This window comes from Triticum aestivum, chromosome 1D (assembly GCF_018294505.1).
Source record: "Triticum aestivum cultivar Chinese Spring chromosome 1D, IWGSC CS RefSeq v2.1, whole genome shotgun sequence".
NCBI classification, from domain to species: Eukaryota; Viridiplantae; Streptophyta; class Magnoliopsida; order Poales; family Poaceae; genus Triticum; species Triticum aestivum.
Window position 1 is genome coordinate 328,576,115 of NC_057796.1, and position 72,089 is coordinate 328,648,203.

General features: G+C 45.2%; 1 protein-coding gene across 1 annotated transcript; it reads left to right on the forward strand.

The window, feature by feature from the left end:
- The first annotated feature begins 15,091 nt into the window (after positions 1–15,091).
- Positions 15,092–18,098, forward strand: LOC123181824 (cytokinin dehydrogenase 9). Its single transcript, XM_044594211.1, has 6 exons — positions 15,092–15,373; positions 15,891–16,489; positions 16,578–16,705; positions 16,792–17,052; positions 17,153–17,415; positions 17,516–18,098. The coding sequence occupies exons 2-6, from the start codon at positions 15,898–15,900 to the stop codon at positions 17,835–17,837; spliced, it is 1,566 nt and encodes a 521-aa protein (XP_044450146.1). The 5' UTR covers positions 15,092–15,373; positions 15,891–15,897; the 3' UTR covers positions 17,838–18,098.
- Positions 18,099–72,089: the final 53,991 nt, after the last annotated feature.

A 72,089-nucleotide genomic window follows, 5' to 3' on the forward strand; every position in this document is an offset into this window, starting at 1 on the left:
GTTTTGGATTTACTAGAATTTAAAACCAGGTATCTCAACGTTACGGCCGATCGAGTGACGGTGGCATGGTGTTTGACATTCATTCCCATTTCTTGCATGGGACCTAAGCATGCAACCAAGGACACATATTTGATTTTTCAACCAATTTATATGCACTGGAGCATGTGCATGTAGTTCAATTATGCACATAAAATGCCTAGAAAACCCAGTTAATGTATAAAAATGTCCAAATGAACCCCCAAAAATTCCAAAATTAAAAACAACACTCCTGTTGTTCTATGTTGACACTAGAAAAAATTTGAAAGCAACCAGAGGCAAGGGATATCGTTTCATCCCCCAAAGGTGGCACGTTCCCTATCGAAACCATCACGCTTGTTGTGAGAAACTTATACCCAAACCTGCCCAAAATGGGACAAAAAATTTACCAGAGCATGTTGATGCCGCTCCATGATAGCATGCCAAGTTTCATGAATTTCAGACGAGTTTTGGATTTACTATAATTTAAAAACCAAGTATCTCAATGTTTGCGGCCGAGTGACGGTGGCAGGGTGTTTGAAATTCATTCCCATTTCTTGCATGGGACCTAAGCATGCACCGAAGGACACATATTTGATTTTTCAACCATTTGTATGCACTAGAGCATGTGCATTCAGTTCAAATTTGAATTATGCACATAAAATGCCTAGAAAACCCAGTTAATGTATAAAAATGTCCAAACCAACCCCAAAACTTCCAAAATTAAACACAACACTCGTGTCGTTCTATGTTGACGCTAGAAAATTTTTGAAAGCAATAAGAGGCAACTGATATCGTTTCGTCCCCAAAGATGGCACGTCCCTACCGAAACCATCACGCTTGTTGTGAAAAGCTCTGGTTTGTTAGAAGCTTATACCCAAACCTTCCCCAAATGGGACAAAAAATTTACCACGGCATGTTGATGCCTCTCCATGATAGCATGCCAAGTTTAATGAATTTCAGACGAGTTTTAGATTTACTAGAATTTAAAACCAAGTATCTCCATGTTTGCGGCCGAGTGACGGTGGCAGGGTGTTTGAAATTCATGCCCATTTCTTGAATGAGACCTAAGCATGCAACCAAGGACACAAGTTTGATTTTTTCAACCAATTTATATGCACTGGAGCATGTGCATGTAGTTTAAATTTGAATTATGCACATAAAATGCTTAGAAAACCCAGTTAATGTATAAAATGTCCAAACGAACCCCAAAAAATTCCAAAATTAAACACAACACTCCTGTTGTTCTATGTTGACACTAGAAATTTTTTGAAAGCAATAAGAGGCAAGGATATCGTTTCGTCCCCAAAGGTGGCACGTTCCCTACCGAAACCATCACGCTTGTTGTGAGAAGCTTAACCCAAACCTGCCCCCAAATGGGACAAAAAATTTACCACGACATGTTGATGCCGCTCCATGATAGCATTGCCAAGTTTCATGAATTTCAGATGAGTTTTGGATTTACTAGAATTTAAAAACCAAGTGTCTCAATATTTGCGGCCGAGTGATGGTGGCAGGGTGTTTGACATTCATTCCCATTTCTTGCATGGGACCTAAGCATGCAACCAAGGACACGTATTTGATTTTTCAACCTGTTTATATGCACTGGAGCATGTGCATGTAGTTCAAATTTGAATTATAAATGCCTACAAAACCAAGTTAATGTATAAAAACGTCCAAACGAACCCTGAATAATTCCAATTTTTTCGATGACACACCTATAGTTGCATGTTCACCGCAGATAAAAGTTCTAGCAATTCAAACACCATCCTTTGCAGCTGTGACCCCATTATGTAATTCAAATCAAGACGAAAAATCAAGTAGATCGCACACAGTTTATTATCAACACCCGTGTGAGATGCAGCACAAAATATCTTGGAGCACCGTCGGAGTGTCAAGCACACTAGCCCGCTCCTCAACTATCATTTAACTGTTCAATCGTCGTCGGTGAAAGATGGGGACGTGGACCCGTGTCGTGAGGGCAACTTCGGCGGCCCACTCCCGCGAGTGTGCGGCCGCAGCCGCCAGGCACGTGTTAACAAGCTTCGTGAGGGCGACCGCAATCTGCGTCCGGGCGGCCAAGGCAGCCCGAACGGCCGCTGTTGCTTCTCAGGCAGCAGCAGCAGCATCTGCCTCGGGGATAGCAACTGGCGAGAGCGGCACAACAGCTGTCCGTTCCACAGCGGCGGCCTTAGCGCTGATGGAGGCCGCCCACGACTATGTCGAGGCCGTCCACGCCCAACTCGTGGTGGTCACCGCACAAATCGAACGAAGCTTCTCCGACAACGGTCGGCAACCCACGGCCGAAGAGTTGGCAATCGCCGAGAGCGTTCGAGCAGCCGTCCGTTCCTGTGCGGCATACCTTGACACGACAGAGCCCTCCAAAGCCTAGATCGCGGCCGCCCACGCCCCACCTCGTGGCGGCCTATTCCAAAGATATGGCGGACGCAGATGGCGAGATGCTTGCCGAGTATGGTGTGATTGATGCCATGGAGCCCCTTCCCCAGGAGACCGTCGGGCGCGAGCTGGACATGGAGGCGGCGGAGATCGACGAGCACCAGCCGTACTAGTACTCTTTGTTTTGTTTAATTAAGAGCGTCGGTCTTTAATTTGTTAGAGTAATGTGTAGGTCAGTTAGCTCTGTTTAATTGCTGAACTTGCTCGATTAAGAAGTGTGGGTGTGCTGTAGTCTCCTTTGTGTACCCAAATTATGCAATGACGTGGATGACCACTGTAAGCAGGCAAATTCGAACCAAAATTTTTGACGTTCAAACTCATCACACACGGGTTAAGCTGTCTGAATCGTTTGTGATATTCACATATCGTACACAGTTATGAATAAGGAACCGTGTCTGATGACACTTTGCGTGCCAGTTTTTTCGCTGAAGCGATTCCAAATTTTCGGTTTTCGCGGAAATATCTACCTCCCCGCCCCCTCCCCCTTACCAAAAGCCACATTTCCCCCGTTTCCGCCTTCCATTCCAAGTTGAAACCTTCATTCCTTGCTTGCAGTGCCGCCTCCTCGCCGGCGACCCTCCTTCACGCTGCTCGGCCTCGCCTATCCAGGCACGTAATCCACACCCGACCCCCATCCGCCTCCTCCTTCCACATCCCACATGCCCCGACTGCCGGCGCGACACCTTCCACCCAAATCACCGACCCCTCAACCAAATAAGTGCCGCCCTAAGCCATGGTGCGCGCAGTATAGTCAGGATCTCAAGGAGCATTTGGCAGCGGGGAAGCAAATCGTGGCCGCACGCGCGAATGAGGTCGCGATGGCTGTCATTCGTGTCGACCCCCAGATCTCCTAGGAGCACCTCGTCGTCGAGGCCACCGTCAACGCCTCGCGCGCCGACGACGCGATGCGGTTGGCTGTTTGGTTCAATTCTACAATGCAATGTTCAATTGTTGTGGGTGCATTCTGTTATTGTATACCATCTGAGAAATAAATCGAATTTGGCTGTACTAAATACATGAGAAACAAATACAATTGCTATATTTCCAAGTTGTTAAGCATGCTTGGTTTGGTTAACTGTCTGATCTTCTATTAGGAGTATGTTATATTGTGCAATGTGGTGCTCAGTTAACGTTTGATTCATTTTTGTGGTGTTTAGTTAACTGTTTGGTTCAATTCTGCAATGCGATGTTCAATTGTTGTGGATGCATTCTGTTATTGTATACCATGTGAGGAATAAATTGAATTTGGCAGTAATAAATACATAAGAAACAAATACAATTATTATATTTCCAAGTTGTTAAGCATGCTTGGTTTGGTTAGCTGTCAGATCTTCTATTAGGAGTATGTTATATTGTGCAATGTGGTGCTCAGTTAATGTTTGGTTCATTTGTTGTGGTGTTTAGTTAACTGCTTGGTTCAATTCTGCAATGCGATGTCCAATTGTCGTGGGTAGAATTTTGTATTGTTGTGCATGTGAGAAATTAATCGAATTTGGCTGCACTTAATACATGAGAAACATATACAAGTGCTATATTTCCTAGTTCTTAATCATGCTTGGTTTGGATAAATGGGTTTTCCATGTGGCTTGAATTAATCTGATGAATCTGCAATGTGCTTATTTTTCATCAACATATTTTACAGATAGCATGCGAACCCTTACTTAACCTGATGACTAACTACCTTATATGTGTTGCAGGGAAACAATGGGAAGCACTGAGGTTTACAATCGAGGTTAGCACGTGCATGGTCCGTTGTCTAATAGCACATTATTGTGCAATTGCAGAAACCATTCTAATATTTAGGTTTTTAACAATTTGGTCTTGCACATGTAGGTCCTGCTGTCAGAGGTTTTGACCCACTGTTCGACCCTTTTTGCATATGGGGAAATGAGTTGTCCATGAATATCAGTCAAGTCAAGAAACTCAAAAAGATTGTTAGGATAAAGAAATTAGTGACAAAAAACAACAAGATATTTGTCTGCACAAATAAGAAGACATCAGTTCACTACAGGATGGTATTAACTATTATACCTTGCCTTTTTTATTCCTTTGCCCCATTTCCAATATAGAGAAGATATTTATGCACATCCTTGTTTTCAGGCCTTTCCAAAGCAGTTCACTGATGATTACCTCTCAAACCACCTGTATGGTCAGGAGGCGAAGAAGGTATTCATACAACACCCACGGTTCAATATTGAAGTGTTCCTGAAGAGGACGAAGGATGGGCGGTCAATGATCCACAGGCACTGGCCTAAATTTACAAAGACCTTCAACATCAATAAAGGCTCAATATTCGCCTTCTGCTTCAGCAGTTTTCAGATGAGATACATCTGTCTATGTACCATCTATGATGCTAATTTCGAAAGGTTATAGATGTTGCATGTGAAACTTGGTGCTGGTGTAGTTGTGTAATGGGGTAGCTGAGTGCTGAAGCTATATGATGTTGTACTCTGATGTATTTCAATTATGAAAATAAAATATATTATGTGCTTAATATGAAATGTCAATTAGATTAATAAATGGATTATTAATAATAGGATAATTAGCCTGCTAATTGGGTTTTTCTATTGCAAACGGTTATTGAGAAAACACCGTGTGTGATGCATTCAATAATGCACACAGTTTCTAGGAATGAACCGTGTTACGTGTTAGATTAATGAACAATCACACACGACATCCTCTTGAAAACTGTTTGCGTTAGGCCACCTAGCGCAAACGTTTAACACATAAAAACTGTGTGTGATGGACAGCCTTTGCCACACAGTTTCTTCTACGCACCGTGTGTGATGCATTCAATAACGCAAACGATAAAATTGTTAATACCGTGTGCAATGGAAACGCTATCACAAACGATTTAACGGGGAAAATTGTGTGTGATGTACTTGCGAACATAAATGTTTTTCTTGGAGCGACTGTGTGGGATGTATATATGAACGGAAACGTTTAGCGGGGACTGACTGTGTGGGATGTACTTACGACCGGAAATGATTTCGCATTATAATTGTATTTTTTAGCACTACTATACGTATAACCGTATTTGGTCACTTGCTGGTCGCACACGACCTCATTTTGCCGAGCGTGTGTGCCAGGAGGGCATATCCCCGACGATTTATGGGTCATGTGGGTAGGACCCCCCTATCGCCACACTCACTAGGCGACGGTTCCAAATTCCGTCGCAGAAAGGGGTTAAAAACCGTTTGTATAGCACCTCGTTGTACTAGTGAAGTAACATACCGATGACAAAGGGAATAACGTATGTTGTCATTATGGTACGACTGATAAAGATCTTCGTAGAATATGTGGGAACCAATATGAGCATCCAGGTTCCGCTATTGGTTATTAAACAGAGAGGTGTCTCGGTCATGTCTACATAGTTCTCAAACCCGTAGGGTCCGCACGCTTAACGTTTGATGACGATTTGTATTATATGAGTTATGTGATTTGGTGACCGAATGTTGTTCGGAGTCCCGGATGAGATCAGGAAAATGAAGAGGAGTCTCGAAATGGTCGAGAGAAGTAAAGATTGATATATTGGATGATAGTATTCGGAGACTGGAAGTGTTCCGGAATGTATCGGGTACATATCGGAGTACCGGAACCCCCCGGGGGAAGATATGGGCCATATGGGCCTTAGGGGGAAGCACACCAGCCCACATAGGGGTGCCCCCCCCCCAAGTAAGGAGGCCGAATAAGATTAGGAGGAGGGGGGCGCCCCCCTCTTTCCTTCTCCCCCCTCTCTTCCCTTCTTCCCCTTCCGGTAAAAGGAAAGGGGGGAGGCCGACTTGGACTAGGAGCCCAAATAGGATTCCTCCTACTTGGGCGCGCCTAGGGCTGCCTCTCTCCCCCTCCCTCCTTTATATACGTGGGGAGGGGGCGCCTAGAACACACCAACAATTGTTAGCCATGTGCGGCGCCCCCCTCCACAGTTTACGCCTCCGGTCATATCTTCGTAGTGTTTATGCGAAGCCCTGTGCGGATCACTTCACCATCACCGTCACCACACCGTCGTGCTGACGGAACTCTCCCTTGACACTTTGCTAGATCAAGAGTTCGAGGGACGTCATCGAGCTGAACGTGTGCAGAACTCGTAGGTGCCGTACGTTCGGTGCTTGATCGGTCGGAACGAGAAGAAGTTCGACTACATCAACCGCGTTGTCAAACGCTTCCGCTTTCGGTCTAGGAGGGTACATGGACACATTCTCCCCCTCTCGTTGCTATGCATCTCCTAGATAGATCTTGCGTGAGCGTAGGAATTTTTTTTAAAATTGCATGCTACGTTTCCCAACAGGGTCACAGGGGTGAGCTTTCAAGGCTATTCCCAGAGTACCAGAGCCTCACAAGAGTGGTCGTGCGAGAAGGAAAAACGACGTTGTTTTTGCATTACTCATGGCTGACTTTCCCTTCGGCATTGCTTTCCAACGCTCTTCACCCAAGCCACTGTCCTAGAAGTCACAGTATGGCATGTCCGGGCACGGGCTCAACATGGTGCTTAAGAGCCGCCTCACCTCCATTGGCGAGTTACAGCACGCGATTGTCCTCTGTCTGCTTGCTGTTGTGCAGGCCTCCACTACCCTAATGATCGTCACCTCACCATGTTCCCTATAGTGGGGGCGGGGGTCTCTTCCTCCCGCCTATACAAGGTTTTTATCTCTGGTGGGGTGCATGTGTCTTTTTGTAGCCACGATCTGGGGATCCCAGCGCCATCGCATGTCACATTTTTCGTCTTACTGCTCTCCCTCCCCTACATCGATACAAGGATGTGCTGCTTTGGAAGACCATCATGGTCGCCATCGAGGTTGGTTGCCCCTTCTATTCTTCTCTGCTAGAAATAGCGGACCACCTCATCTTCCGATGCCCCTTCGCCACCTCATTCTCGCACCACCGTTGGGTCGACACCCATGGCGCTTCCATCCAGATTCTCCACCTAATGAATGTCATAGGCGCGGTTCCTCGGGCATATCCTGACATTTTTGTCCTACTCTCTATTGTTGGTACCCGTGGAAACAAAGGAATGTCGTTGTGTTCCGCGAGCAACCCTCTCTCTCCATCTGCTCCGTAAATGTTGTCAAGATGACATCGTCCTATGGAGTGAGAGAATGAAGCCTTATAGGCATGGCGATGCCGATGTTTGGCTTGCAGCCTTGTAGTGTGGTTTGATGTAAAATCCTGCCTCTAGGGAGCTTACCCCTGGTTTTTTTATATGAAATCTAGGTGGGGAACCTCCCCCCTACCCTGTTGAAATTGAAAAAAAAACTTCTCGGCAAGATTAGAAGTTGGGCATCTAAGAAGAAGAAAAAAAAACTTCTTTAGGCCCAGGGAGAGGGCTCCCCCTGCCCCTCTCCTACATTTTTAAATTGTACTCCCTTGGTTCTGAATTATATGCCGTTCTATTTTTTTCTAAATTGGGTGTATGTAGACATGTTTTATTGTGTTTGTTCACTCATTTCAGTCCGTATGTACTCTATATTGAAATATCCAAAAGATGGTATAAATTGAAACAAAGGTGATACAAGATTAGCAATATAAGTAATCAAGTTTAAAAAGAATCTTTCTAAATAACTAAATTTGTGCACCTATTGATTTTGGCCCTTCCTAGTTGGTGGTGCAAGATCCATTACTACTCCTTGTTCATGAATAACTCAAAATTAACTATATCTGTGGTGCAATTGTCGTCAACTTCATTCAGTTTGCTGGAAACTAATCCCCAGGGGATTCGGTCCACCTAGGGATCGGGTGACCCTCCCTCAGCCCCACCTTTACCCAATCTTCACAAATTCGTGCCTATAATCCATACATGTGTTTCTTTCAACAACAATAACAACAATTTTTTTCTTGAGGGAAATAATAACAACAAAGTATCACATCCCATCACAACCACTTCTAAGCCATTCGTTTCTTCTCTCCCATGAACTAACTGTTGGTTAGTAAGTGCACTAGATCATTGTAGTACTTCTGCGGGAAGTATTGTGCCTCATATTTACTGAACCACATGAGTAAAGGAAAGTGTTGGCAACCACATACTACGCTTGTCACCTAAGAGCAAATACAGTAGAGTGATGTAGGTGGGTGGGCTATAAACATCAGATTTATGCCTAGTTAAAGGAAAGATGAGAAGAGAGAGGAGAGAGAAGAGAAGCGGGCTACAAGCTTATAACCGACTGTAGCACGATCCCCAAGAACCTTTGTGGAGAAAAAGGTAGGCCATACTAGTATGACTAACTATTATATGAACGGGCTATAAGGTTGGCTATAAGTGACATGCCAACTCCATATAGCCGGCTCTTGGCTATACAATTAACCATGCTCTAACATAACTTTGCTTGCACTAAAACTCTTGCAACATAAAAGAGCGTCCTCGGGTAGCCAACCATCAATACATGCTCCACGGTTCTATTTCCTAGAAGTTGCGTCTCACAAACACAGTTAGCTTTTTTTCCATAAAAAGGAGGATCAACCCTCACCCTGGGACCCTACATCGATCGATGCACACAATCATCTATTATTGATTATTCAAAAGGATAGATGAGATCACTAACATAAATCCATACAACCACTCAATAAGTGATCAATTGCTAGCATAAGAGGCCTTGTTTTTTCCTAGACTCCGAGTGCCATTTGTCTAAATATGGATCATCCGAATAACCATAAGTCGACACGTTATACCCGAGTATGATAATAGATCCGAAAGGTGGTGAAATAGACAATGAAACTTGCGTTGAAAATAGCATCATCCAGCGGAAAACATTGCGAGATCTGTGTATCTTTGATCCTTTTACTTGCCACAAGGATTGAACTAACCAGAAAAAGTTCATGTTTGCTCCTTAAAGGACACCTTACCCGTCTACATTATAGGGCGTGCCTGAATTGGCCTACACGTGACCAACTACCAAACCGACCAAACTCTACTGACCAAAAAGCTGTAACCACTAGATCCTTCACCAAATAGAGACTAGAGTGGTGCCTAGCTAAGCAAACTTTGTCTGCGTAAGCCATCTCAAGCATGTTTTGGTACATGTCCCAGCCAACCCAATTATCAGCCAACAGCCCAACATGCATCACCCCATTGGTTTGTGCCACCTAGATGCCCACTGCCAACCTGCCATCCTCGGATCCATTTAACACTCCCAGGATGTTAATCTGAGGCCACACTAGGACTCAATTTGAATCAAGCGGAAGCTAGGTAAATAAATACAAAAAGGCTAAAACTGATGCAATGAAGGAGAACTTTCTTGCCACCTCGCAAAAAAAGGAGAACTTTCTTGCCTGGAGCACCGCTGGCAGCCTCTTCTTCTTTCTAGCAGCGGTTGGTCTTTTTACAGAAAATGAAAAGGCGGTTTGCTGGTGACTTTTGTTGATTTAGATTATTTATAATCTGCCAAAGATAGCACGCCCATATGCCCAGGGTAGCACATGATAGCACGAAAAAACATCATCATTACATAATATATATATAGTCAAGAGATGGTTAAGTTTTTCTGGTGAAACCAACCCAACAGGATTCAAGTCCTAAGCTTGGCATTTGTGCTCACATTTTTCAGAATTTGTTTCAGGCGTTTCGGCGATGTGCATTCGGTTGCTAGAAAGAAGAAGAAGAGGCCGTCCTAGGTTCGCCGTAGTCGACAGGAATGGCCTAGACTACAAAAGTGCCTGATGCGACTTCTCAATCTTAAAATGATGTGCCGGCTCAGCCTCTTGTAAAGTTCGGCAAAAGTGACGGTTTTTTTTTTTTTTAGAAAGTGGTGTGACCGTACATAGTCGTTCCAAAAGTATCTATCAAATGGGCCCTTACAGTTATGGGTTATGCCCGGCAGTCGACACGCCAGCACCAACGTGCCAAAGTCAGAATTTGTTTCAAACGCTGCACGTGAACTGTGGGCCCATCGGAGTCCACTTACCTGCAATTCTAAGGCCGGGCCGGGCGACAAATCACTCCCAGGCCTCCATCTTGCTCGCCTTTTCGCCATCTCTCGCTTTCTGCCATGTTGGAGCCAAAATGTCCCCGACACGAACAATACTTTTGTACAAACTACATACAGTTTTTTTATATGTTGGAACCAAAATGTCCCCTACACGAGTAATAATTTTTTACCAACTATACATACAGTTTGGACGGGCAGAAAAGAATTTTTTGTTGCGGGGGCAGAAATAGCATTTCACTATCGACGAAGAATCTTGGATGATTTTTTGGCTCCAGCTTTCAAACGCAGGGCACTCCGCCACTCCGGAGCACGCCTAGTTTTGAAGCCAGAAATGGAGAAGCTAGATACGCCTCCGTCCCAGAACATAAGGTGTATTGATTTTCGTGGAAATCAAACTTGTTTATGTTTGACCAAGATTATGGAATAAAATATCAACATCTACAATACAAAATAAATAAAACATGAAAATACTTTTTTGTGATGGATCTAATGATGCCAATTTGGTACTGTAGATATTGATATATTTTTTGTAAAAACATGGTCAAAGATGCACATATTTGACTTTTGGAAAAACAAATACACTTTATATTTTAGAACAGAGGGAGTAACATCTAGTTCCAACTTTTTTTTTCTTAATTTTATACTAGCATAAGTTTTATTTCGAAAAATAATATTAGCATAAAATTTGGATAACAAAACCTTTTCTAAAACTAAAACTATGATCATATGAAATATCAACTCTACTATTTTTTCAGAAAACTCAAGAGTAAAAATAGGAAAATAACTCAGACCAGCTTTTTTTTGCGAGAAAACTTCCAATCTACTCCCTCTGTTCCTAAATATTTGTTTTTCTAGAGATTTTAACAAGTGACTACATACGAAGCAAAATGACTGAATCTACACTCTAAAATATGTCTATATACATCCGTATGTGGTAGTCCATTTGAAATCTCTAAAAAGGCAAATATTTAGAAATGGAGGGAGTATTCATCTTCAATCATGGCAGTACAACGAACACTAGAAATAAAAATTACATCCAGATCCATAGACCACCTAGCAACGACTACAAGCACTGAAGCGAGCCGAAGGCGCGCCGCCGTCATCGCCCCTCATCGCCGGAGTCGGGCACAACTTGTTGTAGTAGACAGTCGGAAGTCGTCGTGCTAAGGCCCCATAGGACCAACACTCCAGAACAGCAACCGCCGCCGATGAAAAATAACGTAGATCAGAAGGATCCAAACCGAAGACACACGAACATGGACGAACAACGCTGAGATCCGAGCAAATCCACCAAAGATAGATCTGCTGGAGACACACCTCCACACGCCCACCAACGATGCTAGATGCACTACCGGAACGGGGGCTAGGCGGGGAGGCCTTTATTCCATCTTCAGGGAGCCGTTGCCGTCTCGCCTTCCTGATCAGGACACAAACCCTAGCAAGATTGATAAAAACGACTAAAAAAGGAGCCCTCCCGCCGGCCCTTGCCAGGACCCACCGCGCCTCCATGGTCCTAGGGCCACCGGAGACGAGGCGGACCTGCACCGGTGCCGGCGAGAGGCACGAACCCTAGCTTTCTTTCTTGGAGGAGGAGGCGGCGGCTAGAAGATGTGAGTTCTTGATTGTCCTTCGAGAGAGGCACAACTCAGACCAGCTTTTGGCTAAACTTAATTCATTTTACTCCCTCCGTCCCATAATATAAGGGCGTTTTTAACATTAGTGTAGTGTAAAAAACGCTCTTATATTATTATAAGACGGAGGGAGTACTAAATAATGTCAAAACAAAACAGTTCACAGCCCATATCACGAGAACCTGAGAACTCTCCTGGAGTTGAACTGGCTAGGGAAGCGAGGTTGCACATAGCCAGTTTCAGTCCTCACCCACTCTTTCAAGTAAAAGGCGGGTGGTTTCTCCCCTCTTCAGCCTTGTTCCTTTTCTTATATTTGAGAATTTACCTTTTTCATGGCAAACAGTTACCTAAGAACGCATTTAGGTAAAATTAGCTACCTGAAGTCATGACTCAAACGAGCAGTAAGAGTTCAGAAACAACAGATGATATAATGAATTATAGATCTTCGCTCTTGTTTCTACCACAGCCCTGCAACCGATCGGTAGAAGTTGAAACAAAGGGCCCTGTTTGGCTAGGCTCCGGGTTCACCGTTTGTGCTATAGATATGTTGGTTCTACACAATAAGCTTTGCTTCACGAGACTTTTCCGATTCAGGGCTTCTGAAAGTGGTGAAATTGTCCCTGGCCGACTCCTGTTTTCCTTGTGAGTTCTTGGAGCTGTAGGAGTTCGGCCAGTTTGCACTATCACCGTTCAGCAGCCTTCCTTACCTTACACACTATTCCATCTTTAAAATGATCCCAAGTAAAAGGAAGCTGCGTAGATGTTTCTGGTGACAGCAGCATGAACGGCTGACAGAGAACTGGGTCAGGGAGATCCAAGATTGCATTCCATACCAAAAGCAGAGCCAACAACCTGCCCAATTACCATCCACTGATTTCGGCAGTGGGTGGCCCCATCCACTGATCTGGCGATGTGTGGGGGACTCCTACTGTGATCAGGCGCCGAGCCTACTGGTAATCGACAACGTGGATGGAAACAGCAAAGGAACAACTGAAAGCATTCATCACAAAAGAGGCATGCAGATGCAGATCAATGTCACCTTTGTGAATTGCATGTCATGGATCAGGGAATCTAATCTCCATTCTGGACTCAGCCTACCATGTGGGGGTAGTGGTAGCTTTCTAATGGAGATGGGCACGTTTCTATTTAGCATCTATATTAGTTCAAACAAAAGAAGAAATCTCTCTACAAAGTTTAGGAGAAACAAATTGTTTGGGAAAATGCAAATGGTTTCTGTGTGACCTATGACTAATAGGCTAAGGGTTGTGAGGTGTTTCTTGGGTTAGTACATACAAATTCGGCTACCATCTTACAGGCATCTAGTTCACACCTCAAGACCCTATATATACCCAAAAAGGCTTTCGCTCCGCTTTATAAACAAAGCAAACTCAAGACCCTATATATCATAAAGCAACTCTAATACTTCTTTGCAGATGTACAGAGAGCTCCGGTGTTGATATATTTAATAAAATAAACCATTTAGAAGGACACTTTCGTTTATAGATATTCGTCTACCATTAGAATTTTACCTTTCGCTTTCTTGGAAAAGATTTACACTCCCTGGAGGGATAGTTGACACCTCAAGACCCCATATACCGTAAAGCAAACTAATACTTCTTTTCAGATGAACAGGGCTCAGGTGTTGATAAGTCATTCTTGGATAGTGATATTAGGTATTATCAATGGTGGCACCAGCCACATCCCTGCAGCCAAAGATAAGATTAGGATACCACTTCTGCCACGAATTATGTAGAGTATATATTCAGGAAGAATATATAGCGTTGTCCCTAGTACCTACCACGTGACAATTGATCATTGTTCTTTCAGCTTATTGCATAACTCCATATTTCAATACCATATGATCCCCCAAATCTCGAGTGGTAAGAACTTTTTCACATTCCAAAATTTTAGAACACGCAATGAGTGACAGTGAAAGTGGAATCTGGCCGGTTGAATAGGTCGAGTATATGATTGGTATGGCTTTCAGAATTCAACACCTTAGTCTATTGGATTGGATGTAACCTTCCATATATGTATTGATATACCAATAATACACTGATGGTACCACGATAAAAAATGCACATGGACACAGAAGAAGAAATGTGTTGCTTCTGGCATTCAAGGAGACCTTACTGGACCCAGCTCTCCTTATACTGCCATATGTTTCTCAGGGAAGAGGGCTTAGTACCAGAATACGTTACTTGGTGACTACCTTTTCTCTGTATTGAAGAAAGAGCTACCTTTTTTTTCTTTTTAGAAACACCGAACAATGTAGACGCACACACTTACACCATAAAACACAGAACACCTACTGAAGGCCGGGTAGATATGTTAATATAAATGATATATTTATGGTTGGTTCTATTTGAAGGTATGTTAATATGAATGATATATCTATGGTTCGGTCTATTTAGATTCTCTAATCACTGTTGATGTCTTCTAGAACATATGATCAGTGAGACGTGAATCAAATCATCCAGCTGACAATATCTTTCGTGTCCAGTAAAAGTGAATGCTTATTTGCCCGGTCCACTCGCCTCCACTTTGATTTACAAGGTGTAGTTAGTTATTGATTCCCCTTTTCATGGAGTTCCCGGTTATCCACAGGATTGTCACGTATGATACAAAAGATGTTCTCTAATCACCATACATGTAAAGTACAGAAAAGACAGAACATTCAGTTTGTTACATACATTATTTCACATTGCCTTCAGACAGATATCCTAAGATACGGGAAACAACAAGGGCTTAAGGAATTCTGACATTTTAGAGAAGCTACCGTAAGAACAGAGATTTTTATTCTGAAAAACCTTCAGATAATCCGATGGGAGACATGCAAGACTATTGCATCACTAGCTCAGGTGGCGAGCAATGCCATGTGGGCAAAGGGATTCTACAATATCAAGCTAAAGCTCCTGACCACTAAAAAATGAAAAAATGCCTAGGGCAATCCATGTCCATACGATTTTGCAACCACAAAATATCAAATTCTAGAACTCAAAATGCTGAAAAGGATATTTCTATCAGCATGTCTAGAAATGGCCAGACAGAAGGATTCTTACCGATATACATGTCTGCGAAAATAGATGTGCATGAAGTCAGAAAACAGTCCCACCAGCATCTGAAAAAACATCTGGGAATAAGCCTTATCAGATATGCTCAACAAGATGCTTGTCACTCACAAATCCAAAAGCACAGAGATAACATATTGGCTTATCCTGCCGAACATCAATTGAATTTGAGGGATCAAGTGGGCCTGCTCGATAGCAATCAGGTTTGCCACTTGAATCAATTTGTTAGTACCATCTGATGACTTGATCAGAAGTTTAATCCTGCTGAGATCCACATCAGGTACACAAGTTAAATATCTGTGTCTGTTAACTGCTCTGTTTCATCTTTTCCATGTCATTGTTTTCTTTCTCCCTGGCAAGGTGCAGTCAGTGATATGTTTAGTGATAGACAGAGCATACTGAGTGAATGCATCATTTTGCCCTTCCTCCATAAACTTCCTGAGTCCTGACAGATGTCGCAGGATGCTTAAAACATAAGCCGGAAAGAACGAATACCAGACTCTAGAATGGAACCATTCCACAACTGCAACATAATCTTTGATCCAAATTTTCCTAGCAGCCTGTCCTCACACAGTCACACAGGTTCTAGTACCAAACAGTGCCCTGGACTTGTTTGACCACACCACTACCTGCACCAGCCCACATACGTACCCTTCAAGTTCTCCTTTAAATCCCCTGCCCTCCCTCCATCTCCACTCCCATCCCTCTGCTCTTGCAGTGAACCACTACCCCGCTATACATCTTTCATCTTTCTCCTGAAAACATCACCACTGAACTTGTTTATTCTTGACCTACAGAAGAGCCATGAAGCAATTAGTCCTGCAGTACCTGAAGCTGTTCCTGTTGCTAGGGCTTAGCGGAGTCACAACCGAGCACGTGCCTAAATATGATGTGCTTGCATCCCTGGGGACGCTCCCCCTTGACGGCCATTTCAGCTTCCACGACTTGCCTGCAGCTGCAAGGGACTTCGGCAACCTCTCCAGCTTCCCGCCAGTCGCTGTGCTTCACCCAGGTTCAGTGGCTGACATTGCCAGAACCGTGAGGCATGTATTCTTGATGGGTGAGCACTCCACGCTCACAGTGGCAGCTCGTGGGCATGGGCACTCGCTATATGGGCAGTCCCAGGCTGCTGGAGGGATTGTCATCAGAATGGAATCCCTTCAGAGTGTCAAAATGCAGGTGCATCCTGGTGCATCACCGTATGTGGATGCCTCAGGTGGAGAACTCTGGATAAATGTCTTGAAAAAGACGTTGAAGTATGGTTTGGCGCCGAAGTCATGGACAGACTACCTCCACCTTACGGTTGGGGGCACGTTGTCAAATGCGGGTGTCAGCGGGCAGACATTCCGGCATGGTCCACAGATCAGCAATGTGAACGAACTGGAGATTGTAACTGGTATGAACTGACCTATATATTAGGTTGATTTGAACAACTAGGAGAGTAAATAATGTGGCTAACTTTCTACCATGATTTTCAAATGCAGGAAGAGGTGATATTATCACTTGCTCACCAGAACAGAACAATGATCTCTTCCATGCTGCTCTTGGTGGTCTAGGTCAATTTGGCATAATTACTCGGGCCAGGATCGCTCTTGAGCCTGCTCCACAAATGGTAAATCGAAAGAACTCATCTGTGACAACTCCATGCTAGTACATTTTAGTAAGCATATGCTCATGAGTTCATTGGATGTACAACAGGTAAGGTGGATAAGAGTTCTCTACTTAGATTTCGTGAGCTTCACCGAGGATCAGGAGATGCTTATTTCAGCAGAGAAGACCTTCGACTACATTGAAGGTTTCGTAAGCATAAACAGAACAGGCATCCTAAACAACTGGAGGTCATCATTCAATCCACAGGACCCAGAACGGGCTAGCCAGTTCGAAACAGACAGAAAAGTGCTCTTCTGCCTTGAGATGACAAAGAACTTCAACCCTGAAGAAGCTGACATCATGGAACAGGTGAGCCAATGATTTGTCCTTGTGTTACTAAAGATGTTTGTGTATAAAATGTTATCAGGTGGCCTGAGTGGTTGAATTCCATATGTATATGTGTTTACAGGAGGTCCATGCACTACTATCTCAACTCAGATACACACCAGCGTCCTTATTCCACACGGACGTCACTTACATGGAGTTCTTGGATAGGGTGCACTCCTCTGAGATAAAGCTGAGAGCTAAGGGCTTGTGGGAAGTCCCACACCCATGGCTTAATCTCATCGTCCCAAGAAGCACTGTCCATACATTTGCAAAGCAGGTCTTTGGGAAAATCCTCGAAGATAACAACAATGGTCCCATATTGCTCTACCCAGTGAACAAGTCCAGGTAAATTGCTTTATGTACTGAAATCAAAAACCCCATTCAGAAACTCTTATACATCATGTCATAGTATTTTCAAGTGAATGATTCATCTTGTTTCATGCAGATGGGACAACCGAACATCAGTGGTCATACCAAATGAGGAAGTTTTCTACCTGGTGGGATTCCTACACTCGGCGATAGGCCCCCACAGCATCAAACGTACACTGAACCTGAACAACCAGATAATAGAGTTCTCTAACAAAGCAAGTATTGGGGTGAGGCAATATCTTCCAAACTACACCACAGAACCCGAGTGGAAAGCCCACTATGGGGCTAGGTGGGACGCATTTCAACAGAGGAAAAACACCTATGACCCACTGGCAATCCTAGCTCCAGGACAGAGAATATTTCAAAAGACACCAGCGTCACTACCCTTGTCCTCATGAGAGTTTCTACTGTAAAAAATGTGTAGCAATATGTCTATGTTTTTTTTTTTGGAATAGTTTGAATTGCTTACCACATATGTCACGTGGTTAGCAATATGTCTATGTTAGTATGGAACTATAGTCACTTTGCAAAAGATAACGAACTGTAGCGTGAAGAACACAGTGTACAGAGTGGTGACTATTAAGTAGTGGTGATGCTCAAAATACTTTTAGCAGTGAGATCAATTAAGATCAGCAATGACATACCTTTGAGTTGTGTCTGATCCGCTTTTGAAGCAATCATTTGAGAATTATATCGGTCCATGAAACAGCTGTTGTTACAGCACAAAGATAAAGCCATGCAATGATGAACTGAACCACTAACCAGTGGAACTCATGCTGAATACTGTGTTAATTGATGACGGGTAGAAAAGGCTGGTCTCAGGTAGACCGGTGATTAACAAATAAAGGTGTCTGACAGACTGACATGTGAAAGAGACCTGTATAAATGCAGAAAATGAACTGAGTTCCGCCCAGGAAAAAATATTATGTATTGGTGCAGGAAGCCACAAAAAATCTTTTTAAAGAAAGAATATGTCTATATAATCTGAATCTTGCTGAAACTCCTCAGCAACCAGAAACTAAAGAATCAAAAGTACAAAAGGTGAATGGCCTGTAATATATACTGACATGAGCGAAATAATGCCAATATAAGTAAGATGCATATGAAGTAAAGGCTGCATCTAACTAGAGTAGATTGAGGTATTATTAAATCATTATCATTGTAATCACTTTCCACCATGAATATGATACTGTTTAGCTTATGATTGTCTGTTAAAAGCTTGAGGGATCGAGTCACGATCAAGTAGTGTAAGAGTTCACTATATACTTGTGTCAAGTTATAGTTATACACATCAGTCTTAACAAAGGGGCTGGAGCTAATAATTCTAAACATCCAATTAAGTGGAAAAGGGATGGATAGGCTAAGCCAAATGTAAATCGTTCACATCAGCATATACGTCAATAACAGCCACATAACATAAAAGTGTATCAGTATAAGCATATGCAAACCCTAATGGATACAGGGAGCAATCCCCTGTTTAGAGACACATCTGATCAAGGACGAGAAACGGCAGAAGACAGAAGTAACTACACCTGTACAAGTACAGGTTGGTCAAGAAGATTCAAATTCTAAGCATTGTTTAATCTTTGGAGGGAAAAGGGTACTTTTTACTGTGAAAAGTAAGTGATGGGAGACAGCACAATAAGTACATGAGCAAAGTAGAAAGAATATCTCTACCTCTATTATTGGATGTCACTGCATAGCAAGTGCAACACATGAAGTGTTTAAGATATAAATGATTAAACGTAACCTGGAAAACAAAAAATGATAACGATATTTGGGAATCAAAGGGCATCGCTGGTCTTAGCAAATTTGCTACCAATCCAGTTTTTGTAAAATCTACTACTTGTCTGGATTAATTACATGTGTTAGTATAATAAAACAAATCTCATGCATGGTTCAGACTTACTCTAGGTGGCATGGCTCAGTGATCATCCAAATCATATAAAATGTTCCACCTAAAGACACTTCGATGTGCATTAGCATATCACAGTTGCCATCTATAGCACACCTATGGAACTGAGCATGATCAAGAGGGAAACTAGTATGTCAAATCACCTTACCTCCCCGCAAGAAACATCTTACCAAAGACACTTCAAATTTTATGCTTGGTTTTACCATGAACAGTATCGAAGCACAAAGCAGTATGTATGTCAACACCCGTGCAAAAGCGAAACCATGGAATTTCATTTGATAAGGTTTTCCAGTCAAAGATAAATAAATAGATTAGCACATTGCTCTTTATGCAATTATTATATTCTCTGTATGGCGTCTTACCTTCAGCAAGCTATATGTGCTAACCAGCAGAGGTGCATCAAGTATGTAATCTTAGGTATGCCTTAAATCTCAACTGAGTGCTAAGTTCACAAAGATTCCACACCTTGCAGACAGAAACTAAACACAGAAAGAGAAGTAACATTTCATATATGTCTGATATACTCTAAGTAAATCGTTAAGAAAATACTAGTAATTTCCAGAACGTGACATCAGTTGGGCAAAAAAGCAGTTTGCACAAGAAACCAGAAGTTGATTGAATACCAAAAAAGTAGCCCGGGGCCAGAACTACTATTGGTGATTGACCTTGTTTCAACTAGTCAATGGAATGTCTAATCCAGCCTATCCATTCAATCAGAGTACTATCGTCAGGCATGCTGACGGGAAACATCATAAAAAGTTCTGAAATGTGCTTGATTTTTGGGTTATCTATAGATGCAGCCACAAAAAAGTAGTTTGTCATGTCCTTTGCATTATTTGGTCTCAGAACTCCAGACAACTGATAATTGTATCCACTTAGGATGTTGAAAAATCGACCTTGAACTCATGCACCAGCATTACTCGGTCCTTGCCACATCATGGTTGTGTCCTTCTGGGACTGCCAGTTTTTAATAGTTGCCCAAAGAAGAACATGACAAACTGCAAAATTTACAGCTTTGTGCTGATGATCAAATCCTAAGTTATGCCAGTCAAGTAAGATCAAGTTAGGTAAACGTCGCCACTTGGGAATTATGAGAAACCTAGATTTTCTTACTCCCTCCTTTATGCATGCACCATATGAGTAAACATAAAAACAATTACTGTAACATGAGTACAGATTAACTTGTTTAACTGAAGAATACTGATTAACTTACTCATTGTTTTAAAAAGGAGCGATTACCCATGATTTTCTATATCTATACTAATATAAAGGTACAAGTTTGTGGAATCCAATTGATCTGAACCTTATTAATGGCAGTTAATCCCCATATCTCCTTTACCCAAAAAGGCTTTCGCCTCGCTTTATTATATATAAAGCAACGACCAACAACACCCGGTACAAACGCACGCCCCCACAACACATGCACACACACAGCCAAGGCAGGATACATAGGCGCTGAGCGCAGCAAAACACCATCCCTAGAACTACAAGAGCAGCCGGGGGCTACAGCCGTGAACACGCCACCGCGAAGAAGTGAAGCCGCATATGACGAACGGTGGGCTCCAAGGCGGTGCCTTCAGGAAGGGGACGGCACCGGAGCGCCGCCACGCCCGATCCGAGGAACAGAGTTTCCCCTGGAGCAACACGACGGACAATGAGAGCCGCGGCGACGCCTTCAAGAAGGGAACGAGCTTCGCCGCCGCCAGTCCGTCCGAAGATAGAGCAGGTTTTCACCCCGGCCACCACTCACCGCCACCGAACGCCACACCCCGGCTACCATGCCGCCCACGCGACCGTGGCAACAGGGCAGCACCAAGCCACGGGCTCTGCCCATGAGCACTGCAGACCCACCAACAGGGCGGCGGCCCTGGCATCCAAGACCTTAACACCACCTCATCCGAGACCCGCCGCTACCCCAACCAAAGACTGGGCTGCCCCCAGTGCTGGGACCCAATAGGCCGGCCAAAACCACCGGGCGCAAAACGAGCTCGGTCCTGCCGCCGGGCGCGAGACGAGCATCGTCCTGCTGCCGGGCGCGAGACGAGCTCGGTCCTGCTGCCGGGTGCGAGACGAGTGATGGACAGCAGTGGGGGAGAGCCAACCATCGACGAAGATAGCGGCCGGACGCCAAGGAGATGGATCGAAGGTCAAACCGGGCCGCCTTCAAACGAGCCGACGCCGGAAATCCAGCCGCCGCCGCAGCCGATCTGCCGAGCTGCCGTGATGCCGGCGCGGCGAATGGAAGCTGCCACTCCCAGAGGGCCTCGCTGCCTCGCTGCCGCATCCACAGCCGGTGCAGCAGCCACGCCGGGACGGTGCCCCAACCCGTGCCGCCTGCCGGAAAATGCCAGATCCGTCCGGCACGCACCACCACTGCCACCAACCCGCGCCACCCAAGGTCGCCAGCCTACCTCCACCAGCCATCACTGCCACCGGAGCTACAGCGGCCGCCGGCCCCGCCACCGGTGCCCTCCGCCCGCTGCACCCTGCTGCCGCCGCCAGAACCGCCCGCCGCCACGAACCTCCGCACCAGCCGCTCGCAGTCCCCCGCCACCCCACGACAAGCCGGATCCACGCAGCCACCACAGCAGCCGTGGCCATCCGCACCGCCGCCGCCGCGCCCTGCGGGAGCGCCGCGTCCTCGGGTGGCCACCGCATCCCCCGCTGCAGAGAACCCTGCCGCCGCCTACGACGACCGGGCTTTGCCTAGCGGCGGCGAGGGGGAGGGTACCCCGCTGCCCTTAGCCTTGCCCTCGCTCCAGCAGCCTCAAGTCAAGCCCACTCTCATCAGCCTTACATAACAAACTAGAGGATACCCCGCGCTTTGCTGCGAGAATTGGTTGATGAAAATTTGGGTTGATAACATGAGAACCAAAATTAAAAATACATATGAGTAATTATATTTGATTATGTATAGTTGTAAAATATTTATTGAATATAAGAAGAATGATTAAATGGAAAAATTCCCATGCATGTTTGTATGTTGTGGTGGTCTTTTTCCATGCATGATTACATGTTGAGGTGGACCTTAACCCATTCATAATTGTATGGTGAGGTGGCATGCTTGCATGTTGAGATAAATAAGTTAGTGGGGAAGACTCTCAGGTATGTAGGGTGCTGGTAGGATGGACAATATTGTTTCTGGGGCAAATTCCCAATTTCAGTGTAGGCAAGGCCAACACTTGAGTACTGCCTATATGTTGTAGATGTCATTTTTCTTGAACTGTAGATGTCTGATGATGTGCATCACCTATACTTTGGGAGTTATGGATTTGTATCAGATCACATCACACTAGTGATAGTCTTTCCAACATGATCACATATTCCATGTAATAGGTATTGCAAGAAACATGCATTGTGTGGAAGGTTACTAGTACGTAATATATGTGATTATATTGGGCAATTGATATTTGATATCGATAAGGTATTGTGTCAAAGTAAAGGGATAAGAACAGAACAAGACAGGGTAATTTTGGTTACTGACATACTGTTAGAAAGTATATATTGGACAATTATATGTCACCCTTTACGAATACAAGACTTGAAATATGGTAACAGTTTTGACTCTTTCTAAATGAATAAAATCAAAGGCACACTAAAATAAGCAGTACTGCTCTTGACTCTTGAGTACAGACACACAGGAATTCCGAATGATGAACTGGTAGCTGGCACGAAATCTGTGGCATATGGTAACGGGTTGAACTCTTGCTCACTGAAACGAAAACAGGGACAGACTAAATACACAGTAGAGTGCCCTTTGAGTAAAATCAGATATGGTTTATGAATAATTAACTGATAAATGCATGAAATCCCAGTTACACTTGAATTTGTGGAGTAAAACAGCTTGATTGATAATACTAACTAAATGATGAGTACATAACCATTGATGACTATAGAGAATGGAACCTTCTCATGTCCAAAAAAGCACAAAAAGGTATACGGCATCCATCAATGTAGATTATCTACCACTAAGTAGGCAGGACAAGAAGCCTGTTAATCTGTCAATTTGATATTATGGATTCTCAAACTTCACATATTCGCAAATACTCACCTTTTCCACGTTTAACAGATAATTTCTGAAGTTAAGCACTAATGCTTGTGAATTTGTGGGATAATTCAGTCACCTTAAGAAGAGGTGCTTGCACTTGAGGGTTTATTCCTAAATAGAAGGTCAGTGCTATTGTGTACTCTCTGATTTATACGCAGCTGTTTAAGCATCTTTGGCATTGGATATAGTATTAGAAGTCAACTCCATACATTAGGTTAGCTTTCTGATCAATGTTGCCAAATCTGTTTTTTAGAGCGAGATTCTTATGCATATAGCTTGGTAGTTTCCATGTTGCAGTGGTATGGCCTTAATAGCAAATGCAGGTGGGTTTGCAAAGCGTTGGTAATACCCCTGCATTTTTACTGCAAGTTAGTTCAGAGTTAAAGATCAGTGTCATATGCACGACATTCTGGTTTAAAGTGATTGAAAAAATCCATAATAAAATTAGGAACATTACCATGGGATATCAAACAGAAACTATCCATAAACAGTCAAACAAAATTGGACCAAATCACACTAAGGAAACTTGCATTAATGAGCAAACACATGTACTCACCTAGAACAAAGGCCCAACTGCACAAAAATGTTCTTAACAACAAGAAACCAAAGATAAACGCACTATGCTGCAGAGGCATTCATTTGAATTGCAGTTCATCAAACTGTTGAATAACAGAACATGGCAGTATCCATTACAAAATTATGAATTCAACTGAAGAATTGTACGGGTTAGGTTCCTCAAAAAAAAATGCACAGTTTGCCAACTCCAACCGCCTCTTTATAGTTATAAAAGTAACCTCTTGTATTTGTAGTGCCCAATATCTGGTTCTACACATACAATGATATGCGCTTAGGTTGGTAATGTAGTAAACTGAAGTACATTAGGCTTTTGCTCATGTCATCAGGCTATAAGATGGAATAACAATAAGCGAGCTAGTTCTTGTATGACATATGGTTCTGAGGTGTGCTTACAAGCTACTCAAACCAAGACTTTTCACAAAATGCAGCCAAAATATAGATCTGATAACATTAGAAATCACCATGCACTGAAACAAATACGTATTCATGCGACAAAAAGGAGGTTCTCTTATGATTCCGTGGTGAAAACTGACACGGTCCAGAAGCACACAAGGAGTTCAATAGCAGATTCACATCAGATCATTATCAACCATACCAGCAGAATCAAGAAATGTGCGGTGGCATTGAACAACGGTACTGTAGCACCTTCAGTTAAGGCTTCTCACGGCAGATATAAAGGGTGGGGTTCAACGAACTTTGGTGGCAATGTTATCAAACAAAGCTCGCGCAAAATAGACACGAACTCCCTTATTTGAGCCAACAAGACTCGGTAAGTAGCAAGAATAGATTGGCTAAACCGGATGCAATCCATGTACGGGTACGGTATGCAAGAGAACACTGAACAATCGACATGGCCGCGACCGTGAAAGCGCGCCTGGAACGATGAAACGGTCAATGTCGGGCCGTTGCGGCGACTGCGCTGAAGGAATTGACAGGAGGGGAGGGGAGCCGAGCCGAACCGCAAAGCGTATTCAGGCGTACAATCGTCGGCTGTAGATGGGGAGCGGAGGGGAGGGGAGGGGAGGGGAGCTCACGATTTGTTCGACGGAATGCTGCCCCGGGGCGGAGGGAGGGGAGGCGACAGGCTTGTAGTAGAGGAATACTCGGGGCAGCGCCGGCGACCGACGCAGTTCCACCGGAAAGACGGCGGACGCTCCCGCAATTTCAAATGGATACAAGGGGCACACGCACGACCACGCGGATACGGTGCCCGTCTCGGCGAGGCGAGGAGACATGGCGGGGCTCTGTCGCCGTGGACACTTCTCGACTCTGTGGACTAGGCCAAAATCACTGTTTCGATCTTGTCAGCAATCTTTACCACAAAATAATCACTTCCGAAAATTTTAACACGATTATACCCTTTTCTGCTACCCCACTGCTTACGGCGTTTCTTCTCTAAACATAAAATTTTTGGACCCGTAAAAAAAACATAAAACATAAACCCCGAACCGTCTGGCGTTTCTGGCCTGTCCCAACAACTTGTCGAGCTGACGTTGTCTGCCTATGTGGCAGCTGGAAACGCCAAGCAGCCGGGCGTCCCCCCTCCCCAACCACACACACATACATATTCTTACTCTTCATTCCCCACCCCGAGCTCAAGCCCTCTTCCCTTATCTCTCCTTCACTCAATCCTTTCAAATCGGTGGCATTTGTCATTGATCCAGTGTCTTTTCCTTTCTTGAGGTAACCTTCCTCATCTCCTAAGTTTTTATTGGTTGGATTGCTCATTGTGACTCCTAACCCTAATTGTGAAGATTTTTCCCTAAAATAATTCTTGAACTGTTATATTCTGATTAATATGGTGCTTGTGATGTTTAGTAATGTGCATGGTTGGTCAAATAGCCGTGATCTGTGATGTGGGTGGACAAGGCTTAGGGTTTGGGTTTGGGTTAATGTTAGAATTTAGTGTTAGGGTTTAGTATTAGAAATTGTTAGGATTTAGTGTTAGGGTTAATGTTAGGATTTTTTATGTAGATGAACCAGGCTTAGGGTTAGGGTTAGGGTTAATGTTGGGAGTTGTGTATATCTAACTTGCTTTGTCATGTGGATGAACAAATACTCATGGTGACATTGTTTTTTAGATAGAGAGGATCGTGAATGTTCATTACGTTGACAAGGCGGCATTTATGATTGTCGAGATTGTTGACAATGATGAGGAAGTGCTCATATTTCTTACAAGTCCCAGTTATGAGGAGGTTGTGGAAGACATAAGGATTAGATTAAATTGGATGGATGGATCCAAGTGACAAAGTTAAAGGAAGATATGATATTGGGATGGGACACAAGTGTCGAATGAAGACTATGCCTGTCAAGTCGAATTTGCAATGAGGTGCATATAAAGAGGTTGTTGCATCCTTGGAAGGCAAATCACTCAAAGTGTTTGCCCCTAAGGTCACTCTCATTTATGTTGACTTGAACCAAACCTTATTAGATGATATGACCCTGATTAGAAGTGTCGCCAATTATTGAGCAAAGAGTTGAAGTGTAAACCACCAATGCAATGAGCCAACCTCATATAAGCCAACCAAATGAATTCGAGGTGAAAGATATATTCAACGTGTCAACTAACAAGTTGAGTACGTCAATGTGGACCCCCCCCCCCAATGTGAGTTTGAGGGTGGTGCACCATTGAATGATGATGGTCATGACTCTGAGCAAGAGTATGCATGAGAGGCACAACAACGGACTTGGTGACATAGAGACTTGGGTCAAGCATAAGGACATGGACCCTAACATCATCTATCAGCATGCTTGTGCGGATGACTCGAAAGATTCCATCTCAGGCAGCCTAGGATGCATACAAGGAAGATTCCAGATGCCTCGACATTTAATACAAGGACTCCTTATCCATGGAGGACTCATCTCCAATGACGTAGCCGACTAGGACTCTGTTATCCTCGGCCTCCGGTATCTTATATAAACTGAAGTTGGGCTAGTCGATAGATATTTCATGACAGCTTAGATCATCAGATCTAGACACAACGATCGCGTGGTATATTAACTTGTACTTTGTAGTTCATCCAAATCAATACAGCACAAGCATGGCGTAGGATTTTAGCCCTATTTGTTTGGGCTTTTCCTTCTGCTTTTGCAGCCTTTTCACTTTGACAAAAAAGCCAAAAAAGCTCCTAAAGCTCCTAAATAGGTGCTTTTTTGCTTCGTCTTTTGGCTTATACCATCGTATAACAAAATTGATTCGAAAGCCAAAAGGCGAAGAAAAAAGGCCCTATTTAGGAGCTTTTGTGGCTTTTTGCCAAAATGAAAAAGCTGCAAAAGCGAAAGCAAAAGCCCAAACAAACTGGGCATTTATCTCTTCGAAGAGTCGGAACCTGGGTAAACCTCGTGTCCTTGTTAGCATCGCATCTAGGCTACCAGATTGGGACCCCCTACCTAAGATCTGCTGGAATCGACTCCGTTAGTGCAGGTGTACTCCATGCACGTGAATGGTCCACCAAAATGCAGTCCATGGCCTTGCATGAACGCGACTTCCTTTTAACCTTTTTTTTGGTTACTTGAACAATCATTTCTCGAGTTGGAAACTTGACCAATAAGTTTTTGAATTGGAAACCTAGTCGGTTTTAGATCATGACCGCAACACGAGCCCACGTGGGTTCTCCTCAAAGATACACTGAAAATGAGTTAGGGTTTGGCCTCCTCTCGCTATTTGCACCGCCACCATAGTCTACTCCACCTTGAACATCGGCGTGCACGGGTGAGTGAGAGAGCAGGTCTCCTGAACCTCTCTCCCTTCTAATCCCGCACCGAGTGAAAGAGAATTATATTTATTACTCTACGCGTGGCTACTCACATCCATCACCACATGCGTCTTTCATGTAAGTCAGACGGCCACACACCATCGTCTCCATTGCCATTAACTTCGCGTCAACAACATTGCCTCTATAACAACTATCACTACCTTGCCTACAATCAATCAGTACATGCAACATGATCGGATCCAATCTTTTATTATGATTATTGTTGCATGTGCAGTGTTGTTGTTCATGATGTTTTGTGCATCTATTGTTTTAGTCATAGTTTATTTACTATAATCAATTATGAAATTGCCTAATTTTCCAACAATCACAAAGTTGTCTAGTTTTCCAACAGTCGCAATTATCCATTATCTATTCTATACTTACTAATAAAGGGATGTGATATTCTTGGTCCATCACACACTTTTGTATAAAAGTCCCCAGCCTTTTCAAGAATTAACCCCGCAGTCCCGTTCATAGGTCATCGTCTTACATCCTCCCGCATGCACAATCAAATTTTTGTTGCACCGGTGCCAATTTAATTTCCTATTAAAAAGGTGTACCATGATCTGGTTTCATTTTCCTCTATTTCTTCGTTTGTCGCTTGTGTGGTTCCTTTTGTATGTACGGTGTGAACTCACTCGGAATTGTTTCGGATGATGTCCCTCTCAACCTGATTCTTCCTAACCCATTGAAGCCCCTCTCTCTCAACTTTGACTCTACCTAACCCCTCCCATAAATAGGCCGATGGGGACGAGGTGGAGGAGGAGCGCACTAAGCCGTCGGTTGAGGAGGTGTCAACCGCGGCCGGTCCCAATGAGTGCACTGGTACAGCGAGGTGCTATACACACGGTTTTTAACCCCTTTCGGCAACGGCATTTGGAACCGTCGCCAAGTGAGTGTGGGCGATAGGGGGGTCCTTCCCACATGACCCAGAAACCGTCGGTGATATGGAGCCATGATCTAGAGGCCTTGCAAATGTAATCGTGTGCGATGCAGCACACACAAATTCTTTCGCACGAGTGGGATCGGTGATTAAACATTTCTAATGATGTAGTGAAACCAAACGGTGTGTCGTAATGAACCGTTTGAGAAACAGTATGTAAGGCACACGGGCCAACATAAGAACTGTGCGCGATATGTGCCCCATCGCACACGAGTTTTCTGCGGAACCCGTCTGCCATGCAAGACTCCATCGCGCATGTTTCCCAACAATTACCGTGTGCGATAATGTTATATCACAAATGGTTCAGGAGCTCCTTCGCACACATACAAGTGTTGCACACCGTTTGTGATTTGTTGTGTATCACCGATGGTTGCAGCAAGAGTGACGTGTGCTTTTCGTTTGGGATCTCACACATTTCCTGAAAAAATTACGACTGGGATTGTATTTTGTTGGGGAACGTAGTAATTTCAAAAAAAAATCCTACGCACACGCAAGATCATGGTGATTGATACGTCCATTTTGCATCATGCTTTTATATCAATATTTATTGAATTATGGGCTGTTATTACACATTATGTCACAATACTTATGCCTATTCTCTCTTATTTTACAAGGTTTACATAAGGAGGGAGAATGCCGGCAGCTGGAATTCTGGGCTGGAAAAGGAGCAAATATTAGAGACCTATTCTGCACAACTCCAAAAGTCCTGAAACTCCACGAAAGTCATTTTTGGAAATAATAAAAAATACTGAGCGGAAGAACTACCAGAGGGGGCCCACACCCTGGCCACGAGGGTGGGGGCGCGCCCCCTGCCTCGTGGGCCCCCTGTTGGCCCTCCGGTGCCCATCTTCTTCTATATGAAGTCTTCCGTCCGAAGAAAAATCATAAGCAAGCTTTTGGGACGAGACTCCGCCGCCACGAGGCGGAACCAATCTAGGGCTCCGGCAGAGCTGTTCTGCCGGGGACACTTCCCTCCGGGAGGGGGAAATCATCGCCATCGTCATCACCAACGCTCCTCTCATCGGGAGAGGGCCAATCTCCATCAACATCTTCACCAGCACCATCTCCTCTCAAACCCTAGTTCATCTCTTATATCCAATTCTTGTCTCTAAGTCTGGGATTGGTACCTGTAGGTTGCTAGTAGTGTTGATTACTCCTTGTAGTTGATACTAGTTGGTTTATTTGGTGGAAGATCATATGTTCAGATCCTATATGCATATTAATACCCCTCTGATTATGAACATGAATATGCTTTATGAGTAGTTACGTTTGTTCCTGAGGACATGGGAGAAGTCTTGCTATTAGTAGTCATGTGAATTTGGTATTCGTTCGATATTTTGATGAGATGTATGTTGTCTCTCCTCTAGTGGTGTTATGTGAACGTCGACTACATGACACTTCACCATTATTTGGGCCTAGAGGAAGGCATTGGGAAGTAATAAGTAGATGATGGGTTGCTAGAGTGACAGAAGCTTAAACCCTAGTTTATGCGTTGCTTCGTAAGGGGCTGATTTGGATCCATATGTTTCATGCTATGGTTAGGTTTACCTTAATACTTCTTTTGTAGTTGCGGATGCTTGCAATAGGGGTTAATCTTAAGTGGGATGCTTGTCCAAGTAAGGATAGCACCAAAGCACCGGTCCACCCACACATCAAATTATCAAAGTACCGAACGCGAATCATATGAACGTGATGAAAACTAGCTTGACGATAATTCCCATGTGTCCTCGGGAGCGCTTTTCTCTATATAAGAGTTTGTCCAGGCTTGTCCTTTGCTACAAAAAGGATTGCGCCACCTTGCTGCACTTTATTTACTTTTGTTACTTGTTGCTCGTTACAAATTATCCTATCACAAGACTATCTGTTACCTATAATTTCAGTGCTTGCAGAGAATACCTTGCTGAAAACCGCTTATCATTTCCTTCTGCTCCTCGTTGGGTTCGACACTCTTACTTATCGAAAGGACTATGATAGATCCCCTATACTTGTGGGTCATCAGTGATGCATAGCAACGAGAGGGGAGAGTGTGTCCGCGTACCCTCGTAGACCGAAAGCGGAAGCGTTAGCACAACGCGGTTGATGTAGTCGTACGTCTTCACGATCCGATCGATCAAGTACTGAATGCACGGCACTTCCGAGTTCATCACACATTCAACTCGATCACGTCCCTCGAACTCCGATCCAGCCGAGCTTTGAGGGAGAGTTCCGTCAGCACGACGGTGTTGTGACAATGATGATGTTCTACCGTCACAGGGCTTCGCCTAAGCACCGCTACGATATGACTGAGGTGGATTATGGTGGAAGGGGTCACCGCACACGGCTAAGAGATCCAAGGGATCAATTGTTGTGTCTATGGGGTGCCCCCCTCCTCCATATATAAAGGGGGGAGGAGGAGAGGGCCGGCCTAGGGGAGAGGCGCGCCCAAGGGGGGGCAATCCTACTCCAAGTAGGTTTGCCCCCCCCCTTCTATTCCAAGTAGGAGAAGGGGGAAGGAGGAGGTGGAGAGAAGGAAGGAGAAGGGGGGCCGCCGCCCCCTTCCCTTTCCCAATTCGGATTGGGGCAAGGGGGGCCGCGCGCCACCTCCTGGCCTCCCTCTCTCCTTTCCACTAAGGCCCATAAGGCCCAACAGCTTCCCGGGGGGGTAACCCCCGGTACTCCGATAAATGTCCGAAACCTCCCGGAACCATTCCGGTGTCCAAACATAGTCGTCCAATATATCGATCTTTACGTCTCGACCATTTCGAGACTCCTCGTCATGTCCGTGATCACATCCGGGACTCCGAACTACCTTCGGTACATCAAAACACATAAACTCATAATATAACCGTCATCGAACTTTAAGCGTGCGGACCCTACGGGTTCGAGAACTATGTAGACATGACCGAGACACGTCTCTGGTCAATAACCAATAGAGGAACCTGGATGCTCATATTGGCTCCCACATATTCTATGAAGATCTTTATCGGTCAAACCGAATAACAACATACATTGTTCCCTTTGTCATCGGTATGTTACTTGCCCGAGATTCGATCGTCGGTATCTCAATACCTAGTTCAATCTTGTTACCGGCAAGTCTCTTTACTCGTTCCGTAATACATCATCCCGCAACTAACTCATTAGTTGCAATGCTTGCAAGGCTTAAGTGATGTGCATTACCGAGTGGGCCCAGAGATACCTCTCCGACAATCAGAGTGCCAAATCCTAATCTCGAAATACGCCAACCCAACAAGTACCTTCAGAGACACCTGTAGAGCACCTTTATAATCACCTAGTTACGTTGTGACGTTTGGTAGCACACAAAGTGTTCCTCCGGTAAACGGGAGTTGCATAATCTCATAGTCATAGGAACATGTATAAGTCATGAAGAAAGCAATAGCAACATACTAAACGATCAAGTGCTAAGCTAACGGAATGGGTCAAGTCAATCACATCATTCTCCTAATGATGTGATCCCGTTAATCAAATGACAACTCATGTCTATGGTTAGGAAACATAACCATCTTCGATTAACGAGCTAGTCAAGTAGAGGCATACTAGTGACACTCTGTTTGTCTGTGTATTCACACATGTACTAAGTTTCCTGTTAATACAATTCTAGCATGAATAATAAACATTTATCATGATATAAGGAAATAAATAGTAACTTTATTATTGCCTCTAGGGCAAATTTCCTTCAGTCTTCCACTTGCACTAGAGTCAATAATCTAGATTACATAGTAATGATTCTAACACCCATGGAGTCTTGGTGCTGATCATGTTTTGCTCGTGGAAGAGGCTTAGTCAACGGGTCTGCAACATTCAGATCCGTATGTATTTTGCAAATCTCTATGTCTCCCACCTGGACTTGATCCCGGATGGAGTTGAAGCGTCTCTTGATGTGCTTGGTTCTCTTGTGAAATCTGGATTCCTTTGCCAAAGCAATTGCACCAGTATTGTCACAAAAGATTTTCATTGGACCCGATGCACTAGGTATGACACCTAGATCGGATATGAACTCCTTCATCCAGACTCCTTCATTTGCTGCTTCCAAAGCAGCTATGTACTCCGCTTCACATGTAGATCCCGCTACGACGCTTTGTTTTGAACTGCACCAACTGACAGCTCCACCGTTTAATATAAACACGTATCCGGTTTGTGATTTAGAATCGTCCGGATCAGTGTCAAAGCTTGCATCGACGTAACCATTTACGATGAGCTCTTTGTCACCTCCATAAACGAGAAACATATCCTTAGTTAGTCCTTCTCAAGTATTTCAGGATGTTCTTGACCGCTGTCCAGTGATCCACTCCTGGATTACTTTGGTACCTCCCTGCTAAACTAATAGCAAGGCACACATCAGGTCTGGTACACAGCATTGCATACATGATGGAGCCTATGGCTGAAGCATAGGGAACATCTTTCATCTTCTCTCTATCTTCTGTAGTGCTCGGGCATTGAGTCTTACTCAATTTCACACCTTGTAACACAGGCAAGAACCCTTTCTTTGCTTGATCCATTTTGAACTTTTTCAAAACTTTGTCAAGGTATGTGCTTTGTGAAAGTCCAATTAAGCGTCTTGATCTATCTCTATAAATCTTGATGCCTAATATATACGCAGCTTCACCGAGGTCTTTCATGGAAAAACTCTTATTCAAGTATCCCTTTATGCTATCCAGAAATTCTATATCATTTCCAATCAGCAATATGTCATCCACATATAATATCAGAAATGCTACAGAGCTCCCACTCACTTTCTTGTAAATACAGGCTTCTCCAAAAGTCTGTAAAAAAACCAAATGCTTTGATCACACTATCAAAGCGTTTATTCCAACTCCGAGAGGCTTGCATCAGTCCATAAATGGATCGCTGGAGCTTGCACACTTTGTTAGCTCCCTTTGGATCGACAAAACCTTCCGGTTGCATCATATACAACTCTTCTTCCAGAAATCCATTCAGGAATGCAGTTTTGACATCCATTTGCCAAATTTCATAATCATAAAATGCGACAATTGCTAACGTGATTCGGACAGACTTAAGCATCGCTACGGGTGAGAAGGTCTCATCGTAGTCAATCCCTTGAACTTGTCGAAAACCTTTTGCAACAAGTCGAGCTTTATAGACAGTAATATTACCGTCAGCGTCAGTCTTCTTCTTGAAGATCCATTTATTTTCAATGGCTTGCCAATCATCGGGCAAGTCAACCAAAGTCCATACTTTGTTCTCATACATGGATCCCATCTCAGGTTTCATGGCCTCAAGCCATTTTGCGGAATCTGGGCTCACCATCGCTTCTTCATAGTTTGTAGGTTCGTCATGGTCTAGTAACATAACCTCCAGAACAGGATTACCGTACCACTCTGGTGCGGATCTTACTCTGGTTGATCTACGAGGTTCAGTAATAACTTGATCTGAAGTTTCATGATCATCATCATTAACTTCCTCACTAATTGGCGTAGGTGTCGCAGAAACTGGTTTCTGTGATGAACTACTTTCCAATAAGGGAGCAGGTACAGTTACCTCATCAAGTTCTACTTTCCTCCCACTCACTTCTTTCGAGAGAAACTCCTTCTCTAGAAAATTTCCGAATTTAGCAACAAAAGTTTTTCCTTCGGATCTGTGATAGAAGGTGTACCCAATAGTCTCCTTTGGGTATCCTATGAAGACACATTTCTCCGATTTGGGTTCGAGCTTATCAGGTTGAAGTTTTTTCACATAAGCATCGCAGCCCGAAACTTTAAGAAACGACAACTTTGGTTTCTTGCCAAACCACAGTTCATAAGGCGTCATCTCAACGGATTTTGATGGTGCCCTATTTAACGTGAATGCAGCCGTCTCTAAAGCATAACCCCAAAATGATAGCGGTAAATCAGTAAGAGACATCATAGATCGTACCATATCTAGTAAAGTACGATTACGACGTTTGGACACACCATTACGCTGTGGTGTTCCGGGTGGCGTGAGTTGCGAAACTATTCCGCATTGTTTCAAATGAAGACCAAACTCATAACTCAAATATTCTCCTCCACGATCAGATCGTAGAAATTTTATTTTCTTGTTACGATGATTTTCAACTTCACTCTGAAATTCTTTGAACTTTTCAAATGTTTCAGACTTATGTTTCATTAAGTAGATATACCCATATCTGCTCAAATCATCTGTGAAGGTGAGAAAATAACGATATCCGCCATGAGCCTCAATATTCATCGGACCACATACATCTGTATGTATGATTTCCAACAAATCTGTTGCTCTCTCCATAGTTTCGGAGAACGGTGTTTTGGTCATCTTGCCCATGAGGCACGGTTTGCAAGTACCAAGTGATTCATAATCAAGTGGTTCCAAAAGTCCATCAGTATGGAGTTTCTTCATGCGCTTTACACCGATATGGCCTAAATGGCAGTGCCACAAATAAGTTGCACTATCATTATCAACTCTGTATCTTTTGGCTTCAATATTATGAATATGTGTATCACTACTATCGAGATTCAACAAAAATAGACCACTCTTCAAGGGTGCATGACAATAAAAGATATTACTCATATAAATAGAACAACCATTATTCTCTGATTTAAATGAATAACCATCTCGCATCAAACAAGATCCAGATATAATGTTCATGCTTAACGCTGGCACCAAATAACAATTATTTAGGTCTAAAACTAACCCCGAAGGTAGATGTAGAGGTAGCGTGCCGACCGCGATCACATCGACTTTGGAACCATTTCCCACGCGCATCGTCACCTCGTCCTTAGCCAATCTTCGCTTAATCCGTAGCCCCTGTTTCGAGTTGCAAATATTAGCAACAGAACCAGTATCAAATACCCAGGTGCTACTGCGAGCATTAGTAAGGTACACATCAATAACATGTATATCACATATACCTTTGTTCACCTTGCCATCCTTCTTATCCGCCAAATACTTGGGGCAGTTCCGCTTCTAGTGACCAGTCTGCTTGCAGTAGAAGCACTCAGTTTCAGGCTTAGGTCCAGACTTGGGTTTCTTCTCCTGAGCAGCAACTTGTTTGCTGTTCTTCTTGAAGTTCCCCTTTTTCTTCCCTTTACCCTTTTTCTTGAAACTAGTGGTCTTATTGACCATCAACACTTGATGCTCCTTTTTGATTTCTACCTCCGCAGCCTTTAGCATTGCGAAGAGCTCGGGAATTGTCTTACTCATCCCTTGCATATTATAGTTCATCACGAAGCTCTTGTAGCTTGGTGGCAGTGATTGAAGAATTCTGTCAATGACGCTATCATCCGGAAGATTAACTCCCAGTTGAATCAAGTGATTGTTATACCCAGACATTTTGAGTATATGCTCACTGACAGAACTATTCTCTTCCATCTTGCAGCTGTAGAACTTATTGGAGACTTCATATCTCTCAATCCGGGCATTTGCTTGAAATATTAACTTCAACTCCTAGAACATCTCATATGCTCCATGACGTTCAAAACGTCGTTGAAGACCCGGTTCTAAGCCGTAAAGCATGGCACACTGAACTATCGAGTAGTCATCAGCTTTGCTCTGCCAGACGTTCATAACATCTGGTGTTGCTCCTGCAGCAGGCCTGGCACCCAGCGGTGCTTCCAGGACGTAATTCTTCTGTGCAGCAATGAGGATAATCCTCAAGTTACGGACCCAGTCCGTGTAATTGCTACCATCATCTTTCAACTTTGCTTTCTCAAGGAACGCATTAAAATTCAACGGAACAACAACACGGGCCATCTATCTACAATTAACATAGACAAGCAAAATACTATCAGGTACTAAGTTCATGATAAATTCAAGTTCAATTAATCATATTACTTAAGAACTCCCACTTAGATAGACATCCCTCTAATCCTCTAAGTGATCACGTGATCCATATCAACTAAACCATGTCCGATCATCACGTGATATGGAGTAGTTTCAACGGTGAACATCACTATGTTGATCATATCTACTATATGATTCACGCTCGACCTTTCGGTCTCCGTGTTCCGAGGCCATATCTGTTATATGCTAGGCTCGTCAAGTTTAACCTGAGTATTCTGCATGTGCAACTCTTTTGCACCCGTTGTATTTGAACGTAGAGCCTATCACACCCGATCATCACGTGGTGTCTCAGCACGAAGAACTTTCGCAACGGTGCATACTCAGGGAGAACACTTATACTTTGATAATTTAGTGAAGGATCATCTTATAATGCTACCGTCAATCAAAGCAAGATAAGATGCATAAAAGATAAACATCACATGCAATCAATATAAGTGATATGATATGGCCATCATCATCTTGTGCTTGTGATCTCCATCTCCGAAGCACCGTCATGATCACCATCGTCACCGGCGCGACACCTTGATCTCCATCGTAGCATCGTTGTCGTCTCGCCAATCTTATGCTTCTACGACTATCGCTACCGCTTAGTGATAAAGTAAAGCATTACATGGCGATTGCATTGCATACAATAAAGCGACAACCATATGGCTCCTGCCAGTTGCCGATAACTCGGTTACAAAACATGATCATCTCATACAATAAAATTCAGTATCATTTCTTAACCATATCACATCACAACATGCCCTGCAAAAACAAGTTAGACGTCCTCTACTTTGTTGTTGCAAGTTTTACGTGGCTGCTACGGGCTTAGCAAGAACCGTTCTTACCTACGCATCAAAACCACAACGATAGTTTGTCAAGTTGGTGTTGTTTTAACCTTCGCAAGGACCGGGCGTAGCCATACTCGGTTCAACTAAAGTGAGAGAGACAGACACCCGCCGGTCACCTTTAAGCAACGAGTGCTCGCAACGGTGAAACCAGTCTCGCATAAGCGTACGCGTAATGTCGGTCCGGGCCGCTTCATCTCACAATACCGCCGAACCAAAGTATGACATGCTGGTAAGCAGTATGACTTATATCGCCCACAACTCACTTGTGTTCTACTCGTGCATAACATCAACGCATAAAACCTAGCTCAGATGCCACTGTTGGGGAACGTAGTAATTTCAAAAAAATTCCTACGCACACGCAAGATCATGGTGATGCATAGCAACGAGAGGGGAGAGTGTTGTCCACGTACCCTCGTAGACCGATAGCGGAAGCATTAACACAACGCGGTTGATGTAGTCGTACGTCTTCACGATCCGACCGATCAAGTGCCGAACGTACGGCACCTCCGAGTTCAGCACACGTTCAGCTCGATGACGTCCCTCGAACTCCGATCCAGCCGAGTGTTGAGGAAGAGTTTCGTCAGCACGACGGTGTGGTGACGATGATGATGTTCTACCGACGCAGGGCTTCGCCTAAGCAACGCTATGATATTATCGAGGTGTAATATGGTGGAGGGGGGCACCGCACACGGCTAAAAGATCGTTGATCAATTGTGTGTCTAGAGGTGCCCCCTGCCCCCGTATATAAAGGAGCAAGGGGGAGGCCGCCGGCCTAGGAGGTGTGGCGCGCCAGGAGGAGTCCTACTCCTACCGGGAGTAGGACTCCCCCCTTTCCTTGTTGGACTAGGAGTGGAAGAGGGGAAGAGGTGGAGGGGAGGAAGGAAGGGGGGCGCCGCCCCCCTCTCCTTGTCCTATTCGGACTAGGGGGAAGGGGGGCACGGCCCTGCCCTAGCCTCCTCTCCTCTCTTCCACCTAGGCCCACTAAGGCCCATTAAGTTACCGGGGGGTTCCGGTAACCTCCCGGTACTCCGGAAAAATCCCGATTTCACCCGGAACACTTCCGATGTCCAAACATAGGCTTCCAATATATCAATCTTTATGTCTCGACCATTTCGAGACTCCTCGTCATGTCCGTGATCACATCCGGGACTCCGAACAACCTTCGGTACATCAAAACATATAAACTCATAATATAACTGTCATCGTAACGTTAAGCATGCGGACCCTACGGGTTCGAGAACTATGTAGACATGACCGAGACACGTCTCCGGTCAATAACCAATAGCGGGACCTGGATGCCCATATTGGCTCCCACATATTCTACGAAGATCTTTATCGGTCAGACCGCATAACAACATACGTTGTTCCCTTTGTCATCGGTATGTTACTTGCCCGAGATTCGATCGTCGGTATCTCAATACCTAGTTCAATCTTGTTACCGGCAAGTCTCTTTACTCGTTCCGTAATACATCATCTCGCAACAAACTCATTAGTTGCAATGCTTGCAAGGCTTAAGTGATGTGCATTACCGAGTGGGCCCAGAGATACCTCTCCGACAATCAGAGTGCCAAATCCTAATCTCGAAATACGCCAACCCAACAAGTACCTTCAGAGACACCTGTAGAGCACCTTTATAATCACCTAGTTACATTGTGACGTTTGGTAGCACACAAAGTGTTCCTCCGGTAAACGAGAGTTGCATAATCTCATGGTCATAGGAACATGTATAAGTCATGAAGAAAGCAATAGCAACATACTAAACGATCGAGTGCTAAGCTAACGGAATGGGTCAAGTCAATCACATCATTCTTCTAATGATGTGATCCCGTTAATCAAATGACAACTCATGTCTATGGCTAGGAAACATAACCATCTTTGATTAACGAGCTAGTCAAGTAGAGGCATACTAGTGACACTCTGTTTGTCTATGTATTCACACATGTATCATGTTTCCGGTTGATACAATTCTAGCATGAATAATAAACATTTATCATGTTATAAGGAAATAAATAATAACTTTATTATTTCCTCTAGGGCATATTTCCTTCAAATATGACCCAAACGGCAGTGCCACAAATAAGTTGCACTATCATTATCAACTCTGCATCTTTTGGCTTCAAAATTATGAATATGTGTATCACTACTATGGAGATTCATCAAAAATAGACCACTCTTAAAGGGTGCATGACCATAAAAGATATTACTCATATAAATAGAACAACCATTATTCTCTGATTTAAATGAATAACCGTCTCGCATCAAACAAGATCCAGATATAATGTTCATGCTCAACGCTGGCACCAAATAACAATTATTTAGGTCTAAAACTAATCCCGAAGGTAGATGTAGAGGTAGCGTGCTGACGGCGATCACATCAACTTTGGAACCATTTCCCACGCGCATCGTCACCTCGTCCTTAGCCAGTGTCCGCTTAATCCATAGTCCCTTTTCGAGTTGCAAATATTAGCAACAGAACCAGTATCAAATACCCAGGTGCTACTGCGAGCTCTGGTAAGGTAGACATCAATAACATGTATATCACATATACCTTTGTTCACCTTGCCATCCTTCTTATCCACCAAATACTTGGGGCAGTTCCGCTTCCAGTGACCAGTCTGCTTGCAGTAGAAGCACTCAGTCTCAGGCTTAGGTCCAGACTTGGGTTTCTTCTCCTGAGCAGCAACTTGTTTGCTGTTCTTCTTGAAGTTCCCCTTCTTCTTCCCTTTGCCCTTTTTCTTGAAACTGGTGGTCTTATTGACCATCAACACTTGATGCTCTTTTTTGATTTCTACCTCCGCAGCCTTTAGCATTGCGAAGAGCTCGAGAATCGTCTTATCCATCCCTTGCATGTTATAGTTCATCAAGAAGCTCTTGTAGCTTGGTGACAGTGGTTGAAGAATTCTGCAATGACGCTATCATCCGGAAGATTAACTCCCAGTTGAATCAAGTGATTGTTATACCCAGACATTCTGAGTATATGCTCTCTCACAGAACTATTCTCTTCCATCTTGCAGCTGTAGAACTTATTGGAGACTTCATATCTCTCAATCCAGGCATTTGCTTGAAATACTAACTTCAACTCCTGGAACATCTCATATTCTCCATGACGTTCAAAACATCGTTGAAGTCCCGGTTCTCAGCCGTAAAGCATGGCACACTGAACTATCGAGTAGTCATCAGCTTTGCTCTGCCAGACGTTCATAACATCTGGTGTTGCTCCTACAGCAGGTTTGGCACCTAGCGGTGCTTCCAGGACGTAATTCTTCTGTGCAGCAATGAGGATAATCCTCAAGTTACGGACCCAGTCCGTGTAATTTCTACTATCATCTTTCAACTTTGCTTTCTCAAGGAACACATTAAAATTCAATGGAACAACAACACGAGCCATCTATCTACAACTAACATAGACATGCAAAATACTATCAGGTACTAAGTTCATGAAAAATTTAAGTTCAGTTAATCATATTACTTAAGAAATCCCACTTAGATAGACATCCCTCTAATCATCTAAGTGATCACATGATCCAAATCAACTAAACCATAACCGATCATCACGTGAAATGGAGTAGTTTTCAATGGTGAAAATCACTATGTTGATCATATCTACTATATGATTCACGCTCGACCTTTCGGTCTCAGTGTTCCGAGGCCATATCTGCATATGCTAGGATCGTCAAGTTTAACCTGAGTATTCTGTGTGTGCAAAACCGGCTTGCACCCGTTGTAGATGGACGTAGAGCTTATCACACCCGATCAACACGTGGTGTCTGGGCACGACGAACTTTGGCAACGGTGCATACTCAGGGAGAACACTTTTATCTTGAAATTTAGTGAGAGATCATCTTATAATGCTACCGTCAATCAAAGCAAGATAAGATGCATAAAAGATAAACATCACATGCAATCAATATAAGTGATATGATATGGCCATCATCATCTTGTGCTTGTGACCTCCATCTCCGAAGCATCGTCATGATCACCATCGTCACCGGCGCGACACCTTGATCTCCATCGTAGCATCGTTGTCATCTCGCCAACTATTGCTTCTATGACTATCGCTACCGCTTAGTGATAAAGTAAAGCAATTACAGGGCGATTGCATTGCATACAATAAAGCGACAACCATATGGCTCCTGCCAGTTGCCGATAACTCGGTTACAAAACATGATCATTTCATACAATAAAATATAGCATCATGCCTTGACCATATCACATCACAACATGCCCTGCAAAAACAAGTTAGACGTCCTCTACTTTGTTGTTGCAAGTTTTACGTGGCTGCTACGGGCTGAGCAAGAACCGTTCTTACCTACGCATCAAAACCACAATGATAGTTTGTCAAGTTAGTGCTGTTTTAACCTTCTCAAGGACCGGGCGTAGCCACACTCAGTTCAACTAAAGTTGGAGAAACTGACACCCGCCAGCCACCTGTGTGCAAAGCACATTGTAGAACCATTCTCGCGTAAGCGTACGCGTAATGTCGGTCCGGGCCGCTTCATCCAACAATACCACCGAACCAAAGTGTGACATGCTGGTAAGCAATATGACTTGTATCGCCCACAACTCACTTGTGTACTACTCGTGCATATAACATCAACGCAAAAAACCTGGCTCGGATGCCACTGTTGGGGAACGTAGTAATTTCAAAAAAAATCCTACGCACACGCAAGATCATGGTGATGCATAGCAACGAGAGGGGAGAGTGTGTCCACATACCCTCGTAGACCGAAAGCGGAAGCGTTAGCACAACGCGGTTGATGTAGTTGTACGTCTTCACGATCCGACTGATCAAGTACCGAACGCACGGCACCTCCGAGTTCAGCACACGTTCAACTCGATGACGTCCCTCGAACTCCGATCCAGCCGAGCTTTGAGGGAGAGTTCCGTCAGCACGACAGCATGGTGACAATGATGATGTTCTACCGTCGCAGGGCTTCGCCTAAGCACCGCTACGATATGACCGAGGTGGATTATGGTGGAGGGGGGCACCGCACACGGCTAAGAGATCCAAGGGATCAATTGTTGTGTCTATGGGGTGCCCCCCTCCTCCATATATAAAGGGGGGAGGAGGAGAGGGCCGGCCTAGGGGAGAGGCGCGCCCAAGGGGGGGAAACCTACTCCAAGTAGGTTTGCCCCCCTTCCCTATTCCAAGTAGGAGAAGGGGGAAGGAGGAGGTGGAGAGAAGGAAGGAGAAGCGGGGCCACCGCCCCCTTCCCTTTCCCAATTCGGATTAGGGCAAGGGGGGCCGCGCGCCACCTCCTGGCCTCCCACTCTCCTTTCCACTAAGGCCCATAAGGCCCAATAGCTTCGGGGGGGGGGGGGTCCGGTAACCCCCGGTACTCCGATAAATGTCCGAAACCTCCCGGAACCATTCCGGTGTCCAAACATAGTCATCCAATATATCGATCTTTATGTCTCGACCATTTTGAGACTCCTCGTCATGTCCGTGATCACATCCGGGACTCCGAATTACCTTCGGTACATCAAAACACATAAACTCATAATATAACCGTCATCGAACTTTAAGCGTACGGACCCTACGGGTTCGAGAACTATGTAGACATGACCGAGACATGTCTCCGGTCAATAACCAATAGCGGAACCTGGATGCTCATATTGGCTCCCACATATTCTACGAAGATCTTTATCGGTCAAACCGCATAACAACATACGTTGTTCCCTTTATCATCGGTTTGTTACTTGCCCGAGATTTGATCGTCGGTATCTCAATACCTAGTTCAATCTCGTTACCGGCAAGTCTCTTTACTCGTTCCGTAATACATCATCCCGCAACTAACTCATTAGTTGCAATGCTTGCAAGGCTTAAGTGATGTGCATTACCGAGTGGGCCCAGAGATACCTCTCCGACAATCGGAGTGACAAATCCTAATCTCGAAATACGCCAACCCAACAAGTACCTTCGGAGACACCTGTAGAGCACCTTTATAATCACCCAGTTACGTTGTGACGTTTGGTAGCACACAAAGTGTTCCTCCGGTAAACGGGAGTTGCATAATCTCATAGTCATAGGAATATGTATAAGTCATGAAGAAAGCAATAGCAACATACTAAACGATCAAGTGCTAAGCTAACGGAATGGGTCAAGCCAATCACATCATTCTCCTAATGATGTGATCCCGTTAATAAAATGACAACTCATGTCTACGGTTAGGAAACATAACCATCTTCGATTAACGAGCTAGTCAAGTAGAGGCATACTAGTGACACTCTATTTGTCTGTGTATTCACACATGTATTATGTTTCCGGTTAATACAATTCTAGCATGAATAATAAACATTTATCATGATATAAGGAAATAAATAATAACTTTATTATTGCCTCTAGGGCATATTTCCTTCATATTTTTCATTGGGCAAGGTTTACTCCGAGGTCTCGTGTGCGATAACGTGATATCACAAACGGTTCATGAGACCCTACGCATACGTAGTAGCGCTGCAAATTGTTTGCGATCTGCTGTGTATCACCGACGGTTCCGCTACGATTGATGTGTGCTTTCCGATGTGGATCGCACACACTCATTTAGTTGAACCGTGTGCGGAGCAATTGCCAGATTAAAACAAAATTATCCCATTTTGAATCGGCATTCAAAAAGCAAATTTGCCACAATATTCAATTGAACAAATAGTGTCCACAGGAAGAACATTCATCAGATTTCGCAACAATTGCAATTGAACATATGGTAGCTAAACTCCAATGATTTTTCCACACATATATGCATTACATAATTAATCATAGTGTACGAAATATGAAGACCTCATCAGATGGAAAACAATGGATCCATGCATATATGTTTAACGGCTAACTCTTACTCAATGTTTCAAAAGAACACATGCTGAAATCTTCATTATCACCAGTGGGATTGATGTAGTGATTCAGGAAGAAGTCGTTGATAAATCTCCGAACCATCAGCAATTCACTAGTGGGGAGCGGTTCAGGGGTCTTCGGTTCTAAGATGAGCTGCAGTATTTTTAAGATCAGAATGTGCCATATGAGTGGAGTAGAAGATATTAATTAAGATGGACTTACTGGTACTAATTCGCGAGGATCTTCACAACTATCAGCAGATTTGCACATGGAGATCATGTGTCTGCAAACATAGTATCCACAAAGGTTAGTCCCTGCTTGTTACTGAGGACACTGAAATTTTTTGTACAGAATTAGTCATATATTTTGTCCTGTTAGGAACAACCTAACCGGTGTTAGATGTATTATTTTTTTCTTTAGACAAAAATAGAAAGAAGTTTATTTAGAAGCTTGAACATTTGACTAGCGTAAGAAAAGGTATTTGCAGACTATTGGATAAATTTTCCGAAAACAACGGATTTTGGTGTGTTACCGGAGAAACGATCTCGTGTTGTAGAGGTAGTTCCCTCTTGAACAGGTTCCCTGGTTTAATTTTCCATAATGCGAGCACACTGCAAATGAAGATGAATTTTGACAACATTAATTATTGAACCAGATATGAATGCAAATTAATTTCAACATCATAGAATTCAATACCTATCCATGAATTGCTAAAGATGCGTCAGATCCTGAGCGTTTGTTGACTCTCTGAGAGAATCCATGTAGTAAACTGTGTTCTTGTTTGGAACAATGAATACCAGTATCTAGTGATCACTACATATTAAGAAAGCCATGAACTTACGAATTATGTCAAAATCTGAAAGACAATCAGTGTATGCATGGTTGTTTGCTTGACTTACCGTTCATGATATGGCCAGAGAAATGATTCTGTATGGGACGTGTTTTCGAAGATACAGACGACCGTGTTAATGGCCCAGTCCCGTAGGTCCTTACCATCTAATGTTGTGCCATTTGCTAATGCAGGATCTATGAAATACACACTCTCCCTTTTTCTTCTTTGCGCGTTCAATCCCCTGAGAGGAAGAAAATGCAGTTAGCTATTTATCATTTACAGCCTTGTATGGAGAAGTTGACCAGAGTTTGCTAAGTACTTACAAAATAAGGCATCTAACAAGAGTGGCATCGAGGTCGTTGAAGTTGAAGAAGATGTAAGTCCTCGAAACTCACATTGATGGAACTAACATCGTGTTAGAAATGATCTATGTTGTAGTGGACTAGCAGACCATGATGACCTGCTAACATTTGATCCATGCAATATTCATGTAACTCGTGGCAACTGGAGCTGGACTCATCAAAGTATTCACCAACAAGAAATGGCTGGCCATGGACGTAATTGCGTGCTTCAAGTACGTCTGCTTTATTTTTAGCAAGCTGCAAATCTATTTCTTCATCATCCACGCCGTCAGAAATAATATTTCTCCCCGATTTGAACAACCTGTTGTTAATTTGGTTCTGGGCGATGAGTGCTTTAAGTAAGAGGCAATCATTCTCTTTCCTCTTCGCTCTCCCGCCGCGCTTCCTGGTGGGTGCAGCCTTTTTGGTCGCTTCCTTCTCAGTACTTGAAGCATTTCTGGCAGAACGTCTGGTTGGCTGCAAGGTAGACTGCCGAGCAGACGGTGAAGCTTCGACGGACTGCTTAGTAGATGGTTTATATATGCCGGACCGCTGAGCTGGCAGTGCTGATGTGATGGACTGCTGGGCTGTAGGAGCAGAGACATCGGACTGCTGACCATGCGTTGAAGCTATGTCGGGTTTCTGCGCAGGTGGTGCCAACTTGTCGGTGTGCTGAGGTGGCCGTGCCAACGCTCTTGTTTGCTGAGTAGGAAGTGTTGACACATTGGTATGCTGATCACGCGGTTGCGGACCGATGGACTGATGAGCAGTCGGTTCTGGACCTACAGACTGCTTAGCAGGCGGTTCCGAAGCACCAGACTGCTTAGCAGTCCGTTCCACCAGGTTGGTCTGCTGAGCATGTACTGCAGCTGGGTCTCCCCCTGCTGCTTCAGCGGCCGGCATCTGAACCGGTGGTGCGTCTTCAGCAGTTGTAGGCCTTGCCACTGGCTGCTCTGGGGTGGAGGATGACATGGCCTGTACGGCACAAAGTCGGGCCGGCTGATCACAGGTTGATGCATCAGCCGTCGGATTATGAGTATTAGGTTCTTTGGGGGAAGCACGCCAGAGCTGCTGTGGCAAGGAGAGCGTCATTGGTTGAGGGGCGACATTGGTTGCTCTTGGCGGGGCTTCAGGGATCTCATTGATGAACTCTATTTCCTTTCGTGGCCACTGGATGTGATGTAATAGTGTTTCTCCCAAGGTCCTTTGCTCATCAAAAGTCTCCTAGGGCATTCTTTAGGGAAAATTCATTGAATCCAGGCTTTACTTCAGTCACGTAGCACTTCACACAGCCCGGCTTCAATGGCACATTGTCCAACAAGAGGCCCTCTTCCAAGAAGGGTGGGCAAACCGAGGTTGTTGCACATTTTAATGTACCTTCATAATGTGTAAGCACGCCCTTCAGTCTGTCTTTCATTCCAGATAGATCAGATATATCATCATCATGAGCAGCTGCAGTCTCAGTGTCGCTGGGGTCAGCTGATGCACAACTACTCTTGTGCAGTGTTGTCGCGCAATAAGCAGCATCCTCCATGTCCGCTTCCCCTCCCATCTGCTAGCTATCTGTCAGTGTTAGAGTCTTCTGCATCATCATTGACTCCTCAATATCCTTTCGAACAGCTGGATACATGTCCTTCCTCAACCTTTCATACAATTCATTCTGCTTCATTTCACTCCTCGCTTTTTTCATGCCGAGCCTCTCTTCTTTGCTGAGTGTGAAAGCCCTCTTATGCGGGACATTAACACCTATACCCCTTGCACGACCAGGGGGCTCTCTTGTTTCCAGAGCATCGGACGGAATGTCACATGGACCTGAGTTCCTATAGAACCTTGCAGGGATCTTGGAAGCCTTTAACATCACTTGATACAGTTCTTCGTCACGTGAGTTTTCAAAGTAATAAGTTCCGTCATCACGCCTTGCACGTGCCCGCAAGTAGTCTCTGGCGCGTTCGCCCCTGATTTCACTAAAGGTCGGTTTCCCGCCCGGCGCTACTGCTTCTTTGTCCTCCTGGTCCCATATCGGTTTCATGCCGTAGTATCCTGCCACACCCATACGGTGTGTGTGTGTTCTTCTTCTAAAGTTCTGATTGCTTGGCACTCTTCTCAGCAAACACTTTATTTGCCCTGACCCTTTTGAATTCTGCCCATTCTGCCTTTGTAATTCGGGGGTATGCGGGGATTGGGTCCTTGCCTTCACTCAAGTACTTCTTGTACAGCACGTGCTTCCAGTTTCTCCAAGCATCCCTAGCCTTCTTTAGTGCAGCGTGTTCCACCTACATTCTCCACTGCTCTGGAACGTTGAAGTGATCCATGATCTCCCGGACTATCCTTAGCCGTGTTTCTGTGTCAGCCTTCCGAAACCCCGGCAGATTAATGTTGAGCCTTGCCCTGCCAACAAATTCACACACACTCCTGAACCTCATGCGTGATTTGTCTGGTTTAGTTGGAGCCCAAGACTTTAAATCGATCTCGGTTACCTCATTAAACCTTTAGGCTGGTGTGTGGGCTTCCTTGGAGCGTTCCTCCGTGTCCTGATCGGAAGGGTAATTGCTGCAGCTCTATCCCGTTCAAGATTACTTGATCCCTCACCATCTGCTAAAGACCCAGGGTTTTCAGAATCAGATGAAGATACATCGCCTGAAGCATGAGTGTTGTCACGGCTATTCGGCATCTATAGAGAACACATGCGAAACTCAGGAAAGGAGGATAAGCATAAAACTAACAACTTGGTATCAGGCTGTCTAAACATGTCATGCAATAATTTAGAAAATGTATGGCTTATTTGTTAAGTTTGCGTGACTCGGGCGCCCACGATCTGCAAATCGACAGTAACTTATTGGAACAAATACAACTTATATATACTAATTAGGAAGGTATATAATGAACATATATACGCTCTCCGTTATTTTATATCCAATTTGGGAACATACGGAACGAAATAGGAAGAGGGATTGCGAGGTAATATGCCTCACCGCAATGGAGAGCAGTAACTAACAGGTTTCTTAATGCAAACCTGGCCGGACCACAGGAGAGGCGAGGGTTACAGGATCGATATGCTTGAGGGTGGCTGGCGAGCAAACGAAGACGGCGAGGCGTAGGCAGCCGCGTGTTGGGAACGGCAGTGGAGGTAGGCTTGACACCGAAGAGCGGGCACACGGCCGGGGTGAGCACGCCGGCGCCGGAGAGGGTTCTGTTGTGGATCCGGGGGGAGGGGGGAGCTAGCGATGGAGATTGGGTGGACTAGTTGAGTGAAACGCGGGCGGGCGGTGGGGGTGTGTTGGCGGCCTAGGTGAAAAGGGTGAAAATATCCCAGGTCGCCGCGTGGAAAGGCCTATGCAAACGGTTGCACCTAAGCGCTTGTGTGCACAAAGAGAATAATTTTGTTTGAAATGTAGATGTACTAATTTTGAAATGAAGACGTGAGTTCATCATTTCGCCTCTAAATTTTTCCCACGTTAAGCAATCACCATTATACCACGGGTTTGATTTGCTGGCGCATTTCAGGTCTCGTGTGCTATATTTAAGACATTTTTTGGCATTTACCGTGCATTTTGGCATATAAATGAAATCCTAGACGGACTACATTTCCTGTCAAAAGGGATGAGGATTGCCGTTCGATCTGGGAGCATCCAACGGTGCAGACGTACGATCCGTGGGGTTTGGGTTCTGGCCAATCAGAACGCATGACTCAGATCGCGCGTGCAGCAGGGGGGCATCGGCCGCAGTTTGGTAGGCACACGGCTTTCGTGAGTGAACCGTGTGCTATTTGAAAACATTTACATAAACTAACAGCATATTTTCGTTTGACTGAAAACAAGAGTTCATCGTTTCGCCTCCAAATTGTTTTCCACGGTAAGAAATCACCATTGTACCCCATGGTTCGATTTTCTCGTGCATTTGAGGTATCATTTGCTATATTTGAGTCATTTGCTATAGTCGCAACTACACGTGGGTGCTAGCTAGCAAGATCATTTGTGTGTCGCTTTGGGAGTTTTCATTCATTGTTCGAGAAACAGGAAAAAAATCAAACAGTTCGGCCACAGGGTTCGGCCACAGGCGTAAGCCTTGTTGGTATTCTAATTACAGGAAATGCATATAGAGTCCGGAAATAACAAAAATCGGTGTGTCACCGTGGCGTGCTCTCAGGATCACATGGAATTTTTTTTGTAAAGATGGCACAAGTTTTGATGCTCACACCTTCCAAATCGGAGCATCTCACAAGAAGGATCATAGTTTCCAAAAGGAGATGTGACACTTCGGACTCCAATCGTCAGTGACTACATCGTTCCGCGTCGAATCTTTTTCATGGTAAACAATCATGTATATACCCTAGGTTTGGTTTTCTGGACCATTTCAGGTCTCGTTGCTATATTTAAGTCATTTTTAGCACTTACCTTGCATTTAGTGCATATAATTAAATTCAAAACCATTCTACAACTACATCTGGGTGTTAGTTAGCAAAGAAGGTGTACAAATCATTTGTGTGTCGCTTTGCGAGTTTTCGTCCATTGTCTGAAAAAGGGGAGAAGTTTCAAACATTTCGGCCGTGAGGTGCGACCACCGGCGTAGGCCTAGTTGGTATTTTAATTACTGAGAATTCAGATGGAGTCCAGACATCATCAAAATCGGTGTGTGCCCGTGGCGTGCTCTCACAACCCCGGGGAATTTTTTTGGAAAGTTTGGCACAAGTTTTGATGACCGCTCCTTCCAAACTGGAGCATCTCACATTAAGGACCATGGTTTCCAAAAGGAGATGTGCCAATTCAAACTCCAGTGGTCGGTGACTTCATCGTTTGGCCTCATAAAAATTCCCACGGTACGCAATCACCATTATACCACGGGTTTGATTTTCTAACGCATTTCAGGTATCGTTTGCTATATTTAAGACATTTCTTGAATTTAACATGCAATTTGTGGATGTAAATAAAATCACAACCGGAACTGCATGTGTTGTCGAAAGGGATGAGGATCGTCGTTCGATCAAGGAGAATCCAATGGTGCAGACGTACGATCCGTGGGGTTTGAGTTCTGACCAATCAGGACGCACGACTCAAATCACGCGCATGGCAGGGGGTGGGGGGCATCGGCCACGGTTTAGTGGACACACGACTTTCGTGAGTGAACCGTGCGCTATTTGAAAACATTTACATTAACTAACAACATATTTTTGTTTGAATGAAAACATGAGTTCATCGTTTTGCCTCCAATTTTTTTCCACGGTAAGAAATCACGATTGTACCCTATGGTTCGATTTTCTGATACATTTTACCAGGCGGCAGGCCTGGCTAGCAATCTCAAACTTTGAATATGCAAAATAAAAAATAGATCTCATTTGTGTATATATATAGTCGCAACTACACGTGGGTGTTAACAAGATCATTTGTGTGTCGCTTTGCGAGTTTTCATTCATTGTCCGAGAAACGGGAAAAAACTTGAAACAGTTCGGCCGCAGGGTGTGGCCAGAGGTGTAGGCCTTGCTGGTATTTTAATTTCAGGAAATGCATATCGAGTCCGGAAAATAACGAAAATCATTGTGTCACTGTGGCGTGCTCTCACGATCGCATGGAAAAAATTGGTAAAGTTTGGCACAAGTTTTGGTGCTCGCACCTTCCATACCGGAGCATCTCACAAGAAGGATCATAGTTTCCAAAAGGAGACGCGGCACTTCGGACTCCAAATCGTTAGTTACTACATCGTTCCGCCTCGAAAAAAATCATGGTAAACAATCGCGAATATACCCTTGGCTTGATTTTCCGGCCCATTTCAGGTCTCGTCTGCTATGTTTAAGTCATTCTTTGCACTTACCTTGCATTTTAGTGCATATAAAGTCGAAAACCCTACTACAACTACATGTGGGTATTTGAGTTAGACTATACTTAGGCTACTCATAGTGGAGAGTATCATATACTAGTATCATGCATACTAGTATCATATACTAGTATATGATACTACCTTTAATTATAGTGCATAGTATAATAGAGTAGTATCATAGATGATCATATTTATTGTCATGCATGACACAAATTAGCATCGCATTTAACATGATACAGTATATACCTATATGTTACTCTAACCATCTCTATCTTCTTTAATTCTTTGCCACATCAGCATACTTGCTATTTCCGAGTGCATGATATCGGCTATGATACCACCACTATGGCCAGCCTTATAGTGGGGAGTATCATATACTATAGTATCATGCGTATGATACTAGTGTATGATCCTACGTACGTACCTTCATAGTGCATAGTATCATAGATGACCGTATTTATGGCCATGCATGACACAAAGTAGTATAACATTTATTATGTTACGGTATTTACCTATGTTACTCTAACCCACTCTCCCTTATTTAATTCTTTGCCACATCATCATATTTGCTATTCCCAAGTGCATGATACCGGCTATGATACCCCCACTATGGCCACCCTTAGCAAAGAAGGTGTACAAATCATTTGTGCATCGCTTTGCGAGTTTTCATCCGTTTGTCTGAGAAGCGGGGAGAAGTTTCAAACATTTCGGCCACGAGGTGCGGCCACTGGCGTAGGCCTAGTTGGCATTTTAATTACAGGAAATTTAGATGGAGCCCGAACATCATCAAAATCGTTGTGTGCCCGTGGCGTGCTCTCATGACCCCATGGAAAAAATTGGTAAAGTTTGGAACAAGTTTTGATGATCGGTCCTTCCAAACTGAAGCATCTCACATGAAGGATCATGGTTTCCAAAAGGAGACGTGTCAATTCAAAATCCAGTGGCCGGTGACTGCATCGTTTGGCCTCATAAAAATTTCCATGGTACACAATCACCATTATACCACGGGTTTGATTTTCCAGCGCATTTCAGGTATCGTTAGCTATATTTAAGACATTTTTTGAGTTTACCATGCATTTTGTGCATAAAAATAAAATTACAACCGGAACTACATGTGCTGTCGAAAGGGACGAGGATCGTCGTTCGATCTGGGAGCATCCAATGGTGCAATTGTACTATCCGTGGGCTTTGGGTCTGGACAATCAGAAAGCACGACTCAGATCGCGCGCGGGGTTTGGTTGGCACATGGCTTTGATCAACGGACTGTGTGCTATTCGCAAACCAGATTGCATATTTTTGTTCACACATACTTGATACGTCTCCAACGTATCTATAATTTTTGAGTGTTCCATGTTGTTATATTATCATTCTTGGATGTTTTATAATCATTTTATAGTCATTTATATCTTTTTTGGTACTAACCTATTGACATAGTGCCAGTTGCTGTTTTCTGCATGTTTTTACATCGCGGGAAATCAATACCAAACGGAGTCCAAACGCATTTTTTTGGACTAGAAGACATCCAATGGGCCGGAGAAGCGCCTGGGGGGGGTGCTCCGAGGGGCGCACAACCTACCAGGGCGCGCCCCCCACCTCGGGTGCCCCCTGAACCGACTCTTTGCTCTATAAATACCCCAATATTCCAGAAACCCTAGGGGAGTCGACAAAAATCAATTCGAGCCACCGCAGAGTCCAGAACCACCAGATCCAATCTAGACACCATCACGGAGGGGTGTCGGTGTCAAAACCGGCCGATCTTGGGTAGGGGGTCCCGAACTGTGCGTCTGAGGATCAAAGGTAACAGGAGACAGGGGACACGATGTTTACCCAGGTTCGGGCCCTCTTAATGGAGGTAATACCCTACTTCCTGCTTGATTGACTTTGATGAGTATAGGGGTTACAAGAGTCAATCTACCTCGAGATCGTAATGGCTAAACCCTAGATGTCTAGCCAATGTGATTATGATTGTCCCTACAGACTAACCCCTCCGGTTTATATAGACACCAGAGGGGCCTAGGGTTGTACATAGTCGGTTTACAGAGAAAGGAAACTACACATCCGGACGCCAAGCTTGCCATCCACGCAAAGGAGAGTCCCATCCGGACACGGGGGAAGGCCTTCTATCTTGTATCTTCACGGCCCACCAGTCCAGCCCATGTCACATAGCCCGGACGCCCGGGGACCCCCTAATCCAGGACTCTTTCAGTAGCCCCTGAACCAGGCTTCAATGATGATGTGTCCAGCGCACAGATTGTCTTCGACATTGCAAGGAGGGTTCCTCCTCCGAATACACCAAAGAAGTTTTCCGAACAAGAGAACTGAATCCGGCTCTGTATAATAGTTATAACCCCAACCATGAGGGCAAAATACTTGAACAAAATAAGCCACGTCCACTGACAGCATTTTCGGCGAGACGTTACTCTGGCCTTATTATTGTTTCGGACCGTTCTTGGGCCTCCCGCTTCATGTTTCGAGACGCAGCCTCCAATGACATGTCTTGTCAAAGCAGAGATCATGTCGCCTTATTACGGGATTCTCATCAATGCGGGCTTGGGTAATCCAACCGTGCCATTCGCATGACCTCTTGGGAATAGGCGAGTTTTAAGGCTTAAGGGGGGTGTTTGATATTCACGGCCTATATAAAACGGATAAAGATCCTTTCTTTTTTCCCCACGCCTTCTTCCTTCCTCAGCCTTTCCATCCTTGAGCTCCAGCGCCCAAGTTCCGATCTTCCCCACTGCCACCGATCTATCCGACCATGGCCGGATTCGGCTCTCAAGGCAAGTGGATGGCCTCCTCCGTTACGGAGAAGGACATCAAGGAGATCCGGGAAGCGGGGTACTTGACTGTGGAGATCACGCACAGGCTCCCTGCCCAGAAGCAGGCCATCCCCACTCCGGAGCCCGACGAAAGAGTGGTATTCATCCCCCACTTCCTCCGCAGACTAGGGTTTCCCCTCCACCCCTTTGTTCGCGGTCTCATGTTCTATTACGGGCTAGACTTTCACGATCTAGCTCCGAACTCCTTCCTCCACATCTCGGCGTTTATCATCGTGTGTGAGGCATTCCTCCGCATCCCCCCACACTTCGGCCTATGGCTCAAGGCCTTCAATGTGAAGCCGAAGGTGGTCGAAGGGCAGCACGCGAATTGTGGCGGTGCTATGGTGAGCAAGCTCCCCAACGTTACCTGGCCCAAAGGGGCCTTTGTGGAGACCGTCAAGATATGGTAGCAGGAGTGGTTTTACATCACCGAACCCCGCAGCACCAAGTGGGCGGCCGCTCCTGCATTCAGATCCGGACCCCCGCTGCGGCTTGCATCATGGACCAACAAGGGTCTGTATTGGGGATTATCCGACGAGGTGTTGATGCTGCAAAAGCGTATCAAAAATATCACAGAACAAGACACCAGCCTCACTGACGTGATACAAGTGATGCTCATCCGCCGAACTCTTCCCTGCCAGCAACGACCTCTCCGTATGTGGGATTTCAATCCGGAAGGGCCACGGACCCTGCAGCAATTATTTGGCGCGACGCACAAAGAGATCTGGAAGCTGCTCTTCAAGGCTCAGAAGTCATGGCCGAAGACGTCCGAGGACATCGACCTTGACTGCAATCATCCGGCCACCCCGGTAAGTGTTCAATTTCCGAACATAGCTTGTTTATCAATCAAAGGAGTGTATTGAGAATTCCATCCTCTAAACAGGGCTGGACAAAGAAGGCGGAGCGGATCAGATTTCCAGCTCCACTGCCCGAAAACCCAGCTGATCATCTACTAATGAGGATGCTGGTCTCGGCGCCATACCAGGCGCCGGTGAGGAAGGACAGGAAGAAGAAGAGTAAGGAGGCCGAAAGTGGCCTCCATCATAAAGGTACTTCGAACACGACGTCCGGAGGGACCGAGGCTCCCTCCTCCCACGAGGGAGATGAGGACAAAGAGGAGGAGGAGGAAGAAGATGACCCTCCTCGCAAGGGGAAGAAGAGGGCGGCCTCCATAGATCCGGAGGCAGAGGCGTCCAAGAGGGGGAAGATATCCCTCTCGGATGGCTCGGATTCGGACGCCGAAGCCGTCCCCAAGCATCGCCCCAGGGCCAAGCCCCTGGCCGAATCATAAGTGTCGAAGGATGCTCTACACACATCAATCTTTTACGAATTGTGGGAATCATATTAAATCATGCGCTGCAGTCCTGCCCGCGATCTCCCCCAACTATCTTCATCTTCGGGGAACTCTCTAGCGTCGGAGATGATGGAGAGCGAGACGCCTCCGTGAACCTCCCCGCCACCTATTGCGGATGACGCCGAGGTGTTATCCCAAAGGGTCTCTCCGGGGCTCGGAGAGGCGCGGGAGACCGCCGAGACGGCGCCAGAGGGTAATGCCTTAGCTGCCAAGAACATGGGGGTACAACCCCCATGGACACTGACGACGGGGGCCCTAACTAATCCGGCCCCCAGCCAGATGCCATTCCGGAGACCCAAATGGCTCCAGGATCGAATGAGTGACCCCCTTCGGGGGAGGGGGAGCGCCTATTCCGGCGGCGACCTCCTCTAATCCGGAGGCGCCGAACACTTTGTCGGACGCACTACGTGGTGCGTCCGTTTTGGAAGAACACCGTACTCTGATGGGCACGGTGGTTGAGAAGGTCCAGTCCGCCAAAAGCGGGTTGAACGAAGCCTTTAACAACCCACTAACACGCTTCGAGGTATGCAACGTAATATTTTTAGCCGCTTGTCATATGCAAAATATGCTTGTGTATAGATAGTAGCCCCTGAGACTCTGTTCGGTTTTTGGAAAAAGGCCGAATAGAGGATTGATAATATTGAGAGACATGCTTCACTGTTGGCGGCAACCACCCAGGCCGCGGAAGTATCCGAGCTCAAGCGTAAGCTGGGGCTGGCCGATGAGGATATCATCCACATCAACCAGAGGTTTGATGAGGCGCAAAGTATGTTTCAAATATCTCGTTCATGCCTGTATTGATATGCAGACTCTGAGTCGAAGCTCATGTGCTGCTATGTTTATGATTGCAGGTAGTGCTGCTGCGGTTGAGACCCTCAGGGGTGAACTTGCCCAGGCCGAGGAGCAGGCAAGGGTGAACAAAGCGGCCGCTGATAAAGTAGCCGAGGACTTGTCCGAACAGGTCGTCCGCCGCCAGTACAAGGAGCGGGTGACCGAAGTGGAACAAGCGCTCAAGGACGCGCCAACAAGTGTGAGTCCCTATAGGAGAAGAATAAAGCCCAGGCGACCGATCTCGCCAAGGCCCTTCAAGAGGCCAAGGAGGTGTGGACCGAATCCCAAGTAGCTCGCGAAGAGATTTGGCAAGCCGAATAGATAGCGGCTGGTAAGCCCTTTCTTTTACAGACTAAATTTGGCGGTCAAAGATATGCCTTGCTCACTCGACTGTGGAGTTCTCCAGACGCCTTTGTGGATCTTCCGAAGAGTGCCGCCGACGCCGCGCAGTTTTTTCGGGCCCAGGATGAGCAAGCGACGAAGAAGCTATTCTGGTCATAGTTCGCGGCGCAGGAGCGCCCAGCGCTGTTGAACGACCAGATGACGCATTGGGCCGAGCTGCATAGGATGTCTGGATTGGCCATGAGGGACGTCATAGTCCGGCTGTGGCCAACCGAACTATCGGGGATATACCCCGCAGTATGACCCAACCGGAGTTATAACCCGGCTGGGACTTGGTAAACCGGCAGGTGTTAAGTCAGATCATAACCCGGCGGACAATCATAAACCGGCAGGAGTCATAACCCGGCAGGCAATCATAAACCGGCAGGAGTCGTAACCCGGCAGACAATCATAAACTGGCAGGAGTCATAACCCGGCAGACAGAATCGCCTGGGGTTAGTAAGCCCGAGACGTTATGAAGCCCGAGACATTAAGAAGCCCATGAAGAGAATTCAGAATAGTTTAAGTCTTAATCCGAGTTGGACTCTACATGTAACCCGCCCCTTCAACTTATATAAGGAGGGGCAGGGCACCCCAAGAGGAGGGGAGGAATAATCTTAGGGCTAGACATAACTAGGAGAGCCAGTTTACGGCGACTCCCTCGTGATGATAATGAGACCTAGCCACAAACAACATGTAGGGTTGTTACCGGATGATGTTTCCCGGGGCCAGAAGCTGTCTAAACCCTTGTCTTGTGTTGCGTTTCTCGATTCCGCTCAACCCCTCTCAAGCTACCACATAGATGCGTTGGCCTCACGACTAAGTCCTCACACTAGGACATCTGTCGTGACAATTCCACAACAGTTGGCGCCCACCGTGGGGCTTGCACACGGTGGTGTTGAGTTCTTGGAGGGATTTTTTCCTAGGGATCGAGGAGCTCGCAATTTTCCGGATGAAGAAGAACCGGTACGAGACGATCACGCGGGATTTACTTTTGATTTGGGAGTACAAAATTTGAGTTGAAGGAAAATTAGGGTTGCATGGTGCGCACCGCTGCGGTCGGATGATCCGGCGAGACCGGATTGAAAACACCCTAAAGAAAATTTAGCTCTTTCTTGGGTCGCGCATATGGACAATAGCAGTTGCGGTCAAAGTTAAAAATGAGATCAAAGTCCAATCAGTGGCGAAGCAGTCCGTGACTCGGAACCGGATTTACTTAGGCCACCAGTTCGGATTCGAGTCGAGCCGAAGGTTGCAAATCAAGTAGCAAGCTCATGAGTACGGTTGGTACTCCGTCCCGTGAAGGAGTCCACAAGTTAAGATTTTTTAAAGTCCGGTTGCTACGGACACACGAGGAAGTTACAGGAAGCCAATTCAAGATTCAAGGGAAGGAAAAGTTACTACTAACACGAGGATCCCAAGAAAGAAAAAGAAAATGGATCCGGAAACCCCTACGACCTGGAAGCGGTTTAAGTCACGGGTTCAGTCTCCGCGGACGGGGGGCTCTGGCCTCTGCCGGGTCACCATCGCCACTGTGATGCCCGTACTGGCCGACCCGCCAGCCGTCTTGCCCCGCTCCAGATGGTGCTGGGTCACTGCTGCCGTTCTGAGCCGCCGAGGCCCTGCCCGCAAGCGCCCCCATAGCCTCATGGTTGAATCGCCCGAGCTAGTCCGGCCTTCGTTGCCGCCTTGACTTAGTACTGCTGCTCCCCGCGCGCCGGTTCACCACTGCAGTCAGCTGCTGCCGTCCGCTCACGCCGGCTTACCGCCCACGCCCTTGCTCCTCTTCTGCCGGGACCGGTCTTAAGCCGCCAGTGCGCTACCTCCGTCCCCATTGACCCGCGTTGCTGTCGCGCTGAGTCGCCGTTCCTACCTCGAAGTAGCCATTGGCGTGAGCCGCCGCGAGTCGCGGCCTCCCCTCACCTCGCCTTGGCTCCGCCTTGAGCCGCCACTCCGCTCGGACTCGTCTCCGCCGTCGCCTGCTGCCTCGCCTCTAGGCTACCGCGCCTCGAGTCACCCCTGCTTGGTTTTGCCTCTGAACCGCTGCCCCCAGGCATGCTCTCCTGCTGGTTGCCGCCTGAAGAAAAGAAAGGTGGGGAGATGATTGGATGATTGAAAAAAAAGGGGGGGTGGACGTGGATTAAGTCATCGTTCATGTTGCTGTTGGATTCCATATCCCAGATAAATTATGGACGTGCAAAGATCATTTATCATCCCAATGCATCAGGTGATATCTTTCCTCTGTATTTTATCAGCATGTTAATTCTTCTTAAAACAATTACTTGGGCATGTAATATTGTTTCGCAGGACAGTTGTTCATTTCAAATTAGAGGCATTATACTGCGGGTATGGAGCACGCACTGGTAACATTCTGCAGCAACGTTTTTGTCCGTGCCATACTACCCGATGAACGAACGTGCGCAAGTTGCCGCCTCTGTGGCCCGGTCTACATTAACTCACCGGTCCGAGCGGCTTACCGCGCTTGCGATTACTCGCCCGTCCGCACAGTTTACCGCGCTTACGGTTGACTCGCCCATCCACACCGGCTTACAACGTTGCTGCCAACTCTCCCGTCCGCACCGGCTTATAACGCCACGGCCGGTTCATTCGTCTGCTCCCGCGGCCGACTCGCCTGTGGTGATCATCAACTCCTCGGTGGATAAATTCTGGCCTAACATATCAAGGTGAAATCTGTCCAATCAATTTTTATTGATACATTGTTTATTCTTTAAAAAGAACAAATTACTCCGGCTTGCAATATTATTTATGCAGTAGCAATTGTTCACTGCAAAAGCTATGGCTGTGTCATGGATGTATAGCTCGTGCCACCATTATAATGCACTAGCATCTGACCATACCATCAAGCTCGATGAATATATGTGCAAACCGCCATTCTGCAGACTAGTTTACATCAACATGATGTGGCTAACTCGCCCGTCCACGCCGGCTTATAACACCGCGTCCGACTTAGCTATCTGTGCTGCCTCTGAAGCCACGGTTGTCTTTGCTGTCTGTCTCTGGCGGCCTGGTCTACATCAACATACCGGGCCACACCTGTCTGCATGAGCTGTTTATTGAGTATGAGCAAGTCACAGCTTGGGTAGCCCGGTTTTCTTTCAAACAAAATGGAGGCAAATTATCATATACTATCAACCGCCGTCTGCACTGGGTGGCCCAATGGGCAGGCGCACAAGTCGCCGCCACTACAGTTTGGTTAACTTCAAATAGCCAGTTGGAAGGAACCATTGGCCGAGTTGCTGACACGGCTCATACGGGATCATTTATAACCCGCCGCAGTCACCTCAACCTTATGTGGATTCACATCGTGCTATCAACACCAATGATATACAATTTATGCCGGTTTATATCACTGTCAAATATGGAGAATCTCAAGCCAACTCCTCGAGTCACCTTGAGACTCGGGGGCTACAATGATATGACTCAGCAAATGTTGCCGGTTTTCAGTGAAGTCAAGAACCCCAGGACGTTGGAGGGAAAGATAACCCAGTCCCGGAGGCTACTACCATATTGATGAAAATTTAAAGGCCGTCAGAAAATTTCCGGTTCAAAATGAAGAATGCCGGTTTAAAATCCGGTTCAAGGGAAATCTGTTCTCCCACAAAGCTCTAAAGCTCTCAAATCCGGTTTAAGAATTTCCGATTCAAAAAGAATTAATCGCTCGCAAGTTCGAGTTTAAAGGTCATCAGAAAATTTCCGGCTGAAAATGAAGATTCCAGTTTAAAATCCGGTTCAAGGGAAAGATGTCTCCCATAAAGCTTTGAAGCTCTCAATATCCGGTTTAACATCCGGTTCAAGAAGAAATATCTCTCACAAAGTTCGAGCTCTCGGAAAAGTCAAAAGGGACCAAAGAGAGTTTGTTGCAAAAGCACAACTCAAACATAGGCGCCCATTGAGCACAACTCATAATATTGCTTGGGGGCTCTTTTGTTCTACAAGAACAAAGAGTCTATAACCTTGTAATAGGCTATAAAAGCCAGGCTTGGAAGCCAGGTGTATTCACCTAGAACCCCGGGTTATCCTGCCTTTTTAAGTAAGTCACTCCGCCCAGGTAATCCTGGTAAGACCCACCGAACGTTTGACAAGTCAATCTTATACAGACCCTGAACTTGTCATAGTTAAAATGACGATTGGTTAATGTGAGGTCCATCTTATAAGGCTTTGTAAAATGGTTTAACTCAGTGGCCTGGCAGCCCATGAAAAGCCTCGCCTTTTGCATGTTTTCTTTTGAAGTCTTTCTTTTGGCGGTTTATTTTGATGAGGTTTATGTTAATCCGGTGTTTACTGACCCGGCCTGGCTTTTGGCTATAAGTCACCAGTATGATTATAAATCACCGGCGTTTATTAACCCGGCCTGGCTTTCGACTATAAGTCGCCAGTATGATTATAAATCACCCGCGTTTATTAACCCGGCCTGGCTTTCGACTATAAGTCGCCAGTATGATGATAAATTATCTGGTTTTTATTAACCCGACCTGGCTTGGGACTATAAGTTGCCAGTATATATTTGGATTGCGCCATTGGAATCATGCGCTCATAAATCATTGGATTATATTATTCAAATCTTTAATAGCCAACATGGCTGGATTTTTATTATGGTTATCAATAACCAATATTATGATTGAGGTTTTCAAAGTCGCTTCAGCGCAATGGCTATTATTTTATCAATGGATATGATTTATTCTACAATGGAGGGAATAGTCCCGAGTCGCTGCAGGCTTATGACCCGGCACTTGGGGGCTACATTATTCAAATTGAGATTACATCAAATGTGCAAGTCCCATGTCACTGCCAGCATGCACCATGGCACTTGGGGGCTAATGCAAAGTCATTTTTACTGGCCTTAATGAAGACCCGACTCATCACATCATAATGAGCCGGTCCTTGGGGGCTACCAATTGCTCCTGTCAAAAAATTCAAGGTACACAAGTTAAATCCATTATATTGAAAGGATCCATTGCTCAGTCGATAAAGCACAAAAGCTCTTAACCTTGTGGACGTGGGTTCAAGCCCTACGAAGGAGGCTACATTATAAGACGTTATCTTCATTGAAGTATATATCAAGTCCCAGCTCAGTATTATCTTGCTAAGCCGGCCCTTGGGGGCTACACATCACTGCTCAAGTCTACATGATTATATTTACAAAGTCCCTGCTCATTATTGCATAATGACCTGGCCCTTGGGGGTTACACTGGTTGAAAGTTTTTATGAGCATAAGGCAATTACAAGTCCCAGGTTGCTGCAGGCATGACAACCCGGCACTTGGGGGCTACATATGTGGAATACTCAGTTCTGACTAGTGATTGAGGTGAACAATCTGGATTTCTTCAACCTTGTGACATTCATATTGAAGCAATTCTTAAGCTGTTACTACGTTACCTTCTTAAGACTTGGGGGCTACAAGTGATAGGCATATAAGAGGTATATTTCCAAGCTTGATGTTAACTACAATTATAACCCGGTGCCATCAATATTTATAAACCGGCAAGTTCTACATCCTTAAACTGGTGGAAGATCAGGTGAGTATTTCAAAAACCAATATTTCTGTTAAGCATTGGGAGCTGAGTCAAATGAATTATTCTTCATAATATTTTTCTGTGACAAACCAATGTCAGTGAATTGATTATGAAGCTGGCCTATTGACCCGGATTTCCTAGAAGGAAATGACAAGGATTTAAGGATGCTCAGGATCAGTTTAACATGGATAAATCCAAATTAAACTGGGGGCTAATATCGGGGATATACCCCGCGGTATGACCCGGCCGGAGTTATAACCCGGCTGGGACTTGGTAAACTGGCAGGTGTTAAGTCAGATGATAACCCGGCAGGTGTTAAGTCGGATGATAACCCGGCAGGTGTTAAGTCAGATCATAACCCGGCGGACAATCATAAACCGGCAGGAGTCATAACCCGACAGGCAATCATAAACCAGCAGGAGTCGTAACCCGATAGACAATCATAAACCGGCAGGAGTCATAACCCGGCAGGCAATCATAAACCAGCAGGAGTCGTAACCCGGCAGAAAATCATAAATCGGCAGACAGAGTCGCCTGGGGTTAGTAAGCCCGAGATGTTATGAAGCCCGAGACGTTAAGAAGCCCATGAAGAGAAGTCAGAATAGGTTAAGTCTTAATCCGAGTTGGACTCTACATGTAACCCGCCCCTTCAACTTATATAAGGAGGGGCAGGGCACCCCAAGAGGAGGGGAGGAATAATCTTAGGGCTAGACAAAACTAGGAGAGCCGGTTTACGGCAACTCCCTCGTGATGATAATGAGACCTAGCCACAAACAGCATGTAGGGTTGTTACCGGATGATGTTTCCCGGGGCCCGAAGCTGTCTAAACCCTTGTCTTGTGTTGCATTTCTCGATTCCGCTCAACCCCTCTCAAGCTACCACATAGATGCGTTGGCCTCATGACTAAGTCCTCACACTAGGACATCTGCCGTGACAATTCCACGACACGAGCCCATTCCCAGTAGCTACTTCGGCCTGGTGCAGCGGCTCGTCGACGCGCTGCCCCGAATTGATGCAGTCAAGCGGTCGGCGTGCATAGAAGGTGCGTGGATGGCCTTTGCTCGTGTTAAGATGCACTGGGTGAAAATGAAGGCCGCCGTCATGGCAAGGACCACCGCAAGCCAGAGCACTATTTCGAAGACGTCCTAGAGGTGCCAGTTTGATAGAGGGTGAATGCTCGAATGATATTATGTTTGAGTGAATGCATCCGAACTGCCCATACGTTGTGTTATGAACTAAAGCTTTGTAATATGTTTATGCTTTTTATCTGAACTATTTACCTCATGTGCGGCCGTATTTTATTATTCTGAAAGTTTGCCAGTCGTCGGCTTCAGCCCCCATGTAGATGCTACGGGGGTGTTCGGAATAACATGTAATCACTCTTGACCCAACGTCTTGGTCCATAAAGGAGGTGACTTACATAGCGAACCAGGCAATCAGACTATGCGGCTTTAGGACTTTCACTTAGCCATAGGAGTTTGACGGTGGGGCTAAGAACTAGCCCCTGGTGCGCATGCGCCTGTCCGAACTGGGATGCCTTAGGCGCATGACTGAACCGAAGCGAGTCCTTCGTATAATACGGAGAAAATCGCAAGAGATTTATATTAAGCCGCCGAATAGCTGACCAACTCTCGTCGTATCATGACAGTCAGTTTTTGGCTTTATCTACTGAGGTGTTTGACCGGAAGAACCAGAAACACAATCGCAGTAGTTCTCCCTTTACTACCTTAGCCGAACAAGTGGAACGTAAGGTGGTAACCACAGGAGCCGGGCAACCCAACTATTGGCCAAAGACAAGATTCAGAGCCGATGCATATAATGCCATATTCGGGACGCCGAATTATACTATAAAAGTGTTCGGACTTCTTCTTTTTTGAAAAGTATATGTGGCCGGATAGAGCCCCTGGCAATTTAAATCATGCCGAGGTGTATATGACAATCTGACATAAAGAGGGAATACAGATTTAGGAAATAAGCCAATACCGAACAGGGTTGGGCGAAATTGTTTCCATTATAGTCTGATTGATACGTCAAAACGTATTTTTACAGACGATGCCATAAGCATTGAGGCTATTTTACATGCCGAGAATTTGTGAACAAGGGAAAGCTGTACACAGGTTCTAAAAAAGGAAAAGGTGATCTTGAAGATATTTTGGACACTCTGCCGCACGTCTGTGCCGTTTTTCGCATTGGTGTATGATCCTTTGAGAGGATCAACGATCGAGTATACATGAGGGGCCTAGAAAAGGGGCCTTGGTACCATCGAAAAGTAATGTGGGTTGTAAAGAACCTAAAAAATAAAAATAAGAAGAAAAGGGGGAGAATATGAAGGTCCGGATAGGGTCGAGCCATATTGTGGACTTTGTTTTTAGTGTGCCTCTGTCCTTCCCCATGGTATCTTTAGTGTGTATTTATGTACAAGCGGTACGTATGCCGCAATCAGGTTGGGGTTTTGACGGAGGCCGAATTGCTAATCTAGCTCTGGACGAGCCGGACTGTCATTCTGCAGGGTAGACCGGACTCGTTTGACAGTGTCCGGGGGCTTGACTGCCGATGTAGTATTCGGCTCAATAAGGCCACCCTGTACTTCAGCTGCGAGAACCGCAGTATGCTCCTCAGTATGAAGGGAGCGCTCCATGTTTCCATTGACTTTTATAACGCCGCGTGGTCTGGGCATCTTGAGCTTTAAATATGCATAGTGCGGGACTACATTGAAATGGGCGAAAGCGGTTCGTCCGAGCAGTGCGTGATAGCCACTGCGGAAAGGGACGACGTCGAAGATCAAGTCTTCGCTTCGGAAATTATCCGGTGAGCCGAAGACTACCTCCAGCGTTATGGACCCTGTGTAGCAGGCCTCTACGCCGGGTATCACTCCTTTGAAGGTGGTTTTGGTGGGCTTGATTCTTGACGGCTCAATGCCCATTTTGCAGACAATGTCCTGATAAAGCAGGTTAAGACTGCTACTGCCGTCCATGAGGACGCGCGTAAGATGGAATCCGTCGATTATTGGATCGAGGACCAATGCTGCCGAACCTCCATGACGGATACTGGTCGAATGGTCTCTGCGATCAAAAGTGATCGGACAGGCTGACCATGGGTTAAAATTTTGGGGCGACTGGCTCTATGGCATAGACATCCCTTAGTGCGCACTTGCGCTCCCTCTTGGGGATATGTGTAACATATATCATAGTCACCGTTTTTACCTCGGGGGGAAATTTCTTCTGTCCCCCTGTGTTCGGTGGGCGAGGCTCTTCATCGTCGTCCTCGCTGGGCGGCCCTTTCCCCTTATGTTCGGTGTTTAGCTTACCGACCTGTTTAAAGACCCAACAATTTCTGTTGGTATGATTGGCAGGCTTGTCAGGGGTGCCATGGATCTGGCAAGGCCAATCTAGTATTCGATCCAAACTGGATGGACCATCTTTGTTTCCTTTGAATGGCTTTTTCCGCTGACCCGGTTTAGAGCCACTGAATCCGGCGTTGTCCGCCGTGTCTTCGGTATCTTCATTGTTGCTTCGACGCTTGTGTTTGTTGCATCGTGGCTTGCCGTTGCCGTCCCTGGCTTCGGAGGTGCCAAGGTCGCTGGTGCTGTTGCTTCTACGAGCTAGCCAGCTTTCTCCTGCGCAAAAGCGGGTCATAAGTGCGGTGAGAGCTGCCATAGACTTCGGTTTTTCTTAGCCAAGGTGTCGGGCGAGCCACTCGTCATGGACGCTATGTGTAAAGGCCGCGAGGGCTTCGGCATCCGGACAATTGACACTTTGGTTCTTTTTAACTAAGAACCTGGTCCAGAGTTTCCGGGATGACTCTCCGGGTTGCTTGACTATGTGACTGAGGTCATTGGCGTCTGGGGGCCGAACATAAGTACCTTGGAAGTTGTCTCTAAAGGCATCTTCCAAATCTTCCCAGCTACCAATAGAGTTTTCTGGGAGGCTGTTTAACCAGTGCCGTGCTGGTCCCTTGAGTTTTAGGGGGAGGTACTTGATGGCATGGAGATCGTCACCACGAGCCATGTGGATGTGGAGAAGAAAATCTGTGATCCATACTGCGGGGTATGTCGTTCCATCGTATGATTCAATGTTCACGGGTTTAAACCCTTATGGGAACTGATGTTCCATTACCTCATCGGTGAAGCATAAGGGGTGTGCGGCGCCTCTGTATCGGGCGACGTCACGACGCAGTTCAGATGAAGTTCGTATGCGGTTTTCGGCCCGGGTGAGGTTGTGCCTGTCGCGCCAGGCCGGATGGCCGTCTTCTCGCATTAGGGCCCGCCCCCTTGATCCATAGATTGATCTGGCTTAGCCTGCTCTATTGTCCAGGTTCTGTCGTAGGTCGTAGGTGTATCCTGGAGCCGCTGTCTCTCTGCCTCTACATCGAGGTGGTGCGGGTTGGTGTTCGGCGTAGGTGGCCGCTTTATCTCGCCCACGTGGTGGCCGGTCTGGTTCATCAGCATGGTCATGTCTTGACGGTATGGGCTCGAGGGCCTCGTCGTCAAATTGTGGTAGTAGCCGACGCTTCGGATAACTCTTTGCTGGGCGCTGAAGGCCATACTCTTCAGCGGCTAGGACCTGGGTCCATCTGTCGTTGAGTGTATCCTGTTCGGCTTGAAGCTCCTGCTGCTTCTTTTTTAGGCTTCTCGCAGTAGTGATTAGCTGGCGCTTAAAGCGCTCCTGCTCGAGTGGTTCCTCTGGCACGATGAAGTCTTCGTTGCCGAGGCTCACGTCATCCTCGGAGATCGATAGATAGTTACTATCCTCCGAGTCCTCGTTCCCGACCGGATCATCAGGGTTAACTTGCCCTTCCTCCCAATCATCATGTTCGGATGTTGGTTCGATGGGGGCTTCGGGGTCTTCGGCGTTCTCCGGAGTATTATTGTCTCTGGTGCCGGTGTTGCTGTCCTTTTCGTGTCGCGATTTTGAGCGGCGCCGCTGACGTCGATGCTTTGGTGGTGCCTCAGTAGGCTTCTCCTCCACCGGATCCTTCCTGCCGTTGTCGTCATTCTCCTTGGGTGTGTCCACCATATACACGTCATATGTGGAGGTGGTCGTCCAACGTCCGGTAAACGGCGGGTCTTGGCCTTGTTCGTCTCCGGCATCGTCATCCATGATGTCGATGTCTTCGGAGGCGTAGTCCAGCATGTCGGTTAAATCTTCGATAGTGGCTATGAAGTGGGTGGTGGGTGGAAAGTAAGATTCCGTGCTTTCAGCCCCTAGTCCGGGCTGGGTGTAATTCGGAGGTGATTCCTATGTGATGGCAAGGGATCGCATTAAGTCCAGAGCCTCGTTTAAGAGTGAGGTTCGGACAAGGAAACGGGAGTCCGCGGGGCTGGCCGAGGCGAAGGCCTCCTGGCCATTCTTGCTTGGTGCGGACTTCGAGAGTTCGAATCTGGCGTCGGGGGGCGAGTCCGGCCTTTCAATGATAGGGGGAACCCGGTCTGATCTGAGTTCGCCGTGGACACAATCGCCTCTAGATCCTCGATAGTGCGGTTTGCAGCGGAGAGTTCGGTGGGCTCCAAACTCCCATCTTCGGACCTGGTGGTTTGCTCCAGATCTAAGGCCAGAGCGGTCGTCGGGGCCGCGAACCCTTCAGAGATCAAGTCTCCTCGGATATCAGTGACGTACTTTAGGTTCCCAAAACTGATTTGATGACCAGGGGCGTAGCTGTCGATTTGCTCGAGGTGGCCAATTGAGTTGGCACGCAGAACGAAGCCGCCGAACATAAAAATCTAGCCGGGGAGGAAAGCTTCCCTGGAAATGGCATTATTATTGATGATCGAACGAGCCATCGAACTTTCTGTTGACAACACAGTGGAACTCTCAATGAAAGCCCCAATGTCGGTGTCAAAATCGGCCGATCTCGGGTAGGGGGTCCCAAAATGTGCGCCTGAGGATCGAAGGTAATAGGAGACAGGGGACACGATGTTTACCCAGGTTCGGGCCCTCTTAATGGAGGTAATACCCTACTTCCTGCTTGATTGACTTTGATGAGTATAGGGGTTACAAGAGTCGATCTACCTCGAGATCGTAATGGCTAAACCCTAGATGTCTAGCCTATGTGATTATGATTGTCCCTACGGACTAACCCCTCCTGTTTATATAGACACTAGAGGGGCCTAGGTTTGTATAGAGTCGGTTTACAGAGAAAGGAAACTACACATCCGGATGCCAAGCTTGCCATCCACGCAAAGGAGAGTCCCATCTGGACACGGGGGAAGGCCTTCTATCTTGTATCTTCATGGCCCACCAGTCCTGCCCATGTCACATAGCCCGGACGCCCGGGGACCCCCTAATCCCGGACTCCCTCAAGGGGTGCATCATGTCCATTGGTGCCTCTCCGATGATGCGTGAGTAGTTCTTTGTAGACCTACGGGTCCGTAGTTAGTAGCTAGATGGCTTCCTCTCTCTCATTTGATACTCAATACAATGTTCTCTTGGAGATCCATATGATGTAACTCTTTTTGCGGTGTGTTTGTTGGGATCGGATGAACTTTGAGTTTATGATCAGATCTATCTTTTTATCCATGAAAGTTATTTGAGTTTCTTTGATCTCTTATATGCATGATTGCTTATAGCCTCGTATTTCTTCTCCGATATTTGGGTTTTGTTTGGCCAACTTGATCTATTTATCTTGCAATGGGAAGAGGTGTTTTGTAGTGGGTTCGATCTTACGGTGCTTGATCCCAGTGACAGAAGGGGAACCGACACGTATGTATCGTTGCTACTAAGGATAAAATGATGGGGTCTATTTCTACATAGATAGATCTTGTCTACATCATGTCATCATTTTTATTGCATTACTCCGTTTCTCCATGAACTTAATACACTAGATGCATGCTGGATAGTGGTCGATGTGTGGAGTAATAGTAGTAGATGCAGGCAGGAGTCGGTCTACTAATCTTGGACGTGATGCCTATATAATGATCATTGCCTGGATATCGTCATGATTATTTGAAGTTCTATCAATTGCCCAACAGTAATTTGTTCACCCACCGTTTGCTATTTTCTCGAGAGAAGCCACTAGTGAAACCTACGGCCCCCGGGTCTCTTTCTCATATTATTTGCCTTTGCGATCTATTTTATTTGCCTTTTATTTTCAGATCTATTAAACAAAAAATACAAAAAAACCTTTCTGCAAATTTTTTTGGCGTTCGATCTATCAATATTTACAACTCTCTCACGTCCGTTTGCCAATTTCTGGCGCCGCTACCCAAAAGGGATTGACAACCCCTTTTACACGTCAGGTTGCGAGCTTTTGTTATTTGTGTGCAGGTGTTGTTTACGTAGTGTTGCTTGGTTCTCCTACTGGTTCGATAACCTTGGTCTCATCACTGAGGGAAATACCTATCGTCGTTGTGCTGCATCATCCCTTCCTCTTTGGCGAAATACCGACGTAGTTCAAGCAGGCATCAAAAGGAACGTCTGGCGCTGTTGCCGGGGAGGATCTTCAACATCTACCAGGTTCCTAATCACAAATCTCATCTCCTCGCAATTTACATTATTTTCCATTTGCCTCTCATTTTCCTCTCCCCCACTTCACAAAAAATTGCCATTTTATTCGCCCTCTTTTTCATTTGCCGTTTTCTTGCTTTCTAGTCCAGATGGCTAGCGTGTCTCCTCCTCCTTTGCCACCAGATTTTGAAGTTCTATACTTCAAGCAAAGACAAGGAGAAAATTTAAAGGATGCTTGGTACAGGCTTATGGAATCCTATCGTATTTGCAATTTAAAGGGTGACACTAAGATCTTGCTTCGTAACTTTTACATAGGACTGGCTTTGCATCATAGACAACTCCTAGATTTTGCCGCTAAAGGGAATTTTTTTGAGCTTGATGCTAATGCTGCCTATGAAATTTTAGAAAGAATTTTGGGGGTTCCACCTCAAAAGAAGGGGTTTCCTTTCACCCCTGAGGGAGTTCAAATGTTGGACAAACTTAGTGATTTGCACAAGCATATGGTTGAATTGCAAAAATACAATGAACCTCTCAAACATCTTAATGGTAGTATCAATCGCATGAATACTTTGATTACTCTTTGCAATAAACGATTGGATATTTTGGATCTAAAGATGGTTTCTTTTCCTGATAATTTAGGGAAGCGTAAAGAGCCTCCCGGTTTTGAGAAAACCCTTACAAAAGTTGCCAAAACTACGGATGACAAAACTTAGATCCTTACTTCATGCCTAGCTAAGGGCGTAAAACGATAGCGCTTGTTGGGAGGCAACCCAATGAATAAAATTTATTTTTTCTTTTTGCTTTCTGTTCTTAAGTGTTAGCACAATTATTCGACTGTTATGATTGTGTTTTTTGTGTTTTAATTAGTGTTTGTTCCAAGTAAAGCCTTTAGGATCTTCTTGGGTGATAATTGTTTGATCTTGCTGAAAAACAGAAACGTATGCACTCACGAAAATAATTTTCATAAATCATAGAAACGTGATTTTGCCCTAATTCTTTTTGTAGAAGATTAATATACAAATTGCTCAGGTTTTCCTAATTTCTCAAGATTTTTGGAGTTTCAGAAGTATTCGAAATATTCAGATTGCTATGGACTGTTCTGTTTTTGACAGATTCTGTTTTCTTTGCGTTGTGTGCTTGTTTTGATGATTCTATGGTTTTCTTTGATGAGTTTTTGCCATAGAAAGTTGGAATACAGTAGATATAACGAAAAAATAAAATATGAATTGATTTGCTACAATAATTATAGTAGTGATTTGCTTTCTTATACTAACAGATCTCACGAAGGTTTTGTTCAATTTTATGTGATTGAAGTTTTCAAGTTTTGGGTGATCTTACGATGGATGAAGGAATAAGGAGTAAGAAGAGCCTAAGCTTGGGGATGTCCATGGCACCCCAAGTTATTATCCAAAAATAAGCAAGCAACTAAGCTTGGGTATGCCCCGAGTGGCATCCCCTCTTTCTTCTAACAACCATCGGTATTTTACTCGAAGCTATATTTTTATTCATCACATACTATGTGTTTTGCTTGGAGCGTCTTCTATGATATGAGTCTTTGCTTGTTTTGCTTTGTGTTCTAAGTCATTATTCCTTGATGGACACACCTATTTGAGAGAGCCAAAATTATGCCATGACTTGTTAGAATAGCTCTCTATGCTTCACTCAAATTTTTATGAGCTATGGTTTTGCTCTAGTGCTTCACTTATATCTTTTTGAGCATGGTGTGCTTTAGTATTTTTGAAGAAATGCTCTCTTGCTTTTAGATTTGTTCGAGAGTTAGTAAAGTTTTCAAGAAATTCTCCCTTGCTTCACTTAAATTATTTTGAGAGAAAGAAATATTATGCTCATGATCTTCACTTATATTTGTTAGAGCTTATCAAAAGCAACACATGAAAATTAGTTCCAAAGTGATCGATATCCAAGGAGGATATAAGAAAAACTTTCTTGAAGATCATTGGACAAAATAAACTTGATTTCTTGTAATAGTTTTGAGATATGACGATGTGATATGTGAGTCATGTTGATGAGTAATTATGCTTTAGTAAGAATATTGGTGTTAAGGTTTGTGATTCCCTATGCAAGCGCGTAAGTCAATAGCCATGCAATGAAATTACATCCTACTTGTGGTGCATTATTCGGTGTTAATTATGCTTAATGCTCGCTTTTGAGATTATCTGTTTCTTGGTTGGTCGCTTCTCAATCTTTTGCTAGCCTTCATTTTTGCACTAAGTATGATCACTACTTGTGCATCCAAAATCCTTTAAACCAGTTTTGCCACATGACTCCACTATACCTACCTAAATGTGGTATTCTTTTGCCGTTCTAAGCAAATTTGTATGTGCCATCTCTAATTTTCAAAATAAATTTCTCTTTTGTGTGCTCGTACCGCTCGCGAGGCGGTGAGGGGTGGCCTATATTTTCCATGCTAGATGTGTTATTCTCATGATGAGTGTTTATTCACTTGTCATTGCATGAGAGTAAGGAAAAAGAATTAGGGATGCCCAGCCCTGAAATGAAAAATGAATTTAATTTATGTTGTCAAATAATAAATTCCTTGGAAAGTGTTGGTATGGAAGGCAACCGTGGATTCGGCTAGCCATGGAAAGTGAAAGTATGGT

Excerpts from the sequence above, each read along its gene's own strand:
- LOC123181824 (XM_044594211.1), top strand. The coding sequence starts at position 15,898 with ATGAAGCAATTAGTCCTGCAGTACCTGAAGCTGTTCCTGTTGCTAGGG. Across the intron at positions 16,490-16,577 it reads CGAACTGGAGATTGTAACTG|GAAGAGGTGATATTATCACT; the intron begins GTATGAACTGAC and ends TTTCAAATGCAG. Across the intron at positions 17,416-17,515 it reads TACCCAGTGAACAAGTCCAG|ATGGGACAACCGAACATCAG; the intron begins GTAAATTGCTTT and ends TGTTTCATGCAG.